This window comes from Aethina tumida, chromosome 8 (assembly GCF_024364675.1).
Source record: "Aethina tumida isolate Nest 87 chromosome 8, icAetTumi1.1, whole genome shotgun sequence".
Taxonomy (NCBI): domain Eukaryota; kingdom Metazoa; phylum Arthropoda; class Insecta; order Coleoptera; family Nitidulidae; genus Aethina; species Aethina tumida.
The window spans coordinates 4063355-4135443 of NC_065442.1; the positions used below are offsets into that span (position 1 = coordinate 4063355).

General features: G+C 24.0%; 2 protein-coding genes across 2 annotated transcripts; one reads left to right on the forward strand and one right to left on the reverse strand.

Moving 5' to 3' along the window:
* Positions 1 to 25856: 25856 nt before the first annotated feature.
* LOC126266392 (uncharacterized) lies at positions 25857 to 26426 on the reverse strand. The gene is made up of 2 exons (XM_049970296.1): positions 26335 to 26426; positions 25857 to 26181 (listed from the first exon to the last, which is right to left on the reverse strand). Exons 1-2 carry the CDS (start codon positions 26424 to 26426, stop codon positions 25857 to 25859), a joined length of 417 nt encoding a protein of 138 aa, XP_049826253.1.
* A 40304-nt stretch (positions 26427 to 66730) lies between these two features.
* On the forward strand, positions 66731 to 68292 carry LOC126266345 (uncharacterized). The gene is made up of 11 exons (XM_049970273.1): positions 66731 to 66831; positions 66903 to 67291; positions 67342 to 67397; positions 67448 to 67481; positions 67594 to 67647; positions 67711 to 67755; positions 67819 to 67884; positions 67976 to 68026; positions 68082 to 68108; positions 68161 to 68189; positions 68243 to 68292. Exons 1-11 carry the CDS (start codon positions 66796 to 66798, stop codon positions 68260 to 68262), a joined length of 807 nt encoding a protein of 268 aa, XP_049826230.1. The 5' UTR covers positions 66731 to 66795; the 3' UTR covers positions 68263 to 68292.
* Positions 68293 to 72089: the final 3797 nt, after the last annotated feature.

A 72089-nucleotide genomic window follows, 5' to 3' on the forward strand; every position in this document is an offset into this window, starting at 1 on the left:
GTATATAAATTTTTAAATTTTAAAATTTGAAATTTTAATAATTAAATTTTTAAAATTTAGTATTAAAATTTTTAAATTTTAAAATTTAAAATTTTAATAATTAAATTTTTAAAATTTAGTATTTAAATTTTTAAATTTTAAAATTTAAAATTTTAATAATTAAATTTTAAAAATTTAGTATTTAAATTTTTTAATTTTAAAATTTAAAGTTTTAATAATTAAAATTTTAAATTTTAAAATTTAAAAATTTAAATACTAAATTTTAAAAATTTAAAGTTTTATAATTAAATTTTTAAAATTTATTATTTAAATTTTTAAATTTTAAAATTTAAATTTTTAAATTATAAAATTTAAAATTTTAATAATTAAATTTTTAAAATTTAGTATTTAAATTTTTAAATTTTAAAATTTAAAATTTTAATAATTAAATTTTAAAAATTTAGTATTTAAATTTTTTAATTTTAAAATTTAAAGTTTTAATAATTAAATTTTTAAACTTTAGTATTAAAATTTTTAAATTTGAAAATTTAAAATTTTAATAATTAAATTTTTAAAATTTAGTATTTAAATTTTTAAATTTTTAAATTTAAAGTTTTATAATTAAATTTTTAAAATTTATTATTTAAATTTTTAAATTTTAAATTTAAATTTTTAAATTTTAAAATTTAAAATTTTAATAATTAAATTTTTAAAATTTAGTATTTTAATTTTTAAATTTTAAAATTTAAAATTTTAATAATTAAATTTTAAAAATTTAGTATTTAAATTTTTTAATTTTAAAATTTAAAATTTTAATAATTAAATTTTTAAAATTTAGTATTTAAATTTTTAAATTTTAATATTTAAAATTTTAATAATTAAATTTTTATATTTTAAAATTTAAAGTTTTAATAATTAAATTTTTAAAATTTAGTATTTAAATTTTTTAATTTTAAAATTTAAAGTTTTAATAATTAAATTTTTAAAATTTAGTATATAAATTTTTAAATTTTAAAATTTGAAATTTTAATAATTAAATTTTTAAAATTTAGTATTAAAATTTTTAAATTTTAAAATTTAAAATTTTAATATTTAAATTTTTAAAATTTAGTATTTAAATTTTTAAATTTGAATTTTTAAATTTTAAAATTTAAATTTTTAAATTTTAAAATTTGAAATTTTAATAATTAAATTTTTGAAATTTTGTATTTAAATTTTTAAAATTTTAATTTTTAAAATTTAAATTTTTAAATTTTAAAATTTAAAATTTTAATAATTAAATTTTTAAAATTTGGTATTTAAATTTTTATATTTTAAAATTTAAAGTTTTAATAATTAAATTTTAAAAATTTAGTATTTAAATTTTTTAATTTTAAAATTTAAAGTTTTAATAATTAAATTTTTAAAATTTAGTATATAAATTTTTACATTTTAAAATTTGAAATTTTAATAATTAAATTTTTAAAATTTAGTATATAAATTTTTAAATTTTAAAATTTGAAATTTTAATAATAAAATTTTTAAAATTTAGTATTTAAATTTTTAAATTTAAATTTTTAAAATTTAGTATTTAAATTTTTAAATTTTAAAATTTAAAGTTTTATAATTAAATTTTTAAAATTTATTATTTAAATTTTTAAATTTTAAAATTTAAATTTTTAAATTTTAAAATTTAAAATTTTAATAATTAAATTTTTAAAATTTAATATTTAAATTTTTAAATTTTAAAATTTAAAATTTTAATAATTAAATTTTAAAAATTTAGTATTTAAATTTTTTAATTTTAAAATTTAAAGTTTTAATAATTAAATTTTTAAAATTTAGTATTAAAATTTTTAAATTTTAAAATTTAAAATTTTAATAATTAAATTTTTAAAATTTGGTATTTAAATTTTTTAATTTTAAAATTTAAAGTTTTAATAATTAAATTTTTAAAATTTAGTATTTAAATTTTTAAATTTTAAAATTTAAAGTTTTATAATTAAATTTTTAAAATTTATTATTTAAATTTTTAAATTTTAAAATTTAAATTTTTAAATTTTAATAATTGAAATTTTAATAATTAAATTTTTAAAATTTAGTATTAAAATTTTTAAATTTTAAAATTTAAAATTTTAATAATTAAATTTTTAAAATTTAGTATTTAAATTTTTAAATTTGAATTTTTAAATTTTTAAATTTTAAAATTTGAAATTTTAATAATTAAATTTTTAAAATTTTGTATTTAAATTTTTAAAATTTTAATTTTTAAAATTTAAATTTTTAAATTTTAAAATTTAAAATTTTAATAATTAAATTTTTAAAATTTAGTATTTAAATTTTTATATTTTAAAATTTAAAGTTTTAATAATTAAATTTTAAAAATTTAGTATTTAAATTTTTTAATTTTAAAATTTAAAGTTTTAATAATTAAATTTTTAAAATTTAGTATATAAATTTTTACATTTTAAAATTTGAAATTTTAATAATTAAATTTTTAAAATTTAGTATATAAATTTTTAAATTTTAAAATTTGAAATTTTAATAATAAAATTTTTAAAATTTAGTATTTAAATTTTTAAATTTAAATTTTTAAATTTTAAAATTTGAAATTTTAATAATTAAATTTTTAAAATTTAGTATTTAAATTTTTAAATTTTAAAATTTAAAGTTTTATAATTAAATTTTTAAAATTTATTATTTAAATTTTTAAATTTTAAAATTTAAATTTTTAATAATTAAATTTTAAAAATTTAGTATTTAAATTTTTTAATTTTAAAGTTTAAAGTTTTAATAATTAAATTTTTAAAATTTAGTATTAAAATTTTTAAATTTTAAAATTTAAAATTTTAATAATTAAATTTTTAAAATTTGGTATTTAAATTTTTTAATTTTAAAATTTAAAGTTTTAATAATTAAATTTTTAAACTTTAGTATTAAAATTTTTAAATTTGAAAATTTAAAATTTTAATAATTAAATTTTTAAAATTTAGTATTTAAATTTTTAAATTTTTAAATTTAAAGTTTTATAATTAAATTTTTAAAATTTATTATTTAAATTTTTAAATTTTAAATTTAAATTTTTAAATTTTAAAATTTAAAATTTTAATAATTAAATTTTTAAAATTTAGTATTTTAATTTTTAAATTTTAAAATTTAAAATTTTAATAATTAAATTTTAAAAATTTAGTATTTAAATTTTTTAATTTTAAAATTTAAAATTTTAATAATTAAATTTTTAAAATTTAGTATTTAAATTTTTAAATTTTAATATTTAAAATTTTAATAACTAAATTTTTATATTTTAAAATTTAAAGTTTTAATAATTAAATTTTTAAAATTTGGTATTTAAATTTTTAAATTTGAAAATTTAAAATTTTAATAATTAAATTTTTAAAATTTGGTATTTAAATTTTTAAATTTTTAAATTTAAAGTTTTATAATTAAATTTTTAAAATTTATTATTTAAATTTTTAAATTTTAAATTTAAATTTTTAAATTTTAAAATTTAAAATTTTAATAATTAAATTTTTAAAATTTAGTATTTAAATTTTTATTTTTTAAAATTTAAAGTTTTAATAATTAAATTTTAAAAATTTAGTATTTAAATTTTTTAATTTTAAAATTTAAAGTTTTAATAATTAAATTTTTAAAATTTAGTATATAAATTTTTACATTTTAAAATTTGAAATTTTAATAATTAAATTTTTAAAATTTAGTATATAAATTTTTAAATTTTAAAATTTGAAATTTTAATAATAAAATTTTTAAAATTTAGTATTTAAATTTTTTAATTTTAAAATTTAAAGTTTTAATAATTAAATTTTTAAACTTTAGTATTAAAATTTTTAAATTTGAAAATTTAAAATTTTAATAATTAAATTTTTAAAATTTAGTATTTAAATTTTTAAATTTTTAAATTTTAAGTTTTATAATTAAATTTTTAAAATTTATTATTTAAATTTTTAAATTTTAAAATTTAAATTTTTAAATTTTAAAATTTAAAATTTTAATAATTAAATTTTTAAAATTTAATATTTAAATTTTTAAATTTTAAAATTTAAAATTTTAATAATTAAATTTTAAAAATTTAGTATTTAAATTTTTTAATTTTAAAATTTAAAGTTTTAATAATTAAATTTTTAAAATTTAGTATTAAAATTTTTAAATTTTAAAATTTAAAATTTTAATAATTAAATTTTTAAAATTTGGTATTTAAATTTTTTAATTTTAAAATTTAAAGTTTTAATAATTAAATTTTTAAAATTTAGTATTTAAATTTTTAAATTTTAAAATTTAAAGTTTTATAATTAAATTTTTAAAATTTATTATTTAAATTTTTAAATTTTAAATTTTAAATTTTTAAATTTTAAAATTTAAATTTTTAAATTTTAATAATTGAAATTTTAATAATTAAATTTTTAAAATTTAGTATTAAAATTTTTAAATTTTAAAATTTAAAATTTTAATAATTAAATTTTTAAAATTTAGTATTTAAATTTTTATATTTTAAAATTTAAAGTTTTAATAATTAAATTTTAAAAATTTAGTATTTAAATTTTTTAATTTTAAAATTTAAAGTTTTAATAATTAAATTTTTAAAATTTAGTATATAAATTTTTACATTTTAAAATTTGAAATTTTAATAATTAAATTTTTAAAATTTAGTATATAAATTTTTAAATTTTAAAATTTGAAATTTTAATAATAAAATTTTTAAAATTTAGTATTTAAATTTTTAAATTTAAATTTTTAAATTTTAAAATTTGAAATTTTAATAATTAAATTTTTAAAATTTAGTATTTAAATTTTTAAATTTTAAAATTTAAAGTTTTATAATTAAATTTTTAAAATTTATTATTTAAATTTTTAAATTTTAAAATTTAAATTTTTGAATTTTAAAATTTAAAATTTTAATAATTAAATTTTTAAAATTTAATATTTAAATTTTTAAATTTTAAAATTTAAAATTTTAATAATTAAATTTTAAAAATTTAGTATTTAAATTTTTTAATTTTAAAATTTAAAGTTTTAATAATTAAATTTTTAAAATTTAGTATTAAAATTTTTAAATTTTAAAATTTAAAATTTTAATAATTAAATTTTAAAAATTTAGTATTTAAATTTTTTAATTTTAAAATTTAAAGTTTTAATAATTAAATTTTTAAAATTTAGTATTAAAATTTTTAAATTTTAAAATTTAAAATTTTAATAATTAAATTTTTAAAATTTGGTATTTAAATTTTTTAATTTTAAAATTTAAAGTTTTAATAATTAAATTTTTAAAATTTAGTATTTAAATTTTTAAATTTTAAAATTTAAAGTTTTATAATTAAATTTTTAAAATTTATTATTTAAATTTTTAAATTTTAAAATTTAAATTTTTAAATTTTAAAATTTAAATTTTTAAATTTTAATAATTGAAATTTTAATAATTAAATTTTTAAAATTTAGTATTAAAATTTTTAAATTTTAAAATTTAAAATTTTAATAATTAAATTTTTAAAATTTAGTATTTAAATTTTTAAATTTGAATTTTTAAATTTTAAAATTTGAAATTTTAATAATTAAATTTTTAAAATTTTGTATTTAAATTTTTAAAATTTTAATTTTTAAAATTTAAATTTTTAAATTTTAAAATTTAAAATTTTAATAATTAAATTTTTAAAATTTAGTATTTAAATTTTTATATTTTAAAATTTAAAGTTTTAATAATTAAATTTTAAAAATTTAGTATTTAAATTTTTTAATTTTAAAATTTAAAGTTTTAATAATTAAATTTTTAAAATTTAGTATATAAATTTTCACATTTTAAAATTTGAAATTTTAATAATTAAATTTTTAAAATTTAGTATATAAATTTTTAAATTTTAAAATTTGAAATTTTAATAATAAAATTTTTAAAATTTAGTATTTAAATTTTTAAATTTAAATTTTTAAATTTTAAAATTTGAAATTTTAATAATTAAATTTTTAAAATTTAGTATTTAAATTTTTAAATTTTAAAATTTAAAGTTTTATAATTAAATTTTTAAAATTTATTATTTAAATTTTTAAATTTTAAAATTTAAATTTTTGAATTTTAAAATTTAAAATTTTAATAATTAAATTTTTAAAATTTAATATTTAAATTTTTAAATTTTAAAATTTAAAATTTTAATAATTAAATTTTAAAAATTTAGTATTTAAATTTTTTAATTTTAAAATTTAAAGTTTTAATAATTAAATTTTTAAAATTTAGTATTAAAATTTTTAAATTTTACAATTTAAAATTTTAATAATTAAATTTTTAAAATTTAGTATTTAAATTTTTAAATTTTAAAATTTAAAAATTTTAATAATTAAATTTTAAAAATTTAGTATTTAAATTTTTTAATTTTAAAATTTAAAGTTTTAATAATTAAATTTTTAAAATATAGTATTTAAATTTTTAAATTTTAAAATTTGAAATTTTAATAATTAAATTTTTAAAATTTAGTATTTAAATTTTTAAATTTATATTCTTAAATTTTAAAATTTGAAATTGTAATAATTAAATTTTTAAAATTTAGTATTTAAATTTTTAAATTTTTAATTTTTAAAATTTAAATTTTTTAATTTTAAAATTTAAAGTTTTAATAATTAAATTTTTAAAATTTAGTATTTAAATTTTTAAATTTTAAAATTTAAAATTTTAATAATTAAATTTTTAAAATTTAGTATATAAATTTTTAAATTTTAAACTTTGAAATTTTAATAATTAAATTTTTAAAATTTAGTATTTAAATTTTTAAATTTTACAATTTAAAATTTTAATAATTAAATTTTTAAAATTTAGTATATAAATTTTTAAATTTTAAACTTTGAAATTTTAATAATTAAATTTTTAAAATTTGGTATTTAAATTTTTTAATTTTAAAATTTAAAGTTTTAATAATTAAATTTTTAAAATTTAGTATTTAAATTTTTAAATTTTAAAATTTAAAGTTTTATAATTAAATTTTTAAAATTTATTATTTAAATTTTTAAATTTTAAAATTTAAATTTTTAAATTTTAAAATTTAAAATTTTAATAATTAAATTTTTAAAATTTAGTATTTAAATTTTTAAATTTTAAAATTTAAAATTTTAATAATTAAATTTTAAAAATTTAGTATTTAAATTTTTTAATTTTAAAATTTAAAGTTTTAATAATTAAATTTTTAAAATTTAGTATTAAAATTTTTAAATTTTACAATTTAAAATTTTAATAATTAAATTTTTAAAATTTAGTATTTAAATTTTTAAATTTTAAAATTTAAAATTTTAATAATTAAATTTTAAAAATTTAGTATTTAAATTTTTTAATTTTAAAATTTAAAGTTTTAATAATTAAATTTTTAAAATATAGTATTTAAATTTTTAAATTTTAAAATTTGAAATTTTAATAATTAAATTTTTAAAATTTAGTATTTAAATTTTTAAATTTATATTCTTAAATTTTAAAATTTGAAATTGTAATAATTAAATTTTTAAAATTTAGTATTTAAATTTTTAAATTTTTAATTTTTAAAATTTAAATTTTTAAATTTTAAAATTTAAAATTTTAATAATTAAATTTTTAAAATTTGTTATTTAAATTTTTAAATTTTAAAATTTAAAATTTTAATAATTAAATTTTTAAAATTTAGTATTTAAATTTTTTAATTTTAAAATTTAAAGTTTTAATAATTAAATTTTTAAACTTTAGTATTAAAATTTTTAAATTTGAAAATTTAAAATTTTAATAATTAAATTTTTAAAATTTAGTATTTAAATTTTTAAATTTTTAAATTTTAAGTTTTATAATTAAATTTTTAAAATTTATTATTTAAATTTTTAAATTTTAAAATTTAAATTTTTAAATTTTAAAATTTAAAATTTTAATAATTAAATTTTTAAAATTTAATATTTAAATTTTTAAATTTTAAAATTTAAAATTTTAATAATTAAATTTTAAAAATTTAGTATTTAAATTTTTTAATTTTAAAATTTAAAGTTTTAATAATTAAATTTTTAAAATATAGTATTTAAATTTTTAAATTTTAAAATTTGAAATTTTAATAATTAAATTTTTAAAATTTAGTATTTAAATTTTTAAATTTATATTCTTAAATTTTAAAATTTGAAATTGTAATAATTAAATTTTTAAAATTTAGTATTTAAATTTTTAAATTTTTAATTTTTAAAATTTAAATTTTTTAATTTTAAAATTTAAAGTTTTAATAATTAAATTTTTAAAATTTAGTATTAAAATTTTTAAATTTTACAATTTAAAATTTTAATAATTAAATTTTTAAAATTTAGTATTTAAATTTTTAAATTTTAAAATTTAAAAATTTTAATAATTAAATTTTAAAAATTTAGTATTTAAATTTTTTAATTTTAAAATTTAAAGTTTTAATAATTAAATTTTTAAAATATAGTATTTAAATTTTTAAATTTTAAAATTTGAAATTTTAATAATTAAATTTTTAAAATTTAGTATTTAAATTTTTAAATTTATATTCTTAAATTTTAAAATTTGAAATTGTAATAATTAAATTTTTAAAATTTAGTATTTAAATTTTTAAATTTTTAATTTTTAAAATTTAAATTTTTTAATTTTAAAATTTAAAGTTTTAATAATTAAATTTTTAAAATTTAGTATTTAAATTTTTAAATTTTAAAATTTAAAATTTTAATAATTAAATTTTTAAAATTTAGTATATAAATTTTTAAATTTTAAACTTTGAAATTTTAATAATTAAATTTTTAAAATTTAGTATTTAAATTTTTAAATTTTACAATTTAAAATTTTAATAATTAAATTTTTAAAATTTAGTATATAAATTTTTAAATTTTAAACTTTGAAATTTTAATAATTAAATTTTTAAAATTTGGTATTTAAATTTTTTAATTTTAAAATTTAAAGTTTTAATAATTAAATTTTTAAAATTTAGTATTTAAATTTTTAAATTTTAAAATTTAATGTTTTATAATTAAATTTTTAAAATTTATTATTTAAATTTTTAAATTTTAAAATTTAAATTTTTAAATTTTAAAATTTAAAATTTTAATAATTAAATTTTTAAAATTTAGTATTTAAATTTTTAAATTTTAAAATTTAAAATTTTAATAATTAAATTTTAAAAATTTAGTATTTAAATTTTTTAATTTTAAAATTTAAAGTTTTAATAATTAAATTTTTAAAATTTAGTATTAAAATTTTTAAATTTTACAATTTAAAATTTTAATAATTAAATTTTTAAAATTTAGTATTTAAATTTTTAAATTTTAAAATTTAAAATTTTAATAATTAAATTTTAAAAATTTAGTATTTAAATTTTTTAATTTTAAAATTTAAAGTTTTAATAATTAAATTTTTAAAATATAGTATTTAAATTTTTAAATTTTAAAATTTGAAATTTTAATAATTAAATTTTTAAAATTTAGTATTTAAATTTTTAAATTTATATTCTTAAATTTTAAAATTTGAAATTGTAATAATTAAATTTTTAAAATTTAGTATTTAAATTTTTAAATTTTTAATTTTTAAAATTTAAATTTTTAAATTTTAAAATTTAAAATTTTAATAATTAAATTTTTAAAATTTGGTATTTAAATTTTTAAATTTTAAAATTTAAAATTTTAATAATTAAATTTTTAAAATTTAGTATTTAAATTTTTTAATTTTAAAATTTAAAGTTTTAATAATTAAATTTTTAAACTTTAGTATTAAAATTTTTAAATTTGAAAATTTAAAATTTTAATAATTAAATTTTTAAAATTTAGTATTTAAATTTTTAAATTTTTAAATTTTAAGTTTTATAATTAAATTTTTAAAATTTATTATTTAAATTTTTAAATTTTAAAATTTAAATTTTTAAATTTTAAAATTTAAAATTTTAATAATTAAATTTTTAAAATTTAATATTTAAATTTTTAAATTTTAAAATTTAAAATTTTAATAATTAAATTTTAAAAATTTAGTATTTAAATTTTTTAATTTTAAAATTTAAAGTTTTAATAATTAAATTTTTAAAATTTAGTATTAAAATTTTTAAATTTTAAAATTTAAAATTTTAATAATTAAATTTTTAAAATTTGGTATTTAAATTTTTTAATTTTAAAATTTAAAGTTTTAATAATTAAATTTTTAAAATTTAGTATTTAAATTTTTAAATTTTAAAATTTAAAGTTTTATAATTAAATTTTTAAAATTTATTATTTAAATTTTTAAATTTTAAATTTTAAATTTTTAAATTTTAAAATTTAAATTTTTAAATTTTAATAATTGAAATTTTAATAATTAAATTTTTAAAATTTAGTATTAAAATTTTTAAATTTTAAAATTTAAAATTTTAATAATTAAATTTTTAAAATTTAGTATTTAAATTTTTATATTTTAAAATTTAAAGTTTTAATAATTAAATTTTAAAAATTTAGTATTTAAATTTTTTAATTTTAAAATTTAAAGTTTTAATAATTAAATTTTTAAAATTTAGTATATAAATTTTTACATTTTAAAATTTGAAATTTTAATAATTAAATTTTTAAAATTTAGTATATAAATTTTTAAATTTTAAAATTTGAAATTTTAATAATAAAATTTTTAAAATTTAGTATTTAAATTTTTAAATTTAAATTTTTAAATTTTAAAATTTGAAATTTTAATAATTAAATTTTTAAAATTTAGTATTTAAATTTTTAAATTTTAAAATTTAAAGTTTTATAATTAAATTTTTAAAATTTATTATTTAAATTTTTAAATTTTAAAATTTAAATTTTTGAATTTTAAAATTTAAAATTTTAATAATTAAATTTTTAAAATTTAATATTTAAATTTTTAAATTTTAAAATTTAAAATTTTAATAATTAAATTTTAAAAATTTAGTATTTAAATTTTTTAATTTTAAAATTTAAAGTTTTAATAATTAAATTTTTAAAATTTAGTATTAAAATTTTTATATTTTAAAATTTAAAGTTTTAATAATTAAATTTTAAAAATTTGGTATTTAAATTTTTTAATTTTAAAATTTAAAGTTTTAATAATTAAATTTTTAAAATTTAGTATATAAATTTTTACATTTTAAAATTTGAAATTTTAATAATTAAATTTTTAAAATTTAGTATATAAATTTTTAAATTTTAAAATTTGAAATTTTAATAATAAAATTTTTAAAATTTAGTATTTAAATTTTTAAATTTAAATTTTTAAATTTTAAAATTTGAAATTTTAATAATTAAATTTTTAAAATTTAGTATTTAAATTTTTAAATTTTAAAATTTAAAGTTTTATAATTAAATTTTTAAAATTTATTATTTAAATTTTTAAATTTTAAAATTTAAATTTTTGAATTTTAAAATTTAAAATTTTAATAATTAAATTTTTAAAATTTAATATTTAAATTTTTAAATTTTAAAATTTAAAATTTTAATAATTAAATTTTAAAAATTTAGTATTTAAATTTTTTAATTTTAAAATTTAAAGTTTTAATAATTAAATTTTTAAAATTTAGTATTAAAATTTTTAAATTTTACAATTTAAAATTTTAATAATTAAATTTTTAAAATTTAGTATTTAAATTTTTAAATTTTAAAATTTAAAAATTTTAATAATTAAATTTTAAAAATTTAGTATTTAAATTTTTTAATTTTAAAATTTAAAGTTTTAATAATTAAATTTTTAAAATATAGTATTTAAATTTTTAAATTTTAAAATTTGAAATTTTAATAATTAAATTTTTAAAATTTAGTATTTAAATTTTTAAATTTATATTCTTAAATTTTAAAATTTGAAATTGTAATAATTAAATTTTTAAAATTTAGTATTTAAATTTTTAAATTTTTAATTTTTAAAATTTAAATTTTTTAATTTTAAAATTTAAAGTTTTAATAATTAAATTTTTAAAATTTAGTATTTAAATTTTTAAATTTTAAAATTTAAAATTTTAATAATTAAATTTTTAAAATTTAGTATATAAATTTTTAAATTTTAAACTTTGAAATTTTAATAATTAAATTTTTAAAATTTAGTATTTAAATTTTTAAATTTTACAATTTAAAATTTTAATAATTAAATTTTTAAAATTTAGTATATAAATTTTTAAATTTTAAACTTTGAAATTTTAATAATTAAATTTTTAAAATTTGGTATTTAAATTTTTTAATTTTAAAATTTAAAGTTTTAATAATTAAATTTTTAAAATTTAGTATTTAAATTTTTAAATTTTAAAATTTAAAGTTTTATAATTAAATTTTTAAAATTTATTATTTAAATTTTTAAATTTTAAAATTTAAATTTTTAAATTTTAAAATTTAAAATTTTAATAATTAAATTTTTAAAATTTAGTATTTAAATTTTTAAATTTTAAAATTTAAAATTTTAATAATTAAATTTTAAAAATTTAGTATTTAAATTTTTTAATTTTAAAATTTAAAGTTTTAATAATTAAATTTTTAAAATTTAGTATTAAAATTTTTAAATTTTACAATTTAAAATTTTAATAATTAAATTTTTAAAATTTAGTATTTAAATTTTTAAATTTTAAAATTTAAAATTTTAATAATTAAATTTTAAAAATTTAGTATTTAAATTTTTTAATTTTAAAATTTAAAGTTTTAATAATTAAATTTTTAAAATATAGTATTTAAATTTTTAAATTTTAAAATTTGAAATTTTAATAATTAAATTTTTAAAATTTAGTATTTAAATTTTTAAATTTATATTCTTAAATTTTAAAATTTGAAATTGTAATAATTAAATTTTTAAAATTTAGTATTTAAATTTTTAAATTTTTAATTTTTAAAATTTAAATTTTTAAATTTTAAAATTTAAAATTTTAATAATTAAATTTTTAAAATTTGGTATTTAAATTTTTAAATTTTAAAATTTAAAATTTTAATAATTAAATTTTTAAAATTTAGTATTTAAATTTTTTAATTTTAAAATTTAAAGTTTTAATAATTAAATTTTTAAACTTTAGTATTAAAATTTTTAAATTTGAAAATTTAAAATTTTAATAATTAAATTTTTAAAATTTAGTATTTAAATTTTTAAATTTTTAAATTTTAAGTTTTATAATTAAATTTTTAAAATTTATTATTTAAATTTTTAAATTTTAAAATTTAAATTTTTAAATTTTAAAATTTAAAATTTTAATAATTAAATTTTTAAAATTTAATATTTAAATTTTTAAATTTTAAAATTTAAAATTTTAATAATTAAATTTTAAAAATTTAGTATTTAAATTTTTTAATTTTAAAATTTAAAGTTTTAATAATTAAATTTTTAAAATATAGTATTTAAATTTTTAAATTTTAAAATTTGAAATTTTAATAATTAAATTTTTAAAATTTAGTATTTAAATTTTTAAATTTATATTCTTAAATTTTAAAATTTGAAATTGTAATAATTAAATTTTTAAAATTTAGTATTTAAATTTTTAAATTTTTAATTTTTAAAATTTAAATTTTTTAATTTTAAAATTTAAAGTTTTAATAATTAAATTTTTAAAATTTAGTATTAAAATTTTTAAATTTTACAATTTAAAATTTTAATAATTAAATTTTTAAAATTTAGTATTTAAATTTTTAAATTTTAAAATTTAAAAATTTTAATAATTAAATTTTAAAAATTTAGTATTTAAATTTTTTAATTTTAAAATTTAAAGTTTTAATAATTAAATTTTTAAAATATAGTATTTAAATTTTTAAATTTTAAAATTTGAAATTTTAATAATTAAATTTTTAAAATTTAGTATTTAAATTTTTAAATTTATATTCTTAAATTTTAAAATTTGAAATTGTAATAATTAAATTTTTAAAATTTAGTATTTAAATTTTTAAATTTTTAATTTTTAAAATTTAAATTTTTTAATTTTAAAATTTAAAGTTTTAATAATTAAATTTTTAAAATTTAGTATTTAAATTTTTAAATTTTAAAATTTAAAATTTTAATAATTAAATTTTTAAAATTTAGTATATAAATTTTTAAATTTTAAACTTTGAAATTTTAATAATTAAATTTTTAAAATTTAGTATTTAAATTTTTAAATTTTACAATTTAAAATTTTAATAATTAAATTTTTAAAATTTAGTATATAAATTTTTAAATTTTAAACTTTGAAATTTTAATAATTAAATTTTTAAAATTTGGTATTTAAATTTTTTAATTTTAAAATTTAAAGTTTTAATAATTAAATTTTTAAAATTTAGTATTTAAATTTTTAAATTTTAAAATTTAAAGTTTTATAATTAAATTTTTAAAATTTATTATTTAAATTTTTAAATTTTAAAATTTAAATTTTTAAATTTTAAAATTTAAAATTTTAATAATTAAATTTTTAAAATTTAGTATTTAAATTTTTAAATTTTAAAATTTAAAATTTTAATAATTAAATTTTAAAAATTTAGTATTTAAATTTTTTAATTTTAAAATTTAAAGTTTTAATAATTAAATTTTTAAAATTTAGTATTAAAATTTTTAAATTTTACAATTTAAAATTTTAATAATTAAATTTTTAAAATTTAGTATTTAAATTTTTAAATTTTAAAATTTAAAATTTTAATAATTAAATTTTAAAAATTTAGTATTTAAATTTTTTAATTTTAAAATTTAAAGTTTTAATAATTAAATTTTTAAAATATAGTATTTAAATTTTTAAATTTTAAAATTTGAAATTTTAATAATTAAATTTTTAAAATTTAGTATTTAAATTTTTAAATTTATATTCTTAAATTTTAAAATTTGAAATTGTAATAATTAAATTTTTAAAATTTAGTATTTAAATTTTTAAATTTTTAATTTTTAAAATTTAAATTTTTAAATTTTAAAATTTAAAATTTTAATAATTAAATTTTTAAAATTTGTTATTTAAATTTTTAAATTTTAAAATTTAAAATTTTAATAATTAAATTTTTAAAATTTAGTATTTAAATTTTTTAATTTTAAAATTTAAAGTTTTAATAATTAAATTTTTAAACTTTAGTATTAAAATTTTTAAATTTGAAAATTTAAAATTTTAATAATTAAATTTTTAAAATTTAGTATTTAAATTTTTAAATTTTTAAATTTTAAGTTTTATAATTAAATTTTTAAAATTTATTATTTAAATTTTTAAATTTTAAAATTTAAATTTTTAAATTTTAAAATTTAAAATTTTAATAATTAAATTTTTAAAATTTAATATTTAAATTTTTAAATTTTAAAATTTAAAATTTTAATAATTAAATTTTAAAAATTTAGTATTTAAATTTTTTAATTTTAAAATTTAAAGTTTTAATAATTAAATTTTTAAAATTTAGTATTAAAATTTTTAAATTTTAAAATTTAAAATTTTAATAATTAAATTTTTAAAATTTGGTATTTAAATTTTTTAATTTTAAAATTTAAAGTTTTAATAATTAAATTTTTAAAATTTAGTATTTAAATTTTTAAATTTTAAAATTTAAAGTTTTATAATTAAATTTTTAAAATTTATTATTTAAATTTTTAAATTTTAAATTTTAAATTTTTAAATTTTAAAATTTAAATTTTTAAATTTTAATAATTGAAATTTTAATAATTAAATTTTTAAAATTTAGTATTAAAATTTTTAAATTTTAAAATTTAAAATTTTAATAATTAAATTTTTAAAATTTAGTATTTAAATTTTTATATTTTAAAATTTAAAGTTTTAATAATTAAATTTTAAAAATTTAGTATTTAAATTTTTTAATTTTAAAATTTAAAGTTTTAATAATTAAATTTTTAAAATTTAGTATATAAATTTTTACATTTTAAAATTTGAAATTTTAATAATTAAATTTTTAAAATTTAGTATATAAATTTTTAAATTTTAAAATTTGAAATTTTAATAATAAAATTTTTAAAATTTAGTATTTAAATTTTTAAATTTAAATTTTTAAATTTTAAAATTTGAAATTTTAATAATTAAATTTTTAAAATTTAGTATTTAAATTTTTAAATTTTAAAATTTAAAGTTTTATAATTAAATTTTTAAAATTTATTATTTAAATTTTTAAATTTTAAAATTTAAATTTTTGAATTTTAAAATTTAAAATTTTAATAATTAAATTTTTAAAATTTAATATTTAAATTTTTAAATTTTAAAATTTAAAATTTTAATAATTAAATTTTAAAAATTTAGTATTTAAATTTTTTAATTTTAAAATTTAAAGTTTTAATAATTAAATTTTTAAAATTTAGTATTAAAATTTTTAAATTTTAAAATTTAAAATTTTAATAATTAAATTTTAAAAATTTAGTATTTAAATTTTTTAATTTTAAAATTTAAAGTTTTAATAATTAAATTTTTAAAATTTAGTATTAAAATTTTTAAATTTTAAAATTTAAAATTTTAATAATTAAATTTTTAAAATTTGGTATTTAAATTTTTTAATTTTAAAATTTAAAGTTTTAATAATTAAATTTTTAAAATTTAGTATTTAAATTTTTAAATTTTAAAATTTAAAGTTTTATAATTAAATTTTTAAAATTTATTATTTAAATTTTTAAATTTTAAAATTTAAATTTTTAAATTTTAAAATTTAAATTTTTAAATTTTAATAATTGAAATTTTAATAATTAAATTTTTAAAATTTAGTATTAAAATTTTTAAATTTTAAAATTTAAAATTTTAATAATTAAATTTTTAAAATTTAGTATTTAAATTTTTAAATTTGAATTTTTAAATTTTAAAATTTGAAATTTTAATAATTAAATTTTTAAAATTTTGTATTTAAATTTTTAAAATTTTAATTTTTAAAATTTAAATTTTTAAATTTTAAAATTTAAAATTTTAATAATTAAATTTTTAAAATTTAGTATTTAAATTTTTATATTTTAAAATTTAAAGTTTTAATAATTAAATTTTAAAAATTTAGTATTTAAATTTTTTAATTTTAAAATTTAAAGTTTTAATAATTAAATTTTTAAAATTTAGTATATAAATTTTTACATTTTAAAATTTGAAATTTTAATAATTAAATTTTTAAAATTTAGTATATAAATTTTTAAATTTTAAAATTTGAAATTTTAATAATAAAATTTTTAAAATTTAGTATTTAAATTTTTAAATTTAAATTTTTAAATTTTAAAATTTGAAATTTTAATAATTAAATTTTTAAAATTTAGTATTTAAATTTTTAAATTTTAAAATTTAAAGTTTTATAATTAAATTTTTAAAATTTATTATTTAAATTTTTAAATTTTAAAATTTAAATTTTTGAATTTTAAAATTTAAAATTTTAATAATTAAATTTTTAAAATTTAATATTTAAATTTTTAAATTTTAAAATTTAAAATTTTAATAATTAAATTTTAAAAATTTAGTATTTAAATTTTTTAATTTTAAAATTTAAAGTTTTAATAATTAAATTTTTAAAATTTAGTATTAAAATTTTTAAATTTTACAATTTAAAATTTTAATAATTAAATTTTTAAAATTTAGTATTTAAATTTTTAAATATTAAAATTTAAAATTTTAATAATTAAATTTTAAAAATTTAGTATTTAAATTTTTTAATTTTAAAATTTAAAGTTTTAATAATTAAATTTTTAAAATATAGTATTTAAATTTTTAAATTTTAAAATTTGAAATTTTAATAATTAAATTTTTAAAATTTAGTATTTAAATTTTTAAATTTATATTCTTAAATTTTAAAATTTGAAATTGTAATAATTAAATTTTTAAAATTTAGTATTTAAATTTTTAAATTTTTAATTTTTAAAATTTAAATTTTTAAATTTTAAAATTTAAAATTTTAATAATTAAATTTTTAAAATTTGGTATTTAAATTTTTAAATTTTAAAATTTAAAATTTTAATAATTAAATTTTTAAAATTTAGTATTTAAATTTTTTAATTTTAAAATTTAAAGTTTTAATAATTAAATTTTTAAAATTTAGTATTTAAATTTTTAAATTTTAAAATTTAAAATTTTAATAATTAAATTTTTAAAATTTAGTATATAAATTTTTAAATTTTAAACTTTGAAATTTTAATAATTAAATTTTTAAAATTTAGTATTTAAATTTTTAAATTTTAAAATTTAAAATTTTAATAATTAAATTTTAAAAATTTAGTATTTAAATTTTTTAATTTTAAAATTTAAAGTTTTAATAATTAAATTTTTAAAATTTAGTATATAAATTTTTACATTTTAAAATTTGAAATTTTAATAATTAAATTTTTAAAATTTAGTATATAAATTTTTAAATTTTAAAATTTGAAATTTTAATAATAAAATTTTTAAAATTTAGTATTTAAATTTTTAAATTTAAATTTTTAAATTTTAAAATTTGAAATTTTAATAATTAAATTTTTAAAATTTAGTATTTAAATTTTTAAATTTTAAAATTTAAAGTTTTATAATTAAATTTTTAAAATTTATTATTTAAATTTTTAAATTTTAAAATTTAAATTTTTGAATTTTAAAATTTAAAATTTTAATAATTAAATTTTTAAAATTTAATATTTAAATTTTTAAATTTTAAAATTTAAAATTTTAATAATTAAATTTTAAAAATTTAGTATTTAAATTTTTTAATTTTAAAATTTAAAGTTTTAATAATTAAATTTTTAAAATTTAGTATTAAAATTTTTAAATTTTAAAATTTATAATTTTAATAATTAAATTTTAAAAATTTAGTATTTAAATTTTTTAATTTTAAAATTTAAAGTTTTAATAATTAAATTTTTAAAATTTAGTATTAAAATTTTTAAATTTTAAAATTTAAAATTTTAATAATTAAATTTTTAAAATTTGGTATTTAAATTTTTTAATTTTAAAATTTAAAGTTTTAATAATTAAATTTTTAAAATTTAGTATTTAAATTTTTAAATTTTAAAATTTAAAGTTTTATAATTAAATTTTTAAAATTTATTATTTAAATTTTTAAATTTTAAAATTTAAATTTTTAAATTTTAAAATTTAAATTTTTAAATTTTAATAATTGAAATTTTAATAATTAAATTTTTAAAATTTAGTATTAAAATTTTTAAATTTTAAAATTTAAAATTTTAATAATTAAATTTTTAAAATTTAGTATTTAAATTTTTAAATTTGAATTTTTAAATTTTAAAATTTGAAATTTTAATAATTAAATTTTTAAAATTTTGTATTTAAATTTTTAAAATTTTAATTTTTAAAATTTAAATTTTTAAATTTTAAAATTTAAAATTTTAATAATTAAATTTTTAAAATTTAGTATTTAAATTTTTATATTTTAAAATTTAAAGTTTTAATAATTAAATTTTAAAAATTTAGTATTTAAATTTTTTAATTTTAAAATTTAAAGTTTTAATAATTAAATTTTTAAAATTTAGTATATAAATTTTTACATTTTAAAATTTGAAATTTTAATAATTAAATTTTTAAAATTTAGTATATAAATTTTTAAATTTTAAAATTTGAAATTTTAATAATAAAATTTTTAAAATTTAGTATTTAAATTTTTAAATTTAAATTTTTAAATTTTAAAATTTGAAATTTTAATAATTAAATTTTTAAAATTTAGTATTTAAATTTTTAAATTTTAAAATTTAAAGTTTTATAATTAAATTTTTAAAATTTATTATTTAAATTTTTAAATTTTAAAATTTAAATTTTTGAATTTTAAAATTTAAAATTTTAATAATTAAATTTTTAAAATTTAATATTTAAATTTTTAAATTTTAAAATTTAAAATTTTAATAATTAAATTTTAAAAATTTAGTATTTAAATTTTTTAATTTTAAAATTTAAAGTTTTAATAATTAAATTTTTAAAATTTAGTATTAAAATTTTTAAATTTTACAATTTAAAATTTTAATAATTAAATTTTTAAAATTTAGTATTTAAATTTTTAAATATTAAAATTTAAAATTTTAATAATTAAATTTTAAAAATTTAGTATTTAAATTTTTTAATTTTAAAATTTAAAGTTTTAATAATTAAATTTTTAAAATATAGTATTTAAATTTTTAAATTTTAAAATTTGAAATTTTAATAATTAAATTTTTAAAATTTAGTATTTAAATTTTTAAATTTATATTCTTAAATTTTAAAATTTGAAATTGTAATAATTAAATTTTTAAAATTTAGTATTTAAATTTTTAAATTTTTAATTTTTAAAATTTAAATTTTTAAATTTTAAAATTTAAAATTTTAATAATTAAATTTTTAAAATTTGGTATTTAAATTTTTAAATTTTAAAATTTAAAATTTTAATAATTAAATTTTTAATATTTAGTATTTAAATTTTTTAATTTTAAAATTTAAAGTTTTAATAATTAAATTTTTAAAATTTAGTATTTAAATTTTTAAATTTTAAAATTTAAAATTTTAATAATTAAATTTTTAAAATTTAGTATATAAATTTTTAAATTTTAAACTTTGAAATTTTAATAATTAAATTTTTAAAATTTAGTATTTAAATTTTTAAATTTTACAATTTAAAATTTTAATAATTAAATTTTTAAAATTTAGTATATAAATTTTTAAATTTTAAACTTTGAAATTTTAATAATTAAATTTTTAAAATTTGGTATTTAAATTTTTTAATTTTAAAATTTAAAGTTTTAATAATTAAATTTTTAAAATTTAGTATTTAAATTTTTAAATTTTAAAATTTAAAGTTTTATAATTAAATTTTTAAAATTTATTATTTAAATTTTTAAATTTTAAAATTTAAATTTTTAAATTTTAAAATTTAAAATTTTAATAATTAAATTTTTAAAATTTAGTATTTAAATTTTTAAATTTTAAAATTTAAAATTTTAATAATTAAATTTTAAAAATTTAGTATTTAAATTTTTTAATTTTAAAATTTAAAGTTTTAATAATTAAATTTTTAAAATTTAGTATTAAAATTTTTAAATTTTACAATTTAAAATTTTATTAATTAAATTTTTAAAATTTAGTATTTAAATTTTTAAATTTTAAAATTTAAAATTTTAATAATTAAATTTTAAAAATTTAGTATTTAAATTTTTTAATTTTAAAATTTAAAGTTTTAATAATTAAATTTTTAAAATATAGTATTTAAATTTTTAAATTTTAAAATTTGAAATTTTAATAATTAAATTTTTAAAATTTAGTATTTAAATTTTTAAATTTATATTCTTAAATTTTAAAATTTGAAATTGTAATAATTAAATTTTTAAAATTTAGTATTTAAATTTTTAAATTTTTAATTTTTAAAATTTAAATTATTAAATTTTAAAATTTAAAATTTTAATAATTAAATTTTTAAAATTTGGTATTTAAATTTTTAAATTTTAAAATTTAAAATTTTAATAATTAAATTTTTAAAATTTAGTATTTAAATTTTTTAATTTTAAAATTTAAAGTTTTAATAATTAAATTTTTAAAATTTAGTATTTAAATTTTTAAATTTTAAAATTTGAAATTTTAATAATTATATTTTTTAAATTTAGTATTTAAATTTTTAAATTTTAAAATTTAAAGTTTTAATAATTAAATTTTTAAAATTTATTATTTAAATTTTTAAATTTTAAAATTTAAATTTTTAAATTTTAAAATTTGAAATATTAATAATTAAATTTTTAAAATTTAGTATTTAAATTTTTAAATTTTAAAATGTAAATTTATAAATTTTAAAATTTGAAATTTTAATAATTAAATTTTTTAAATTTAGTATTTAAATTTTTAAATTTTAAAATTTAAAGTTTTAATAAATAAATTTTTAAAATTTAGTATTTAAATTTTTAAATTTGAATTTTTCAATTTTAAAATTTAAATTTTTAAATTTTAAAATTTGAAATATTAATAATTAAATTTTTAAAATTTAGTATTTAAATTTTTAAATTTTAAAATTTGAAATTTTAATAATTATATTTTTTAAATTTAGTATTTAAATTTTTAAATTTTAAAATTTAAAGTTTTAATAATTAAATTTTTAAAATTTAGTATTAAAATTTTTAAATTTTAAAATTTAAAATTTTAATAATTAAATTTTTAAAATTTAGTATTTAAATTTTTTAATTTTAAAATTTAAAGTTTTAATAATTAAATTTTTAAAATTTAGTATTTAAATTTTTAAATTTTAATATTTAAAATTTTAATAATTAAATTTTTAAAATTTATTATATAAATTTTTAAATTTTAAAATTTGAAATTTTAATAATTAAATTTTTAAAATTTAGTATATAAATTTTTAAATTTTAAAATTTGAAATTTTAATAATTAAATTTTTAAAATTTAGTATTTAAATTTTTAAATTAAAATTTTTAAATTTTAAAATTTGAAATTTTAATAATTAAATTTTTAAAATTTAGTATTTAAATTTTTAAATTTTAAAATTTAAAGTTTTATAATTAAATTTTTAAAATTTATTATTTAAATTTTTAAATTTTAAAATTTAAATTTTTAAATTTTAAAATTTAAAATTTTAATAATTAAATTTTTAAAATTTAGTATTTAAATTTTTAAATTTTAAAATTTAAAATTTTAATAATTAAATTTTAAAAATTTAGTATTTAAATTTTTTAATTTTAAAATTTAAAGTTTTAATAATTAAATTTTTAAAATTTAGTATTTAAATTTTTAAATTTTAAAATTTAAATTTTTAAATTTTAAAATTTAAATACTAAATTTTAAAAATTTAATTATTAAAATTTTAAATTTTAAAATTTAAAAATTTTAATACTTAATTTTAAAAATTTAATTATTAAAACTTTAAATTTTAAAGTTAAAAAATTTAAATACTAAATTTTTAAAATTTAATTATTAAAATTTTAAATTTTTAAATTTTAAAATTTAAAGTTTTATAATTAAATTTTTAAAATTTATTATTTAAATTTTTAAATTTTAAAATTTAAATTTTTAAATTTTAAAATTTAAAATTTTAATAATTAAATTTTTAAAATTTAGTATTTAAATTTTTAAATTTTAAAATTTAAAATTTTAATAATTAAATTTTAAAAATTTAGTATTTAAATTTTTTAATTTTAAAATTTAAAGTTTTAATAATTAAATTTTTAAAATTTAGTATTAAAATTTTTAAATTTTAAAATTTAAAATTTTAATAATTAAATTTTTAAAATTTAGTATTTAAATTTTTTAATTTTAAAATTTAAAGTTTTAATAATTAAATTTTTAAAATTTAGTATTTAAATTTTTAAATTTTAAAATTTGAAATTTTAATAATTAAATTTTTAAAATTTAGTATTTAAATTTTTAAATTTATATTTTTAAATTTTAAAATTTGAAATTGTAATAATTAAATTTTTAAAATTTATTATTTAAATTTTTAAATTTTTAATTTTTAAAATTTAAATTTTTAAATTTTAAAATTTGAAATTTTAATAATTAAATTTTTAAAATTTAGTATTTAAATTTTTAAATTTTTAAATTTTAAAATTTAAAATTTTAATAATTAAATTTTTAAAATTTAGTATTTAAATTTTTTAATTTTAAAATTTAAAGTTTTAATAATTAAATTTTTAAAATTTAGTATTTAAATTTTTAAATTTTAATATTTAAAATTTTAATAATTAAATTTTTAAAATTTGGTATATAAATTTTTAAATTTTAAAATTTGAAATTTTAATAATTAAATTTTTAAAATTTAGTATTTAAATTTTTAAATTTTAAAATTTGAAATTTTAATAATTAAATTTTTAAAATTTAGTATTTAAATTTTTAAATTTTAAAATTTAAAGTTTTAATAATTAAATTTTTAAAATTTATTATTTAAATTTTTAAATTTTAAAATTTAAATTTTTAAATTTTAAAATTTGAAATATTAATAATTAAATTTTTAAAATTTAGTATTTAAATTTTTAAATTTTAAAATATAAATTTTAAAATTTAAAGTTTTAATAATTAAATTTTTAAAATTTAGTATTTAAATTTTTAAATTTTAAAATTTAAATTTTTAAAATTTAAAATTTAAAATACTAATAATTAAATTTTTAAAATTTAGTATTTAAATTTTTAAATTTAAATTTTTAAATTTTTAAATTTTAAAATTTAAATTTTTAAATTTTAAAATTTGAAATTTTAATAATTATATTTTAAAATTTAGTATTTAAATTTTTAAATTTTTAATTTTTAAAATTTAAATTTTTTAATTTTAAAATTTAAAATTTTAATAATTAAATTTTTAAAATTAAAAAAATTGCCCCTCAAAAAGTCCTTTATGGGAGGAAGGATAGGGATTAAGGTTGGGGGTAGAGGTACTTCCAGGACTTATCGATAGCACTTAATATTCAGCTCCTTGAATTCTTTTAAGATTTTTCTCCAGTTTCTTGATCTTATCCTAAAGTATGCCGTATGCTTGGAATTGCAAATTGTGATTGCATTGAGTTGGAACGCTCGGATGGAATGGAGAGGTAAGATTGAGTTACGACATTCTATCCGTAGGCCTTATATAAGCCCACACAACTCTCAGAGTTCGACCATTAGTGACGAGTTCGACATTAATCGACTTACTTAGAAAGGAGAAAGTCTCAATTTTCTTATGTTCAATGAATTGCCGCAGGAACTCTGAAAGTTCTAAGGGGTACTATCTTACCCCTCTGGCGTTCCAACTATCGATATTAATTTGTTTCTCCATTGAATCCGAGGGATGGAACGGGATGCGAAACCAAATTCGGAAGAGCCCTAACAACCTGGTTAATTGTCGTTTGCAAGTTCTGTAGGATAAACACCGTATGTTCCTTCTGTCTGTCCTGATCGTTACATTACTCTTCTTTCATGTACTATTCTTGCTGCCGACTTTACACTTTCCAAAATAGCTAATTCCTCTGGAGTCAGTACCAATATCTCTTCCATATCTTTTATGTATTATTTCACACCTTTTTTTCTCTAGCTACTATACTAATTCCCCAATCCCATTCTTCACCGATGCATTCACAGAAATCTCCACAACTTGCTCATCATTTCCATAATTTCTCCAGACATATCCGCGAGGGCGTTGGCGGAAAGTACGGACGGTACCGGCAGAGGTCACGGCTACCACCTCCGGCAGAGGTCACGGCTACCACCTCCGGCAGAGGCCACAACTGCCACCCCTGTCAGAAGGAGCGTGGGTGGGAGGTGCGAGTACGACGAGAGTCATGCTATTCTTATCCCGACGGCTAAATTATAATGTTGACACTCTAATTTGGAAATTGTTTCGGATTTGACTAAGGATCTCGATATTTATTGTCCTTACGACGACTTGTGTCTTTTAATGAGAATAAATAATTTTGAAACAATATTGACACTAATAATACCTACATGTTAAGCCTATCGCGGGCAAATTTTCGGGCTTGTCTGTAAATTTGCATAACAAACAGTGATAGATGAGGATTGTTCTTTCCTTAATTTGTCAATAACGAGAATTAAATTAATAATCACAACGGAACAACCAACAACAGATACATCCCGCCCATTCATAAACTTGTCACTAATGGTCGAACTCTGGGAGTTGTGTGGGCTTATATAAGGCCTACTGATAGAATGTCGTAACTCAATTTTATCTCCGCATTCCATCCGAGCGTTCCAACTCAATGCAATTGAGCACTGACTCTCAGAGTTCGACCATTAGTGACAAGTTCCACATTAATCGACTTGCCTAGAAAGGAGGAACTCTCAATTCTCTTATGATCAATGAATTGCCGCAGGAACTCTGAGAGTTCTAAGGGATACTGTCTTACCCCTCTGGCGTTCCAACTATCGATATTAATTTGTTTCTCCATTGAATCCGAGATAAGGAACGGGATGCGAAACCAAATTTGGAAGAGTCCTAACAACCTGATTAATTGTCGTTTGCAAGTTCTATAGGATTAACACCGTATCACTGGATCTTAATTTAGGAGGTACTACAAAGACTTATCGATAGCACTTAATGTTCAGCTCTTTGATTTCGCCTAAAAGTTGTCTCCAGTTTCTTGATCTCATTCCTAAGGTCAGGTTTACGGAAACAACTTAAACAACTGATGTTCTAGAAATTTCGTCCTGTTCGTTGGCCGTTCTTATCTGTTTAGCAATTGTGGTGTTTTTGAGCACTGGCGTCCACATTTTATCTAGCTTCAATACTTCTTTTTTTCTGTTGAACTTATTTTCGTGTTTACGGATTTCTTTTGCTTTCCTAATCATTCTGTTTTGATATCCAGTTGTCAAGGTAAGCAATTGTTTATCTTGGAATTTTAACTTATGATTTCCATCTGACAGTGCTTGCTCAGCTTCAGTAGACTTGTGTGATTGTCCTAGGATACAGTTTCGTTTGTGTTCCTTAATAACCCCCACTTTCCTAAGCTGACGAAAGATTAATTTTTCGCTTATAAGTCAGTACGACTGGTGATACCGGGTCATTCGGGTTAAAAGGAGTGGACGTTGTTTCCATCTACATCTGAGAGACTGGTACTGGTGTGGCTCTTTGCCCTCTTTTATTGTTGTCACTTACCTTAAGGTGAGGGTTAGCTGAGTCAGTAGTAGTTGGATTTGAGCCGCTTGTTCCTTAACGGTCTCTTCCATGTCCTTTAATTGAGTCACCATCGCCTTTAATTTTGTATCTGTTGTTGGTTGTTCCGATGTGATTATTAATTTATTAATTCCCGTTGTTGACAAATTAATGGAAGAACAATCCTCACCTATCAGTGAAGACGGCACAGCATATCCCAATGTGGTAATTATCTCTCCGACATCAGAATTTGCCATATAAATTTATGAACAAGGCCGAAAATTTGCCCACTGAAGACGTCAATGTGGTAATTAGGTCTCCGACAACAGAAGTTGCCATTCATATTTACGAACAAGGCCGAAAATTTGCCCATCAGGCAGGCTTAACATGTAGATATTATTAGTTTCAATATTTCAAAATTATTTACTCTCATTAAACTTTATTTAACATTCATGTGTCAAAGAAAAATATTTGTCCAAAAGAAAAAGATCATTGATACTTACCACTATCTCTTAATTTACAATGTCACCCATTTGAATTCCCCTGGGTAGTACTGGTAGATGGTTCTTCTTTTTTTCTTTATTTTGAATAATGACATTTGTTAAGGTACGTAACTGGTCTGTAGGAATAAACAGATCATCCTTTTATTTCTATCATCATTCGAGGAGTCCTTGGTGTCTGGATCAATGTCGTTGTATATGTCTAAGTGCCCCAAACATTGCTCATAGCTGTACTACATGAACTCAAACATCATAATGCATAACACATTCATGGAAATACAAAGTTACTTCCATATATAAACTCCCTAATTATCACTCATAAGGGAAGAAAATGCAAAAATGTGGATTGTAACAGTAGGGCTAAAAACTAACACTAATCATGGGCACAGGAGAGGAAAACGAACTGGAAAAGCTTCCAATTTATACTAAACAGGTCGCTCACAAACATACCAAAGATCGAAACTTTTAAGGAGATTGGCCACGCAGTGGACGACTTTTAAAACCAAATTACAGACGCTTTTGATAGCACCACGACGTCACCAATAATACTCCGAAACTTCCACGACATCCCTGAAAATCGAAAATAGAAGACTGAGGAGACAATATGCGAGGAACTATTTCGACCAAGATATTTACAGCTTGAATGACCACAGCCAACACCTCAAAAAGGTACTGAAAGATGTCAGGCAAGACTTCTGAGAAAAGAAGCTCTCCACGAAAAATCAAACTTCATGGCAAATGCAAAGAGCCTTAAGGAGGGAACAGCCTATTTCAATACACGGCCCAAATGGAATAGTCTACCAGCGGAAACATCATCATCGCCCAATTCGCAGATGGCACAGCTCTAGAGACCAGCTAGGGAAACACTGGAGTGATCCAAAGACGTCTTCAGACTGCCATGGATGACATCCGTAAATGGTGCGTCAAGTGGTAAATCGGGTGTCAAGCAATCCTCTTCCAAAAAAGAAAACTGCCCACAGCAGAAAACATCAGCATGGATGGAAATGAGGTGAAGTGGACAAAGGATGCCAAATACCTCGTGGTTCAACCAGATTCCAAGCTGACCTGGCAATTGAACACGAAATGACTCAAAAAGCAGCCATGGCAAAGCGTACCACTGCTGTGCAAAAAGAGCAAAATGAAACATTTGCAAACATAGCAAATATCAAAACTTTTAAGGAGATTTGCCACGTAATGGGGGACTTTCAAATTACGGACGCGTTTGAAAATAACACTACGATGTCGTCAATAACGCTCCAAAACTTATACGACATCCCTGAAAATATCATAAACTTCATGTTCAAAAATAGGAGACTGAGGAGACGATATGCGAGGAACCATTGCGACCAAGAAATTTACAGCTTGAATGACCACAGCCAACACCTCAAAAGGGTACTGAAAGACTTCAGGCAAGGCGTCTGAGAAAAGAAGCTCAAAGAGTTCTCCACGAAAAATCACACAGCATGGCAAATGATCCATTAAGAAGAGAGAAAACTGCCATTCACTCAATACACGGCCCAAATGGAATAGTGTACCAGGACGAAGAAATAGCGGAGGCCTTCTTCGACACCATGGAAAACAAATGCAGATTATATGAGTTTGAGGGCGAAGATGACGATAACACTGAAACAGTGAACTATACAGATAGAGAAATACAGAACAAAGCACCTACCTCTGGAGACATAAAACCAACTTCACTCAAAAAGTTGCTGGTCATTGTCAACAATCTCAAACCTACAAATGCAATGATCAAAAGCCTCTCCAAAAAAGCCTTTTGTAACCTCTTAAAAATAAATAATAGCATCGCCCAATTCGCAGATGACACGGCTCCTGAGACCAGCTTGCGAAACACTGGAGTCATCCAAAGACGCCTTCAGACTGCCATGGATGACATCCGTAAATGGTGCGTCAAGTGGTAAATGCAGTGTCAAGCAATACTCTTCCAAAACAGAAGATTGACCGCAACAGAAAACATAACCAAGACACATTATATTAGCAGTCATATTCACTGAAATAATCTTGATTTACAAAATTCTGTGCAACTTCTGTTTATTGTTGCTTTGTATGTTATTTAACAGTATTTTATAACTAAATTATGTCTTTTGCATTCTACTTTATTGTTGCTGTATATTTAAAATTTGGTATAATTGCCCAAAATAAACACAATCAAATAGTACAATTTTTTTGTTTGTCATTCTTTATTCTTTCAAAATGTCCGAACCAATATCTTTTTTACTATTTGACAAATAGATCCTGGATTATTAGTCTCAAAATTATCATTACTAATTTAACTTAAACAACAAATTGTGTTCAAGTTCTAATGTCTAAGACTTTTTCATATATTTGAATAATTATAACAATATAATATGCAATATTTGAATTTGTACCTATACTTATAATTTTTTTCTGCTATTTTGTGTCCATTTTTTATTTTTTATTGGACAAAATTATAGCAAATATATTTTAATGATTTCACTTAAATTAAAAAAATTTCAGTTAAATTTTATTAAATAAATAATTGTGAAGTAAATACAGCAAAAGCAGTATGAAAGGAGCAAAACAAAAGCCTAATAATAAGTTCTTGTAGTTTAAACCTTGAACAGAAACAAAGAACTAACAAAAGATTTCAAAATCAAATTGTTGATTGAACACTGTACAACACCACCAATCAGATGGATTCATATTTGAACACACACACTCGTATGGTTATTGGTAAACGTTTCGTCACAGAACACCCAAGAAGTTCCAACCTCCTACTAAAATTGGAAAAGAACACTGGACAAAAATTGATTTGTACTGTTTAAATTATTCAATAGATATCAGCTTTACAGTTTCCTGTGTTTAATATTTGACAAAAACGGCGGGAATAATTTCAAATTCAAATTGATTTGTTTTTTTACATACAAAATATCCAAATGCCCTCTTGTAGATGTATTCCGTTTTCGTTTTTTATACATACGTTATTGCGTGGATTCACATTATATATATAATAATCTTAATTTATTGATATCGTTTATTAATTAATTAATATATTTTACTAAATAGATAATTGTATTTAATTATAGTATATATATATATATATATATATATATATATATATATATATATATATATATATATATATATATATATATATATATATATATTTATATATATATATATATATATTTAGACTGTTTCAAAAAAATCGACAATTTTTTTTTTCTTGTTTATATCGAAAATCTTTTTGAAAATGGTAAAAAAAATACTGTGAAAGTTACAGCTCTTATTAACACATCGTAAATTTTAATATCCCAGATCTGAAATCTGACAATTATGTTGTCTTAAATCTTCGAAAAGATTTTTTGGCGTACTGATTCATTGTCTTTTGTTCACCACAATATAATCGATTTAATGTGTGTCATTCACAAATAGACAATAGGTCGATGCTCATCAAGTTATTAATCCAAATGTGAATCCACGCAATAACGTATGTATGAAAAACGAAAACGGAATACATCTACAAGAGGGCATTTGGATATTTTGTACGTAAAAAAACAACCAAGGAGGTTTTTGATGCTTTGGCGAAACGATTTGGTTTGACCGAATAATGAACATCCACATTTCAGATCTGGGATATTAAAATTTACGATGTGTTAATAAGAGCTGTAACTTTCACAGTATTCTTTTTACCATTTTCAAAAAGATTTTCGATATAAACAAGAAAAAAAAATTGTCGATTTTTTTGAAACATATATATATATATATATATATATATATATATATATATATATATATATATATAGGGGGGGGGAGGGGCGAATGTTCGCGAAGTTACACACATTTTCTAAAATTGATATGTTGCTTATAATGTTGGTATTAGACATTACATTTATTATTACAATCATATTAGAAATAAAATAACCTCAAATTTGAAAAAGATGCTTTATATATTAATATACTTTTTCTTATCTGTTGAATAAATTAATGTTAAATTGTAGGTTAAATAGTCTGCCGGACAATTCGTCGCCTTAAACCTAAAACAGTTCCTTTGCCACCATTACTTTTTGATTCCCATATTCCTTCCACTTCCAGAGATCTTAATTTTAATGTTTTTGAAAGTTTATTGTCTAATTTGAATTCTAATTCGAATTACTTATTTTTATGTTGTTCGTTATTGTTGTTGAAGAAATTTATTGTGTTGTATTTGTATTTACTTATTTTTGTTATATATAATATGTAGTATACAGAAGACTGATGTATTTTTTATAATGTACAATAAATAATTTGTAATAAAAATGTTTTAATTCCATAGCTTGTTTTATTTCTCACAATTCACCCTGTAATATACCAAATAATTTGAATTTGAAACTATTCTCACCAATTTTATCAAATGTCAAATACATTTATTGAATAATTTAAACACTACAATTTATCATCCAGTATTGTTTCTCATTATTAGTAAGAGGTTGGTACTTGGATGTTCTGTTGATACATAGCAGTAATGTAACTGCTGTAAAAGTAAATTATTTTCTCTGCTCATCTCGAAAATTTTCTATTACCAAATTATAAAATCAAATATTACAAATCCCCAACTCTCCATTTCTCACCAGTTTGAATCAGATGTAATAAAATATTACGTCACACTGTCAGAATTATATTATATTCTCGAAAAAGCTCATCAAGAGACTAGACCCAAACGAACGTTGAAAATGAAAAAGGAAGTTAATAAATGGTATTGTAATACCACCATGTCTAGAATGTCAACTAAAGAAAAAGCTTAAGAAAAAGGGGCTGATTACAAAGCTATCAATATCCATTCAGTTTAACAAAAAAGGTCAAGTCGATCTTATAGATTGTGGTACCCTGATAATTGCAGTAAATAATACTCCACATTCCCTCCATCTTTTTCAGCTTCAGAAGAGTAACCTTTGGAGTTTCTTCTTCAGGAGTTCTGGTCTCTTTTCTGGGGGTCCTGATTTCTTCTCCGGGGATCCTGGTTCCTTTTGGGTAACTGGTGAACATCTCAACTGCTCCACTGGTCGATGTTTTATTGGGTCTAACTTCAGAATCGGTTGGGTTTTCTTGTGGTGCTAGAATTGCCTTAACATGGGTCCTATGTCATCTATAGGCCTTCTCGTCCTTTGTTAATGTTAACTAATTTCCTTCTCTCAGCCTCACAGCTAACACCGGTGAAGTGAGTAGCTGTGAGGCTGTTGGTTCTGCCCGTGAGGACATAGGGCTTGTAAAAATCTAATAAGAATCATCTCTGTGAGATCTATCGAGAAGATGAAAGCCGTGGAACTCCAAAACAAATACTCCTCTCTTACTGAAAGTCAAATGAACAAGGAATTGCTTAAAGATAAAACAAAAGGTTAAAATAAATATAACAAAAACACTATCAAGGAGGAACAAGCAAGTTCGATCAACAGTAACAATCGTCTATAGACTTCTTTTTTCAATCGAGAGTCTACAGTGTCCTGGTCGATGTTATCAAACATCCTTAGCCTTTTAGCCTCCGAGAATACCCTTCTCAAAGGAGATTGTCTTCTGCCCCTGATAACAGGAGATTCTCTTCGATGATACCTCCGAACTGTGGATATCTTTGGGTGATACCTTTTAGTAGAAGAGCGTCTTCTTGCGATTCTTTCTCAGCGGAGAGACACCCCTACCTCCTCCTCTCACCGGAAAGAATCTTCTATGTTCCCTTGTGGCTGGAAAGGACCTTCTATGCCCCCTTCTGTAAGGTATATCTGTCTTCTTCACTGGACTTCACATTGGACGACCTCATTGGGAAGACCAATTTCCTTTTCAACTAATAAGTTTTTTGTTTCAATTGCTGAACAGTTCATCTTCAATTTCTCTTAGTTACCTCCTGATGACTCCCATCATCATCTAGGATGACATCATACTCTTAATCTTCCGTTTAAAGTATTCCGGTCTCCGCTAATTCTTAAATTGATGGATCCCTTTTTAGGCGTATTTGGTAATTTATTTATTAAACGCATTTTCAATGTTTTTCGTGCTTCATTCTTAGATGGTGATGGAAAAATCTCATCTAGCAAATATTTGAGGGAATTATAATATTCTGATTAGAAATAGATTCAGAGATAGGGGAAAGAATAAAAAATTTAACTTTATAACTGTTTTGGTTTAACATTATGAATTTTTCTTGTTGTAGAGAAATCTAATGGAGAAAAATGATTTTCACAGACATTAAATGTTTTGATAGGATTAATATTACAAACTGAACGCCGTACTAATTTTAATTTAGAACCAGAAAGTGACAAAAAATATTTTTAAAATTAGAATTATTAACATCATTATAATATGTATTGGAACATGAAGGATAGCTACAAATTTTGACACAGTAACCTGATAGAGACTGAGGCTGAGAACTGTTGGTTGAATTTTATAAAATAATAAAATAAAATAATAAAATAAAATTACAGAAAAATTACCTCACCTTACTTTCATTGATCAATTCTTTTCTGTTGTACATAGTTGAAATCTAAAATGTCTACTTTTAATAATATATGTATTAAGATTAACATACCTAAAAAGTACCGAGTTTATTTTGGTTAAATCAATGGTCCGGGAGCCTGTTTAACCTAAAAATAATTTTAATTTATTCAACAGTTAAGATAAAGCATATTAATATATAAACAATCTTATTAAAAATTTGAGGTTGTTTTATTTCTAAAATGATTGTAATTTAAAATAAACATACTATGAAATGAATTATTTAATTACAAAGCATAAAATACAATTACGATTTAAGTTAGTAAAAGTTTAAAAGTAATAACTTAACTAAAACTAAAAATTCAAACCATTTTAATTCGTTGGTTCTATTCAATCATCCTGGCATCTTCGAATAGAAAACAAACCGAGAAATATTTAAAATACTGCGATGCCATTGGTCAATAAATACACCACCAGATCTAGTTAAATAACCATTACCAACTGTCATACCAACAGTCATACCAACAGTCATACCAACATTATAAACAACATATCAATTTTAGAAAACGAGTGTAACTTCGGGAACATTCAGCTGTTTCCATTTGGTCCTATTCTTTGTGGTTGAATTATAGTTAATATTGTGCTTTATATTTTTTTATTTTTTTGGTAAGTATATTTTTTTCCAATTCCATAATTATTGCTCATTAATTAAAATATTATTCTTTACAGGTTATATTCTCTTACTTAAAATGAGAAACAACACTAGACGATAAATTGATTTGTAGTGTTTAAATTATTCAATGTCGCCTTTATAGTTTTCTGTATTTGACATTTGACAAAATTGGCGGGAATAGTTTCAAATTCAAATTAATTGGTATATTAAAGGGTGAATTGTGAGAAATAAAACAAGCTATGGAACTAAAACATTGTTATTACAAATTATTTATTGTACATTATAAAAAAATACATCAGTTTTCTGTATACTACATACTATATGTAACAAAAATAAATAAATAAATAAATACAGAGACAACACAATAAATTTCTTCAACAACAATTACAAACAACAAAAAAATTAATAATTCGAATTAGAATTCAAATTAGACAATGAACTTTCAAAAACATTAAAATTAAAATCTCTGGAAGTGGAAAGAATAGACTGACTAGAATTCAAATTAGACAATGAATATTCAAAAATATTAAAATTAAGATACTTGGAAGTGGCAAAGGAACTGTTTTAGATTTAAGGCGACGAATTTTTCTTGTTATATAGAAATCTGATGGAGAGAAATGATCTTCACAGACATGTTTTGATAGAGGGATTAATATTACAAATTGAGAAATTGAATGCCATACGAAATTTAATTTGGAATCGGAAGGTGGCTTAAAAAAAGATTCATTTTTAAAATTAGGATTATGAACATCACTATAATATATATTGAAATACATTTTAACACAGTAACCAGACAGATATTGAGGCTGAGAACTCATTTTATGGAATTATAAAATAAAATTACAGAAAAATATCTCAGAAAAAAAATCTATATTTTAATAAAACTGCCTAATTCCCATTGTAGTTGGAACCTAGAATACCCACTTTTAATAATATATAGAATAAAATTAACATACCTAAAAAGTGCCGAGTCTATTATGGTTAAATCAATGGTCCGGCAGACTATTTAACCTATAAAATAACATTAATTTATTCAACAAATAAGAAAAAGTATATTAATATATAAAGCATCTTATTCAAATTTGAGGTTATTTTATCTCTAATATGATTGTAATAATAAATGTAATGTCTAATACCAACATTATAAGCAACATATCAATTTTAGAAAATGTGTGTAACTTCGCGAACATTCGCCCCCCCCCCTATATATATATATATATATATATATATATATATATATATATATATGTTTCAAAAAAATCGACAATTTTTTTTTTCTTGTTTATATCGAAAATCTTTTTGAAAATGGTAAAAAAAATACTGTGAAAGTTACAGCTCTTATTAACACATCGTAAATTTTAATATCCCAGTTCTGAAATCTGACAATTATGTTGTCTTAAATCTTCGAAAAGATTTTTTGGCGTACTGATTCATTGTCTTTTGTTCACCACAATATAATCGATTTAATGTGTGTCATTCACAAATAGACAATAGGTCGATGCTCATCAAGTTATTAATCCAAATGTGAATCCACGCAATAACGTATGTATGAAAAACGAAAACGGAATACATCTACAAGAGGGCATTTGGATATTTTGTACGTAAAAAAACAACCAAGGAAGTTTTTGATGCTTTGGCGAAACGATTTGGTTTGACCGAATAATGAACATCCACAACAAAATTATATGACAGGATTACTACAATAGGTCCGTAGTAGTGAATGTCTGCAACAAGGATACAGTAGTGAATCTCAACAAAAAGGCTTTCTTATCCAACAAGGAGAGATACTGTAGAAAGAAGTAGAAAAAAGAACTGAATGGAAATGGTATTAATGGAAATATATGAGTAGAGTAGAAATATGCAATAGGAAGAAAGACAATTCAATTTATTATATTCTGTTTAATCACAATAAATAATTCTACAATACATCGAATTCAAAAAAATAAATTTGTTAAATTTGAATATATTATAAATCTTTTTGGAAATTTTCGAATGTGCTTCACGTCAACAATGCAAATGGAGTCGCCATACAGAATTACCTGATTGACACCGACACACTGATCCTCTTTTCGGATGAACCAACATGTTGCTCCAACAACGGCACAACGCCAACCACCATGGATTTTGCGTTGTGTAAAAGTGTCGATGGAATCTCCCAACCCATCGTAATCCATGAACTTAATTCTGATCACGTCCCCGTCCTGGTAAAACTCACATCCTTAAAATTCCGCCAATAATCCCGACAAAAAATCCTGTGCAACAAAACAAACTGGAGCAAGTTCCGAAACTTCCTTAATACCCACACCCGAATAAACAACCACATCACCTCACCCAACATCCTAGAAGAAGAAGTCGACATTTTTACACAAAACATAATCAGGGCTCGCGATCTTTCATGTAAAACTATTAAAATTAAACCGCCCGAAGATGATCTTCCGCAGTACATAATCGCTAAAATAAAAATCAAAAACAAATACAAGAAGAAGTAGAACAGGTTCAGACGAATCGAGGACAGTAACACCTATCTCACCTTAAATTCCCAGACGACACAAGAAATACGCGACTACAGAAGCGAAATTTGGGCGGAAAAACTTAGAAAAGTAAACACCAACTACAATTCTCTGTGGACGTTTTTGCGGCGGCTAAGAAACAATAAAACTGAGCCTTCCTCACTCTACTTCAACGACTCCGAGTACCTCACAAGTAGTGAGAAGGCGGCAACACCGAAATTCAATCAAGAACAGACTGTATACAGGCCTCGGATCAATGACCTGACCAGACAATAACAAACCCACACCCACCAAACAAAAACAAAAACGCAACCCAGATCACACAACCAGTCCAACAATTGAAAGGGATTTTTTACAGATTGTCTTCCCCTGTTGACTGATGCCATAGTTGCCCTGCAAAGTAGACCCAAAAGGGTTCGAGGATGCGCCCAGCGCGACGGTGGCCGAGCTTTGATCATGATACACAACACACTGTAGGACAAATGTCACAAGATCGACACCAGAGTTGGCTAAGGCGAAGCTCTGGATCCCCGTTCCCCGATGGCTGCACCCAAAACCGCACTCGGAGGGCCCACTTTTAAATTGGAAAATTGTAATACTGAATGTGTTGTTAAATTTTAAGGATTATGACAATAAACATTATTATTATTATTATTATTATTATTAGTTCTCGTCCGATCAATGAAGTCAAGCAACCTCGGGCGCGGTTAGTACTTGGATGGGTGACCGCTTGGGAATACCGCGTGCTGTTGCCTTTTTGCTGATTTCTCGTTGTTTTTGTCTTAATTGATGTAATTTATCGAAATATATTTTGTGAATAAAATCGATATATCGAATTAGGGTGAATGCGCGACATATATCGTTTTTGTCGTAGACCGAAACAGTGAGGTTACGCTGTTGCGCAGTCACATGGACGAACGCACACGCATAATAATTTTTTTATTTATTTAAGTTTCGTCAGTTATAAATAAATAAAAAAGAAGTGTCCCGTTGCAAACCGACGAATATCGGTTTTATTAGATGAGCAGGTATCAGGCGCGACGTGTAACTTTTTCTGTTTATTTTATTTTTGAAAATTTGTATACATGTTTGTCCTGTAGTATCGTAAATTTAATACCGGTCCCGTCAACGAATACCTTATCGGTTCCACTTTCAACGGTGCAGAAACAGTTGTGTCCCCCTTTTCATCTGACACAGTCACCGGTATATCTGGTAAATCGTCGAATAATTTCCTAACGATGCGTCTGCTAGGCGTCAAAATTCTTCTCCTCGGTGTCGGACGATAAGTGTCGAGAACAACACTCTCTTTAACGTGAACTTCGTCTTTTTTAATCGTCTCCGCCGCTTGTTTTCCCCTTCGGGAAGAAACCGGCGTTTTTGTTGCGCTTGTTCTTGTCGTTATTTCCGATTTCGTAATTTGATTAGCGATGACCGTTTCGGCTTTTGATCGTGGTCCAGGGGAAACAGACCGAATCCGACCAAGTGATTTTGAAATATTAGCTGATACGGTCGTTAATCTAATACTTGGTGACATCGATTCGGTCGATGTGCCCATGTCCCGTGTCAATTTCAATTTTTTACGACAACGCCGTCTGAAAAGTCGCCGTCCTCGACTTCGCTGTAATTCTCTCTGGTGCGTTTCATTGACTTCCGATCGACATTTTCCTCGCCGACGGTCGGATAGACAAAGAAAAGGGTTTTGCAATAATGGAATAGCGTTGTAACGAACGGCATGGTTGAACGAAATAAAATGTACTGATCAGCGGCAATAATGAACTTAATACTAAAATAGTATTTTTCTGTCGTGGAACCGGGGAGCAAAATACGTACTTTCGACCGAGGTAGTAAGAAAAATAGTATACACTACACGGGAAAAAAGTTTGAGATTCCTGCCCTGCGCGCCATATTGCCCGAGGCGTAGCCGAGGTAGTAAGAAAAATAGTATACACTACACGGGAAGAAAGTTTGAGAGCCCTGCCCTGCGCGCAGGGCAGGAATCTCAAACTTTCTTCCCTTGTAGTGTAAAATACTATATATGTGGATTGGGAAGGTTTCAGGTAGTTTTCACACTTCGATGCTTCATTAAACAAACAGGTAGTCCGACGATTTTTTTTCTCCTAAAATAACAATCAATATTATACTTATGTCAAAGTGAGTAACATCCTGCAAACTTTGTGGTCTTTTGAAATCATTCTTGACTCAAAATTGATGTCTAACAGTTAATATGCGTTGCTCGTAAACCACCTGTGCAAAAGAAACTGATGGCAACGGCCATACCACGTTGAAAATACCAGTTCAGTGTGGCCATTCTGCAAACCGTACCCCTCTGAACTTGATATTTTCGTGAGACACGTTCAGCACCTTTGGACTCGGCACGGTTCGGTTTCTGAATCGGAACGGAACTGCTTGGACCCACATGTTTATTTATCTATTATACATTACTAAAGATTAATTTACTTCAATGATAAAATGGTATATAAAGATTGAAATTATATTTTTATATCTTGAGCAAAATTCAAGTACATTATAATAATTATTGTTTATTACTAACAATATTAATTAAAAGTAAAGTAAAACACAATAATATTACTATGTATCTTAATATTAGGATTAAAACTAAGTCTTACATGATATTTAATTTAATAATAAAACTATCTTAGACCTAAATAGCATAACAAATGTAAAATTAATATTTATTATAAATTTGTACACAAATGTAGTATTCAGAATATTTATATTACAAATACATCAAACAAAGTACAAATACTATTAAATTATTGGACAAATATGATAGTTAAGACTGCCAGAAGATACATTTGGATGTTCGATCAGTTTCGAGATACACGTATATGAACAAAATTTAATTGTTTCTTGTTTTTCAAAATATTCTCCATGAAGATTGACACAATTTTTTATGTGAACCAATTTTCAAAGCACTTTGTCATCTTACCCGAACATAGTACTTTCAAAACAAGTATTTATAAGCTTACTAAATTAAGGGCTATACGGAGAATATTCCATCAGTAAAATATTATAAATATTATAATTTTACCTTATGTATTCCATTCCCACTATAATAAAAGTAAATTATTTCAAGTTATAAAATTATTCTTTATTAAAACAGTCAAATAATTATATTTAATTATATTGTATGATTCAAATTAATTTAAAGTTTTCGTTTAATATTTAAATTAAATACAACATTTATTTTTAATCAAGATATTTTTTTAATATTACATTTGAAATCAGTTCAATTAAACAAATTTAATAATTCAGTAAATTTTTTTTTTTATTATTGGGTCAAAGAGGGGAAAATCTACAAGACGCCTTCTGGTGGAAGTCGAAGGCAGTGTCGGACTAACCGATTAAAAACCCCTCTACGGGCACCGATCCGAAGATCATGGCCTAAGAGTATAACCATATAGGTTTAGGAAAATAGAGAGAAGGAAAAAATTAAAGAGGTTTGCAGCTAACCGCCACATACTAAAGAAAAGATATCTCAAAGAGACGCAGAGGTCTAGACAGCCAAGAGACAAGGTCTCTTGCATCTGTCAGATTCACAGGGTTGGATGTCATGCAAGCATGCAATCTCCGGATTAGAGTGTTGAAAAATAGATCTCCGGAGATTGAGGGCATGTTTGCGCAGCAGCTCCAAAAAAGAGGAAATGTTGTATTCGAAACAGACTTGTCTGTTACGAATATAGTATGGGACACCAAGGGCCGACCTCACTAGCCTCATGTAGGTCCCTTGCAGGGACCTAATGAGCCAAGAGGCGGCGGTGCCCCATATAGGAAGAGCATAGGTGAAGAGAGAGTGGACTGTTGCGTTAAAAACACGCAGCTTAACTGAAGAGGAAAGACGTTTAGAAAGGAAGAAAGATTTCAAAGCAACAAAGGCTGCTAGAGCTTTTCCCTTTACCAAAGCGACCTGGCGAGAGAAACTGAATTTCTTGTCAAGTATGACACCCAGGTACTTGGCGCTGGGACTCCACTCAACTTGGTGATCATTGATATGGAATTTAGGTGGCAACCTACGTCGATTTGAGAAGAAGATAGCTTCGGATTTAGGATTGATCTCCAATCTCCATCGAGAATACCAACAGAGCAGTTTAGGCAGGAAGTTCCTAATATGTATCCCCGCATAAACTATACATCTGTGGGAGCTAATTAAGGCAACGTCATCGGCATACATTGCCATAGTAACTCTAGGACAAGATGGTATGTCGCTACAATAGAGATTGAAGAGAGTAGGAGATAGTTTGGAGCCTTGCGGGACACCAGCGGTAATAGTTCTCGAAGAAGAGAACTCGCTTCCAACCCTGGAACGAAAGGAGCGGTTGGAAAGGAAAGAGCGGATAGTGCCGATCAGATAAGAAGGAAAGTTTAACGAAGCCAGTTTGTGTAAACTGAGTGTTCGGCAGGATGTGCTGGTCAGCCATAAATTCCTCAAGCCGAGTCCGAATAACCTGCTCCGCCACCTTGCTTAGCGAAGAAAGGAGGCTAATGGGACGATAACTGCTAGCAAGGTGGGCAGGTTTGTTGGGTTTTAAAATGGACACTACCGTCGCCACCTTCCATGCCGACGGGAAGTAGTGGAGACGGAGCATCGCATTTATAATGTTAGTAAGCATTACCACCTGAATGGTAGCAAGCTTCCTAAGGGCCACGTTGGGGATGGTGTCTGGGCCGGGACTTTTCCGGTTATTGAGGGCTTTAAAGATACCACTGACTTCGCTGGGAGAAGTAGGAAGAATGTCACTATCAGGTTTTGGGAAAGTCATAGAGTCCACCTGACGGCTGATGGAGTTGTGCTCTACGCGTTTGGAGAGCATTGCCGCTCAAGGGAGTCCGCAAACACCTCCGCTTTATCCTTGTCCAGGACGACTTTGATGCCATCATGAACAAGGCGCGGATAGCGTATACGCCTCCCTCGGATAGACCTTATGACTTTCCAGATCCGACGAGGATGGAGCCTTGATGAAGGGGTCCCGAGTACGCTGCCAAAGTTTCCTGCTACGGTTTTTCTTCCTGATGAGGGTGACAACCTCGCCAGGAATACTATGCTGCTTGCAGATGTTAGGGCAAGCATGCGTCGACTGTTCTAAGGCTGTCAGGATGTCATTTGACAGCCTATCCACTTCACCGTCTATATCCCTTTCAGAGTTCAAAATACTGCACCGCAAATCGGTGGTTTCCATTAAATAACGGAATTGTAACCTGTTGGTTTTCCTCTTACGAGGCTCCAACTGGCAACAATTCTCGTTAAGGGCCAGGGAGATCGGGTTGTGGTCCGAAGACAACACCCGGTGGTTAATGACCTTCGGCACCTCTGTGATGTTTTTGCAGAGGAAAATGGAAAGGATATCAGGTCGGCATGAGGGACTATCAAGGAAGTGGTTTCGCGTCTCGGTGGTTTCCACCGAGAACCAGTAGTCCAGTGCCGCCCGCAGCAGGAAACCGCCGTTGGTGTTAGATTTTACACAACCCCACGCTGTGTGCTTACTGTTGAAGTCCCCAGCAATGACTGTACGACAGTTGGGATGCAGGATGGACGGGAGATTGAGTCGGGAAACTCTCTCAGTCAGTCGAACATAAGCCGAGACAATCCTAAGCGGACCACTTTCTAGGGCGAGTTCGACACCAATCGACTCGCCCACAAAGAGGGACGTATCGATCATCTGGTGCCTGATGGAGTTCCGGATCAGAATGCCAACCCCTCCACCTGCTCCAGGAAAACGATCAGTCCGGAGGATAGAGTATCCTGGGATAAAGAGTCCCATGTCCGGTTTTAGGAATGTCTCCTGCAGACAAACGACATCGGCTTCAGATTCTCTCAAAAACTCAATGATCTCCAGAGAGTGATGTCTCACTCCCCTAGCATTCCAGCTGACGACCTTACAAGTCATCACTTTATTGGGACACAGCAGAAGCGGCCAGCAGGGGAAGTGCCCTTGCTAGCTGGGAGATATTGCTAGAAAATTGCTCCTGCATGCTAGCAAGGATGGCCAACACCTGATCCAGGGGTGATGTTGAATGGGTTTGCGCCTGGATCAGGGGCTGGCTTACACTGGGGGCGGCCGAGGGGGAGAACCTTGCAACATTGGCGGCCACAGCCGCAAACGATTTTCCAGGCTCAACGGAGCATGGCTTCACAGCTTTAGAGGGGGGATATGATGGTCTAGGAGGGGATGGACCCTCTGTCATGGGTTTAGGCCTTGGGGCCTTAGGGCAGCCCCTGTATTTTCCGCTGTGATCGCCACCACAGTTAGCACATCTGGGCTTTGCATTCCCGCTGCTATTCCTTTTACATTCGGCTGATGGGTGGGGTCCCGCACAAAAAGGGCATGCCCATTTGGCGTTGCAATAGTTAGACGTGTGGTCATATTTTAGACATCGTCCACATTGGGGCGTAGCCGTTGTCTTTCTTTTCGACTTTACAGAGACCCGCAACCCTGCGAGTGAGCTGATCTTGAATATTTCATTGAATGTGCCAACTCTGCTGAGGTGGACGGTCACCAGCGGCCAGAGGTTTTCCCCCTTTCTCATCCGGTAAACGGCAGTAACCGGGAATCCCAGCTCCACCAGCTCCGTGAACACCATTGGCTCAGTGACCGCTTGGTTCACTCCACGGATGACTACCACCAGCTGCCTGTCCTCAGGCAGCTAATGGGTGTGGTAGGTGATACTACTCTTCTCGAGTATTCGGGTGGCCCTGCGACGGCCAATCGACTTCAAAATTACGTGAATATTTTACACAAACTTTATACCATCTAATTTTACGTAACTACAATTAACATCAAATTATGTATTAAATTTACAATTGTACAAGCATAACATCAAACTATGTCTCAATTTTTATTTTTAGGGTAACATCCGACACCAAATAATGTGTCAACTTTTATAATTTACATTTAGGAGAAACACAACAAATTATGTCTTAGTTTGTATTTTTAAGAGGCACACTTGACACCAATTTATATGTCAATATTTATTTTTTACTTTTGGGAGTCACAGGTGACATCAATTTATGTGTCAAGTTTTATTGTTTACTTTTAGGAGACACCGATTTATGTAACGGGCTACCGATGATAATTCAATCGGTATAACCAAAGTCTTTTTTAAAGACTCGTTACAACAGGTTAAAGGGAGCGATTTAATTTTCACATAAAATATTGATGAGGCTAGGCTATACAATTCTTACTCTATAATTAATTTCAATATAACTAACCTTTGTTTTTGTTGAACAGATTTTCTTCAACTAAGGTGATGTATTACACTCAATACTCACACCTTTCACCAAACCGAAATATTAGATAATTTCTACTCACTGTTTTACAGTTCTTAAATTTATAGTCCGAAATTAATTAAAACTCAATTTTAAACAACCTAACTATATTAACAAAATAAATATAAGAAGAACAAAAACTAAACAAATATAAATATAAAAATGGCAAAATGGTTGAACTTAACGAATATTAAAACTATTGATTTGACAAACAGTAAGTAAAAATAACTAAAAGGATTTCGATATTGACACTTGAAAACATTCGGGTAAAATCTTCCGAAATAAATGAATCCCAGAGTTTTATAAAGTCAGATTCTAAGAAGGGGGTGAAGTAGGTGGTGACTTAAGACCCTGTTCCTTTTGTCAACATTGTTGCCAAACTAATTTAGTTAGAGTTTTTTTATATGAAACCCTAATCTAAATAATAATAATGTACTTGGTCTAAAAAACCTTAATGCAATTCAAAATGCAATACAATACATCGTTTCAATAAAATTATAATTCTGATGTTATTTGTATAAGGAAAAACCATATATATATATATATATATATATATATATATATATATATTATATATATATATATATATATATATATATATATATATATATATATATATATATATATTATGGTTAACATATGCAAGCTAAGTTTTAAGAAAACCATTCAAAATCTGAAAACAAAACGTGAGTACCTAAACCATGTGGTGGTCTAAAATGATTTCGTGAAATGTAGAGGTTAATGCGATCCCCATTCTTAAAGAAGGCTCTTAGCGTAAATTACAATAAATATTATTATTGTTTGTTTCCGCATTTATCTGAACTAATCTTCAACCCCCAATAAGTCACAGGTGTAGATTTTTTATATAATATATAAATATTAAATTAAATAAAAAAAATTCTTTTTATTCTTGTGGATTATTTTGTAAAATATATTGTGTATTTTGTTAAATGATTGACTCTACATAGTGGCAACTAACATTTGACAATCATCTAGAGTAAAATTGTTCTAAATTTCTTGGAGATCAGCATGCATTTGTCAAAATCAAATTATTTCATTAAACAGACAACTTAAAGCTAAACATATCTGAAAATATTTAAAAAATACTCTAATAATATGTAGATAGATAAACAATCGGATTTCATGTTTTGAATGACTATACCAACTTCACTAAAAGAGAGCTCGTAGTATTTCAAACATTATTTTTGTTCAAATAACTATTATTTTCTCATGTTGTGAACTACATATTTTAATATTTAAATGTATAATAAAGAATATATAACAATAATAATAATATCATGTCATCATTATTATCATCATCTACAGAACGGAAAAAAAAGTTAGAAATATTGTAAAATATTAATATATAATATAGTATTTTAAATAAAGGAGATGTCTAAACGGAATGTTGTAAAATTAATGGCTTGGCATGCTTATACATAATTGTCAAACTTAGGGTCTCTTAACGTTGATTCCAAAGTCTGGGTCTAATAGCGTATTCGTATAAAATTTTATACTAATTTTACTCCCTCTGCCCTATTCGTCGTTGAACTAAATACGTATAAGTATGGTTATACAGCTTTTCCAGACCCTATCGAAAATTCACCCTGACACTCCTTAGAGGGTGTACATACGAAAACCATTGAGAAAAATAACGATACGATATATATATATACTAGGTGACCCGGCAAACGTTGTTTTGCCATATAAATAACTTTCAAGTAATTTCTAGTGTAAACAAAAAATAGCTTACTTATTGTAAATATGTATGTATGTTAGAATGTGTATATTGTATGTATGTAAGAATGTGGTATACGCGTGAAATAAGCATGGAGGGCTGTGAACGATAAGGGAATATAAAAATAACTAAAGGCAAACATTATTTTTAAGTTATTATAATTTATTCCTTAAAATTATATATCATTAGTTAAACAATTACGACAGTAACACTAACAAACAATATCAATCTCTTAATGCTATCGCGTGAACAATATTTATTGTCAGTCCATCTTCAGCTAACACAAACAAACTGGATGGTTTACCCACTCGAGAGCATGCCACATATAATTGTCCGTGTGAAAAACATGGTGTTCTCAAATCTAAGCCACAAATGGAAATCGTTTGACCTTGAGATTTGTTGATAGTCATTGCAAATGCCAATCTAATCGGAAACTGAATACGTTTGAATTGAATTGGCACATCTGTAGGTATAATAGTAATCCGTGGTGTTAGTATATTTTCACCTCTAAACTTGCCATTTAAAATGCTGGCTTCGATCACGTTTTTCATTAATTTTTGAATCGCGTACCGTTGCACAGTCGGGGCGGGTTCAAATTACGAAGCAAGATAATCGGAGATCCAACCTTTAATTGTAAATTATGCGGTGGCATGCCTGGCAAATCCAGTGAGTTCAAAAACTCTGTGGGAAAATTTACTGCTTCGCTGTCGTCGCAAACTGTATCAATAGATTTATATGATACCAAGTTCCCTGGCAACAACATTTGTATCTTCAGATTTAAATTGTCAACGTCTACATTTTTTGCCGCTAAAATTGCTCTTTCTGCAAGCCACTCATGATTTATGTACTGTGTGTGTACATCGGGAAATATTTGTTCAATGAGAGTATCTTGCGAATCAGCGATTGTGCAGAAATCGGTCGGTAATTTTACGTATCCAGTTTCATCTATAGCAACTTTTCCATCACCGATATTTAAGAGTTGTTTTGAAAATGTTTCAGCGCATGGATCTTGAAGCATTTGAATGCGCATATTTTCTTTTAGCTGTAATTTTTCAACATTACGCCACAATGGAGATGATTTTAAGCAAGCGTTGATCTCATCAGCGTATGTTGAACGTGGAATGACTGGAAGTGTTTGTCTGAAATCACCTGAAAGGACCAACAGAGTTCCGCCAAATAGTTTGTCGTTATTTTTAATATCTTTCAATGTCCAGTACTGCACTGCAGTTCACGATTCATTTCAGTATTCATTAAATCAGATGCAGTTCGATTTGGCGAATTCATACTGAAATTACTAAGTGGTAAGTTGGCAATGACAATGCAAAGATCCTCAATAGCAATCAATGCTTCATTGTACATTGCGTCGCTGAATGTTATCGTTAGATCGTGGCACCGTATACGATGTTGATGCTATATATCATCAGTCATTGAATCTTTATGATTATCCCATAATATCTGTGCTCGAGCTGGGAAACATGTAGTCAACACTATAGAAAATAGTAGACAAATTTGTATTGCTGTACAGTTCAATGCAGCTTCAGCAAGCATGCATTCCCACTGGTTGTCGTTTTCCAGCAAGCCGAGTGCAAGGCATGCATCTTTATACGTTGGATAGTGTTGCCCATTCACTTTACGTATATCTTGAAATGATAATGGGCCAGTAACATTAACCAACAACAGTCGAAGATAAAAGCACTCAGTGTGTCTTGGATTGACTGTAAATAATCGCCCCAAGGCGTTTGATTTAAATAAATTGAGACATGCAGCAACTGGTGAGCTTTGCTTGCGGGGCATCCATGTTTTTTGTTTGAGTCCATGTGAAATAGCGTGGTACTTGTGAATAGAGTAATGTTCGTGCAAAGACACCAAAATCATCCGCACGATTACACAATTCAAAAAATGCAGTGAGTGTAGTTTTAGGTGGATTTATTGCATGATCAATCGCTGTCTCGTTAGTGAAAAATACCATTTTCAAGATGGACGGCTAACTGAACAACTGCTGGATCCCGTTCATGAATTGGAAAACCAAAGATACGCCAAGCAGCTTCATTGGAGCTGATGTACCGACCAATTTGGTAGAGCGTTATTTCATCGTTTTTATTCACTGGAGGAGCATTCACATTAGTATTTTCCACTCTAAACACAGCCATATCACTGCCTTTATGGACATACTTGCAAATGTATTTGATGCTCTTCACAGAACTGCAGAACTCAACATTAATATGAGCATTATATGTCTTGCTCAGCAGAGGCGAATATGGCACCATCCAACGATTGTCAATATCAATGTCTGTGTTGATGATATTTTTAATAAATTATTGTCCGCCATTATCAGGATTCTTCGACGATATATTGGGTATCCGTCGACATTTGTGACCGTATCATTGGTAAAATCTTTAGGGAAATTTTTAGTACATTTTCCATTTGCCATGCAAGGCGATGAACTGTTAAGAGTACCACATGGACCATGAATCATGTTTGTTGTAACAATATCAAACAGCAGTTGGTCAGTGGATGGATCTGGAATTTCCGCAGAAATGATACTATCGATTTCTTCAGGACGAATTTTGTCAATTAACCATACCAAAATGTGTGCATGAGGTAATCCTCGCTTTTGCCACTCAACCGAATACAGCCAGCAACGTGTGGGACCGAATACATGTAATTTAGTAATGAAACTTATTAAAGACTTCAACTTTTGTCTGAACACACATGCTGTAATGTCATGGCGATGTATTGCATTGCCAGGCAGTAGCAAAGATGCAATCTCTGGCCATTTTGGATTACATGTGAACGTGATAAATAAAATGATCGTCCATATTCGCGCACGAATGTCAGAGCATCCTGTATATATTCTTGCATATGACGTGGACTTCCTACGTACGATGATGGTAAAATGACATGGTTACCAATTTCGGCGACGTCGGCATTGTTGTTGATAGCGTCTCGCAAATGAATGTACTCTTCCGCGCGCAGCTTTAGTTGATTATATCGTAAGTATCGTGGTCGTTCGCTCTCAATCTTCGCGTACATGTCGACCATGAATTGTTGATAAAGCTCACGACATCGTAGAATGACGTTGTCCAGGCCACGTCTAATCATTAATCGGTACGCATAATAATCCTTTGAGCTAACGTTCTTGTTTGTTTCAGCTCCTGTAATATTTGTTCATAAAAATTAATTAAAATTTATTACGTTCAATAATTTAATTGTTTTGTTAAATGATTAATGATCAAATTCATAATCAATGAAGTACCTAATACGGGATCTCGTTGTTTTATGTTTATGCAATATCCGTGTTATCCCTTCCAGAATATTAGCGGATATTGGAGAGCGTCATATGAACGATGTGTGTCAGTAATGAACTGAAGATTATTATTTCTTCTACGAATCACAATTTCTCGTGCAGCTGTACAATCGCCAACCATGATTCCAGCAACATCATCAACAACTGGTGCATTGAATCTACGAATATGCTCTCCAGCTGGTGTTTTATCAGGATTAATAACGATAGCGTGATTATCGCTTTGTAATTGGTGCATATGTGATTTGAATATTTTCAACAATTCGTTGTGCTCGTTCAATAGAGCATCTATCTCGCTGACGATGCGTCTGGCATAAAATGAATCAAGGTTATTATAATCACAACGTGCATTCACGCGATTGGCAAGTGCACTTCCGAAATCCTCGCCGTCCATAAAGTAGATTTGTAAGAATTTATGTGGTTCGTTTGGCATTGGCAGTAGTGAGCCCATTTTATGATAAACTTGGCCTCTGATTTTGAATGTAGAATTGTATTGTTGACCATTTGCATTGGTATTTCGAACTATTTCTGTTGCTCCGGACGATGTCATTTGAAAGCATGAATTGAATATTCGAATTGACTTCAGGAACACGTTAGAATCTGGATCCGTGCCGATAAGTAAACCGTTCAATGGTTCAGGTGGTGTTTCAATTTCAGGTAGTTGCACTTTTCCTGACGCGCAACACATCCCAGCTGGCTCATTTTTGAATTTCAGAGCATGACAATGCGGACATTCCTTGTCCATAGCACCAATTACCACTTTTGAATGAGCATAATATTCAATATCGGGCTCATACTGGAATGCTAGACGCAAGAATGAATCAGATATAAACGCTCGATGTACTTGTTGTCGTTGTTGGTCATTTCTTCTGCGTCTATTGACTGTGAAACGGCGTGATTGTCGTTGTTCTAATCTTCTGACTTCATTGCGTTCAGCTCGTGTAGGAATGATTAATAGTTAATATGACAGTTATTGATTGACATTGATCAGTTTCGGTTCGAAACTCGTAACTCATTGACAATCTTGACAACTGTCTAAAAAATAAAAAAAAAAATTTAGGGGGATGAAAAAAAGATGTTGGCCGATTCTCAGACCTACTCAATACGCTCACAAAATTTCATGAGAATCGGTCAAGCCGTTTCGGAGGAGTATGGGAACGAAAACTGTGACACGAGAATTTTATACCGTATCAAAAGTGATGAGCGTGTCTACTCGCATATTGAGACGGAACATCAATACCCCATTGTAAACAAAAAGGAAAGATATACATGCAATTATGTGGGCGGGCCAAACTGACTGGAGGGGATCATTTGGTTTTGCTGCGTTTAGCATGCGGTTCGTCTCCGTAGACCATGTCTTTGAACACATTATTTAATTATTTTTAGTTTTTTTTACTTATGCATTTATTTATTTAATTTAATTTTTGGGATACATTTTTATTTTGAAAAAAGTAGTTTATTTTTAGAATACTTATTTTTGTTTTTGATATACCCTCAAAAAATATTTCATTTTACAAATTGAAAATTATACAAAGTTACGGAATTTAAATGGAGCATCCGAAGAACTCGAACTACATCCCTACGCATACGGAGAGTTACTAAATGCATTCGCAAAGATTAATTTACATTGTGCGCCGGCGCGCACCAGCACGGCGCATTGTCTCTGAGAGTAGGGATTCTTACTACCGGGCAAAACTTTTCTCTCTTTGTCGTGCATCCATCTCTTACAACATCCAGACACGAAGAGCATTTTTCGTACGGTATATATATATATATATATATATATATATATATATATACTTCGTGGAGTAACGGATTCTGCAACTTTACCTGACTTTCTTTTAGGCATAACTAGATATTAAAAAAAAACAACTATCTAGCAGTAAAAATGTAACAAAATATTTTGAATTAAGATAAGATAAGAAAAACGGATCGGTGGAATTATAAAAGAGGTATCTTTTATAATTCCACCGATCCGTTCTTCTTCTTGATAGGTATCAATTAAATCAAACTGTCAATCAATCGTTGGTGGGAGAAGTGGTGGAAGGCGCCCGACGTGACGGCCCAATGCTGGAATGCGCGTGCGCTGCGCGTGGTACTGGACAGTACTTGGACATTGCAACATTACTTTATTTTTCTAAAATAAAAGAATTTTTCTAAAATAAAAGTAGCCTAAGTTATTCTTTATTACATCAGCTGCATGCCAATAAAAGTTCCGTCAAAATTGTTCCAGTCATTTTAGAGATTAGCCGGAACAAACAAACAGGCAGACACAGAGACAAAAATTATAAAGAATGTTATTTTGGTGTATGTACCGTATTTATATTATTATGCATGTAGTAAAAAACGGTTATTTCAATATTACAAACAGACACTTCAATTTCATTTATATGTATAGATTTGCGTATACAAGACGGTAGGTTGCTCTACTTTCTGCAAATATGTGAAAAAAGTCTGCAATATTTTTAGAAATTACAATTTTTTGTCCTGGAGTTTTTCATATTTGTTTCAATGGTGTTAAACAAATTCGCCACTGTTTTCCATCCGGTATACAAGTATCGCTGCTCATTATTTTTTGTTTAGGTGTTTTTATCGGATACGTTTTTGGACATCCCACGGAATATTGAATTAAATGGAATTAATGATATATAGTAAGTATTTAATCAATAATTCTTGTTAATCTGCTCTTAAAAATATGTATAGTATTTTGTTTCGATTTATACTGTCCTAATGTTGCACATTTGAGATATTATTGGAAGATTTTTTACCTATTTGGAAATTGTACATGGTCAAAACTCAATCGAATATATTTGTATTAATTTCATTGTTTGCAGAAATACAGTAACATTGTGATTATAATCAATGCGATTAGATTCTTTGTCAGTTTTGTCTTAATAATGTTATACAAAACGAAATCAAGGAACACATACATTAATGTAAATATATTTTAGCACATAGACAATAACACACACATACAATTAGGATATTCGGTTTTAGCGACAGGGTATGGAATTGTTAGTAGTGTATTTTCCATATCCGAAAAATGTTTCAAACCAGTTGAAAAAAAATAGTGTAAACAAACTAAAAATTAAAATCTATTGTAATAAAATTTTATCAAAATTAAGAAAACTTAAGAATAAGCTTAAGAAATAATCCCAGGTATACTTTTGTTGTTTATGTTAGTGCACACAAATAAATATTCTATTGCATCAAATCAAATAAGTGTAATTCATCAAACTTTCTGTGAAGTGCAACGTTTAAAGCAACCAACCAACTTTATAATGTCTATCAAAATAATGTACGATTTAATCAGCGTATTTAAGTGTGTTGTATGTTTACATGAAACCGCCAATACAGATGTGCCTTAACGGCCACAGCTGCTGCAACTCCTGCTTTCGGCGCATGCACCAGTGTCCTGAATGTAGAGGCCAGAAGAGCGATTACAAAACGCAGACTACGGTTGCGATTTCGCATCAAAGGGAGTGGACGTGATAACACACGAGGGCAAATGCGTTTATGCATATATGCCATGTCCATTTGCTAAATATGGGTGCACATGGTCAGGAGTATACAACACAATGGAGGATCATATTAGAAAGTATCATTATTTCAAATATGATATTCCAAACTTTTGTTATCTGAGGGGCTTCAATTGGGGTACCAATATTTGGCACCAGCCGCTGAAGTTCGACGGATACCTGTTCATACTTAGCGTAATAAAGGAAGTCGTTATTGGTTTGGCGTTTACTCGATTATTAATACTGTTATGTACAATTTTGAGTTGAAATTCAATTTGTTCAAAAGGATGGACCACCGAAGATGGCATGAACAATCTACAGAGTGCCCCTGGGATGTTGGTTAAGATTTCAGACAGGGTAACCTTGTTAAATACAAGATTGAAATATTTTCCCCTTCTTTAGAATCCTAAATAATTATATTAAAAATAAATGAAAAGAATTTAAAATGTAGTTGTATTATTTCTTTCCCGATGGTCGTATTTAACATTAACTATGTAATACTAAAGGGTACTGAGGTAGGTTAAGGGAGAGGTTTTACTATATGAGCAGTAAGAAGCGTACTACTTGTGCGGCAAATAATGGCGTCCTAAACCTATGACTATCAACTTTGATATGACCTTCAAAGTGATTGGGATCTCTATAGTACTTACATTTAGTTTTGATGGTCTGAGGAAGATGTGGCCGGTGAAGCTACACATCTATGTACTTAATTCCACAATTAAATCTGTCACTGGTAACTTAGATCAATCGGATCTGGATTTAACTAACACAAAATTTGAAAGACTGAAGAATGTCAATAACAAGTTGTTTCTTGCTAAAGAGACCACTGATTGATACAGACATTTAGTAAAATTTCAAAAATATTTGGTCAGAATACTGTCACGGTATTGATTATAAATTATATGAATTACTAGCTGACCCGACAGACTTCGTCCTGTCAAAAAAATTTGTAATCTGGCAGTGTTTTGTTCCTACCTTTTTTATATTCTTTGCAAAAAATTATCCTGGTAATAATTCGGTGTGAATTAAAAATAATTAAATAAAACACTATAAGCATTTAAAAGTAAGTAATTTTAATCATGTAAATCATAATTATTAACAAAAAAAAATCAGTTCTATTTTCATTGTAGTGCTTTGTGATAAACGATGTTTTTAGTTTGATTACCTGGCGCATAGACAAACAAATCTGATGGTTTTCCAATACGGGAACAGGCAACATACAATTGACCATGTGAGAAACATGGGTTTTCCAAATTAATACCACAAACACTTAATGATTGCCCCTGGGACTTGTTTATGGTCATAGCAAAAGCAAGCCGCACTGGAAACTGTAGTCGTTTAAACTCAAATGGCACATCAGTCGGAATCATTGGGATGCGCGGTATGAGAACATCTTCTCCTTTATACTTTCCTTTCAATATGGTTGCTTCTATCACGTTGTTTAGTAGTTTTTTTATCGCTAACCGTGTGCCGTTGCAAAGACGCGGTTGGTTGATATTTCGCAACATTATAATTACCGATCCAACCTTTAATTGAAGATTGTGAGGTGGCAATCCTGGCAAATCCAGCGAGTTTAAAAATTCCGGTGGATAGTTAACTACATCGTCTTGGTTAGTTGCCGAATCAACTGATTTATATATCCTTGATTCGCCTGTAATTTGTTCTTGAATTTTGAAATTTAATTCATTTACATCAATGTTTTTGGCTGCCAATATAGCTCGTTCGCTTAACCAATCATGGTTTCTGTAATTTTGAGCAACATCTGGAAATACCTTCTGAATGAGTTCTTCTTTTGATTGAGTTAAATGATAACTTTGAGGAAAGTTAATGCATCCAGTCAACATGTCAATAGGGAAATTGCCATTACCAATGTCAATGAGTTGTTTAGAGAATATGTTGCCAGATTGGTCATTTTGCAACTCAACACGCATATTCTTGCTTAAATGAAGTACTTTGACATATTTCCACAAATTGGATGACTTTAGACATGCGTTGAATTCATCAGCTGGCGTTGATCGTGGAATCACTGGCAATGTTTGACGAAAATCACCTGCTAATAAAATCATTGCACCACCAAATCGGTTCTGATTGCTCCGTAGATCTTTTAAGGTTCTGTCTAAAGCCTCCAAAGATTTTTTACCTTTGCCATTGCAGAGTTCTTCGAAATGTTGCAGGTTAGAGTTTCATTGCTTTGCATATTTAATGGCAATTTTAGTGCTGAATAGGCTGTTCGACCACATTCAAGCAAAGTTGCTGCGAATCCCGACGAAGCGAGTGCAAGTGCAATTTTATTTTGTGAGCGAATTGTTGCTAATATTATTGAAATCAAAAAAGTTTTTCCTGTACCACCAGGTGCATCTAAGAAGTAAATCCCCCCAGTTTCATCATTTGTTACTTTCATAAGAGTATCAAATACATACCTCTGTTGTTCATTCAACTGTGGAAGATTTGTTTGAATTAATTCTTTCAAAGTGTTGAGATCATACAGTTTTTCTCGGTGCAACTCTTGGTTAGAAGCATCATGCATTGGACGATTGGGCGCGGCCAAGCACATGTCTTCAATTGAAATCAATGCTTCGTTGTAAATTTCTTCACTGATTTGCATATTTGGATTTCCCATTCTATTCCGTATTTGATACAAAATATCATCACACATATAATCTTTGTACTTGATCCACAAATCAATTGTGTTTGATGGGAAGCATGTAGATATGATTATAGAAAACAATGTTCGTATTTGATGAGCGTGCGTGATGAAGATATTACAGCATCACTGAGAGTTTGATCCCAATGAGCGTCATGTTCTAGCAATTGTAAACGTTGACAGGCTTCTCTGTAGGATCCACACAATTCACCATCAACAGTTCGTAAATGTTGGAATGATGTTGGGCCACGTACATTGACTAATAGCAGTCGTAAATAAAAACATTCACCATTGCTTGGATGTACTGAATAAATTCGACCAATCGCATCGGTGGAATATACATCTGGGTATCCTGGTACTGGTTTTCCTTGTTTCCGTCGTATAAATCTCCTTGAGGATTGATTCCAAGTATAATATTTTGGCATTTCAGAATATAGCAATGTTTGTGCGAAATTATCGTTTTGACATGTCTCAAAAAAACTTGTTAATGTAGTAGATGGTGACTGAGCAGCTCTTTGACCTGCGTTCTCTGCTGTAAAATACACTCTTTGTCCATTTTCTAAATGCACAGCTAAGTGAATAACAGAAGGGTGTCTGTCTCTCATGAATTGGAAAAGAAAATATTCGCCAAATTGCTTCATTACTACTAACATAGCGGCCCATTTGGTATTGAGTAACTTCATCATTGGAATTTTCTGCACCAATTCCAATCACAGCCATATCACTCCCTTTGGTTACATATTTGCAAATGTATTTAATAGATTTCACTGAATGGCAAGATTCAACATTGATGTGTGCATTGAAGGTCTTTGATAAAATGGGTGACTATGGAACAATCCAGCGATTATCTATCTCAATATCTTGTTGATTTATTTTTACAATTGTTGATCTTCCATTGTCTGCTATCGATCGGCGACGATACAGTGGATAACCGTCATTACCAGTAATTGTTTCCGATATTAATGTCCGTGGATATCGTTTCAAACATTTACCATCCATCATACACTGTGAATTTTGATTAAGAGTTCCACAGGGACCATGTATCATGTTTTTGATAACTACCTCATGCAATCCAGGATCTACTTGTACATTAGGGATTTCAGCTGATATCACTGCATCAACTTCATTTGGCCTTATCTTTTCAACCAACCAAATCAAAATGTGTGCATGTGGCAATCCTCGTTTCTGCCACTCCACAGAATACATCCAGCAGCGTGTCTCACCAAACACATGATGTCATACGATGAAATCCATCAAAGATTTCAACTTTTGTCTAAAGACTCTGGCTGTAATATCATGACGATCAACGGGTGATTGCCCAGGGAATAACTCCTGCTTGATTTCTATCCAGTGTGGATTGCATGTAAATGTGATGAACAAATCTGCTGTATAATAACGCATAATGACGAACATACGACATGGCATCTTGAGCATATTCGTGCATAAGTCTAGGGCTTCCGATGTATGTTGCTGGAAGAATTGTCATCCGTCCCACATTCTGTGCATTGCCATCTGTATTAATCGCATCTCGAAGGTGAATATACTCTTCAGATCGGAGTTTAGTTTGATTCAACCTGATAAATGTTAATCTCTCCGTTTCAATTTTAACATACATGTCAACAATATATTGGTGATATAATCGCCGACATTTCAATATGTGATTGTCTTCATTTTCCCGAATCATTAGGCGGTATGAATAATATTTCATTGAACTTACTTTTTTGTTGATTTCAGAACCTGTAAATATATTTTGTTTTAATAACAACTATAATATATAAAATTAAAATATATTGACTGAGATATTATCGCCATAGCTAAACTAATATTTTAATTACCTGTAATGGGATTGATCATTTTTATTGAGAAATCATAGCCATCTTCACCTTGCCAAAATATAATGGGATATTGCAGTGCATCATATGAGCGGTGTGTTTCCTTTATACGTTGTAATTGATCATTCCGACGATGTAAAACAATATCACGGGATTCAAAGTTTTCTCCAACTACAATGATAGCAACTTCATCAATAGTTGGTGCATTAAACCGTCTTGCATGTTGACCCGTAAGTGTTTTATCAGCTCTGATTACAATTTTGTGATTATCAGATGGCATCAGATCAAGTGCACTTTTAAACAATATAATCAATTGATTGTGTTCATGAAAAAAAGTTTGTAATTGTTCTACAATAGGCCTCTTTACTAAATTGTTATATGCACAACGCTGATCTATTTCTTGTTGTGAATTGCCCATAAAATAAATTTGCAGGAATTCATAGTTGTTAGCTGCCACTGGTAACAATGAACCTGCTCTGTGATATATTTGGTCTTGTATCTGTAAATTAAAATATATAATATATATATATATATATATATATATATATATATATATATATATATATATATTATATTTGTACCAAAAACACTATAAAATAAAATAAATAAGCAATGTGTAGAATAAATTTATGTATTGTCAGTGATCAAACTTAAATAATATTTGTTATTATAAATTATATATCAGAAGATATTGTTCGCTAAAATAATTATGATTAACTGCTTTAATACATACCTTGAAAGTTGGCATAAAATTTTCCCGAACCAGATTTGTTGTCCCAAATGAAGTCATTTGAAAGCAATTGTTATATAGTTGCATATTTTTCAAAAAGTGTATGGAATCTGTTCCTATTCCTGAAACCAATGAGTACAATAACTCTGGTGGTGGATTCAATGGTATTAATTTTACTTTACCATTTGCGCAACACAATCCATTGGCTTCGTTTTTGTATTTTAATGCGTTACAATGTGAGCAAACCGAGTTCATAGAACCAATAACAACACATTGGTAGTTACTGTAGTCAATTGACACATCGTAACTGAAAGCAGCTCGATTCAAATTTGCGCGATTATTAGTTGAAAGTCGTGCTCGCGCTTCACGTGCTTGTGATATCCTAATTCTTTCATGTTCATTTCGGTCGTCACGTTCTTGTGCAGTACGATTAGATCGGTAATTAGCTTGGTTTGTAGCATTTCGTGTTCTTCTACTTAAATTGCCTCGTCTTATAGGAGGCATTATTAAAATATTGTGTCACATGCAATAACTTTTTTTTCATAGGTAGATAACAAAACACTGCAAACAAAACAAAAGCACACTCAGTAGAGTATAACAGAAAATCCAAGAAAAACAACACCGGCAAAGGCGGCAAATCGACATTGACACGCACACTGTTTTGATAGATATGATTGAATTTGAACTTTGTATAGCGGTAAGAAAGTGCAAATTTACTTTTTGACATTAGAAACACACCTACATTTCTTAGATAACAGTGAGTGCTTGTAATTTAATATGAACTTTATATAATAGCAATAAAGCTCAAATTGATTCTACGTTTTAGTTAGAAAACTTTTGTATGTGAAAAAGAAAAGTGCTGTTTTTAGGGTTTTCCCGGCAATTATTCGATTTTTTCGCCGTAAGAACCATCCTTGGACTTCAACGAACATTTTAAAAAAAGAATTGGCCAAATTGGTCAAGGCGTTGTTGAGTTATGCGTTACCAACACATTTTGCGATTCATTTTTATATTATAGATAATTTGATTTTACCAGAAGATGAAAATGAAGATAATCATGTGGATGATGTTATATATCTTAAAAGAACTTTTAACAAGTTAAAAATAATTAATTTTCAAGCTTATTTTTACAATTTATCAGAAATAGGAGGAATAAATCCTGAACTGGCAGCTGGTAAAGCAACTCGTACCCGCTTAATGACAGCTCGATTTCAAACAAATTAAAGAGCATCGATGGGTCAAGTGTATTGAACTAAAAGGTAAAATAAAAAAGTTTATAAGAAACTTGAATTTTCAGTTGCACCTCAAGGATTTCACAAAAATTGAATGTAAATAAAATAATAAACTATGCTTTTATAACAAAATTTAATCAATAAAATAAAAAAAAAAGAATTTCGAAAATAAATTTTAACAAAAATAATAACAAAAACAAATAGTTAACGAGACTGTGCTGATTTGTTTATGGCTTCCGCCATATGTTCTAAAGCCACATCAGTCTGCGAAAACGCCTGGGCCGTTTGAGTCAAGGCCTGTGCATTTGATGTTGATGACGAATTTAAGGCACTCACAATATTGCCCAGAGCCTCCGTCTTCTGTCTATGGTGCCTTTCCTTCATCTCAATTTTTTTTTAAATATTTGGCTCGCTTTTCATAAGCATCATATGTTTTTTGCCTCCTTGTACGTTGCAAGGGCTGGCGCGGCATGTCCGAAGCTGACGATGGCCCCGGTACGTCCGAAGCTGACGAAGGCCCCGGCATGTTCGGGGCTGATGAAGGCCCCGGCACAGGGTCCGACGTACCCGGAGGAAATTCAAATTTAACAACAGGTACGGGAACATTTGCAACTCCTTCAACAGATGTGGGTTTAATGAGGCAGGCAATCCGGCTAAGGCCGCAAATTTTTGGCCGCCCCCTCCAGTTTTCGATATTTCTTTTTTTTTGAAAGGCTAGTTTCGATTTGGTCCTGGCAGATATGTCGGACCACGTCTGTCAAAATAAATAAAATATTAAAAGTTGTGTTTTAATGTTCAATTTATACACTGCCCTTCCTCCATCCCTTCCAAGTCTTTTCGGGCCCCGTCATCCCGTTAAGTATAGCTGTGACTTCTTGGCACAGCTCAACGTTTTTACCGGATGAAAATTCCGAAGTAAATTTCTTTGACAGTAGTATTGGATTTTCAGTGATAAATTTCACTAATTGTTCTTTTTGTATTGCAGTGACTTTCATTTTGAAAAAGAATTTCAAATTTGAAACGTATTCTAACCTAAATATTCTAATTCCTCTAAAATCCCACCGGGTGAGATATCTTACTCGGGTTCGTGGTAGGCCCCAAGGTTTTTGATTATTATTATTATTACAAGAAAAATCTGAAGGTAAAAAATGATCCTCGCATACATTTTTTATAGAACTTTCGTGCATTTCCGACGCCGCCGAACGACTATTTTCGGCTGCTGCTCACTCGTCCCTATTCACTTGACCCCCCATATTCCCCTCCCTATTACCAACTTAAACAAAAAGGGTGAAACAATGACAACAAAGAAGAATAATACTCCCCTTTGTAAGGTGGTCGAACGGCAGTAGGGGGCAGTGTGGCCGTTTCGGAAACGGGCTTTCTGCGAACTTTATATTTTCGTTAGACAAGTTCGGTGCCTTTGGACTCGGCAAGATTCAGTTTTTCGGGTTCGGGTCGTTACGTTCATTCTAATAATGCAAAGATACACAAAATGTTGCGGACAGTAAATCTTATTTAATACACTTTGCGGCTAAATACACAAAACTTTAACAAAAAAACAGGTCATAAATAACTGCAAGCGGTTCAACAGCAGTCGTGTTTCAATTCGGAAACCAATGCGTGCCGAACGTAATAAGCGAAAACGAGTACTCCAAAATGGTCTTAGACCCCAGAAAGTCGGTTTCCAAAACGGCCACACTGGTAGGGGGCTCGACGTGCTCACAACATCCTTTAAATCGTAGTTCAGCAAAATGTATATCTTGTAACTTCAAAGAATTTATCATCTGTCCTACTCTCTGCAGCTTTCAGTATCAACTTCTATCCTATGGCTTCATAAAGTTCTTTCAGTAGTCCTGAGGTCTCTGAATCATCATCAACAACTTTTACATCTAATAATGTCATGAAGAAATTTGTTCAGTCGTACTTCTGCATCAACATCACCATCAATGTCTAGGAAATCTGAGATAAGCTTTCGTTGGTCAACATGATCTCTATCCGATCGTCAGTAATGCTTCACGATGATAAAATTTGTGATTAGTAATACTGTAATTTCCTTTGTTTTTTCGGTTTTACAATCCTTTGGGGTAAAAACGTTGGGTAGAGATTTTTCTCAATCACACACGATTTTCAATCGCAGCAGACAAATGATTTTCACGCAACAATACCAAGTCTCCCACTTGTAATATGTCTTTTCTTTTCCAGTGGAAGTGGAAGGAATATGAGAATGAAAAAGTAATGGTGGCAAAAGAACTGTTTTAGGTTTAAATTTTTCTTGTTGTGGTGAAATCTGATGGAGAGAAATGGTCTTCACAGACATGACACCTTTTGATAGAAGGATTAATATTACAAATTGACAAATTGAACGCCATACTAAATTTAATTTAGAATCAGAAGGTGGCTTAAAAAACGATTTATTTTTAAAATTAGGATTATGAACATCACTATAAGATGTATTGAAACATAATATAATATACACTGAAACATATTTTGACACAGTAACCAGACAGAGATTGAGGCTGAGAACTCATGGCTGAATTTTATAAATTTATAAAATAAAATCACAGAAAAGAATTCTGTATTTTAATAAAACTACCTAATTCCCATTGATCGAACCTTCCCAATCTAGTTGGAACCTAGAATACCCTCTCTAATAAGATTAACATACCTAAAAATTGCCGAGTCTATTCTGGTTAAATCAATGGTCCGGTAGACTATTTAACCTACAAAATAACATTCATTTATTCAACAGATAAGAAAAAGTATATTAATATATAAAGCATCTTATTCAAATTTGAGGTTATTTTATTTCTAATATGATTGTAATGTAAAGTAAGCAACTTAAGTACTAAATTATTGAATTACAAAGCATAGTATCCAAGTATGATTTTATTTATTAAGAAATATAAGAAATAACTTACCTAAAAAAAATTTTAAATTTTCTTCATTAGCTCCATTCCATCTTCCCAGCACCTTCCCGAATAGAAGCCCGCGCCATATTTAAATACTGTGTTGCTATTGGTCAAAAAATTAACGAACAAATCTAGTTAAATAGCCATTACCAATTGTCATACCAACATTATAAACAACATATCAATTTTAGAAAACGAGTATAACTTCGGGAACATTCGGCTGTTTCCATTTGGTCCTATTAACTTGCCCCCCCATGAAACCTACCCAACCCGTATGCTTATTTTCACATTAGGTGCTCAAAATTCTTCCTAATTGTCTCGTAACTATCACTAAGATTACCGTGTTGTGAAAGTGTCCAAATCGAGACATGAACTGTGTTCCATGATCCGCAATTATACATTTAATTGAGATAATATTGTTAAAATCATTCAAAATTTTGTCAATTAGCAGTTCGTGCTACCGCCCGTTTCATACCATATAATCGCACATACTTTGAAAAATACAAACACATAAGAAATACCTCCCCGACCCGAAGGTAAAGGTCCCAACAAGTCGCAGGCTACTATTTCTCCTGGTTTTCTACAAAGATGTTCACAGTTTATTACACGAAATAATAAGCTTGACAATTTGTTAGCCCATGTATGTCCATATCTTTCCTGAAAACCTTTTAAAATTATATTTGTTACATTATTAGGTATAATAAGAAGAGTGTAGGAATCAGATTTATTATTGGCAAACTTTAGAAAATTTTTCTTGTCGATTATTAAGATGTATTTGATTACCCAATAAATGAGAATAAATTGGTCCAAAGAAAACATCTTGTTGTTGTAAAATTGAAAGATTTTTTAAAATATGTTTAATCTCAGGCATATCACTTATTGGAAAGAAAACAAGATATACTTTCTTGTTTAATACAAGTGGGCAAAATAGGATATTTATTTGTTGTAAACAAAGAATTATCTAAATTTAATGGATTTCGGGAAATAACTTCTGCCACTACATTATCTCTACCTTTGAGGTGCTCTACAGAATAATCAAACTGCAGTCAACATGCAACTATCAAAACCTAAAACCAAGTGTTCCCCATCGATATTCAACTGATAAATTTCGACACCCAAAGCAAAACCCGAACTATCTGCTTGAACATAGAAATTGTTCTTAAAATTTGGAAAATGTAAAATAACCGTGATTATAAACACTGCTCCAGTTTTATTAAAAACTTTATCTTCTTCAAATCCCAAAAAACATTTAATATTTTTCCACAATACTTTATTGGTATTAACAAATCACTACAATTTTTAATAAATCTTCTGTAAAAACCACACACACCTAGAAAACTTCTTAACTGTTTAATTGTTTTAGGCACTGGAAACTTTTGCATGGCTTCGATCTTTTCACCATCTGTTTTAATACCATTAGAAGTCAGAATATGACCCAAAAATTTAATCTTGGTCACTAGAAATTTTGATTTACTTAAGTTAATTGACAGTTTTGCTTCATGGAATTTGTCGAATACTGCCTTAAAATGCATAAGATGTTCCTCAAATGTGGAAGAAACTATTCGGAACCCAAAATAACATCCATAGCTTTTGAAAAACTTCCGACTACCATTTTCAATTCGAAAGGTAAAACCTGATATGTATAAGCTCTATGATTATGGATAAAACCAATGTACTTAGTGGAAACGGAAATCAACGGAATCTGCCAATAAAGTCCTACTAAATCTATGATACTCATGAACTTTAAATTCGGAAAAGAAGCAAAAATATCTTCAGGAGGTTGTGAACCAACGAGCATCTAAACAAATTCGTACGGTTCCATTTTTTTCTTCACGTCTGTCATAGGGCTAATAAACGGAGCAGCTTCTTGTTTAATGACACCTAAATTTATCATTCGTTGAATTTCTAAATTAATACCAGCTCGATAACTAACAGGAACTGGGTACGTTTTTCTTAGAAAAGCAGTTTCATCATACATCTTAATCTCATGTGTATACTTATTAGTTTTACCTGGAACATATTTAAATAAATATTGATAATTCTCAAGTAGTTGAACCAAATTATTTTTTTGTTCGAATGAAAGATGATTTAGAGTATTTATTTGTTCAGAAATTAATTTAATACGAGAGGAATCTTTAATCAAAGAATTCACAGATACGACAGATGTTTCTGAAGCTTTTTCAAATAATGATGGTTGAATAACTTGAAAAGGGCAATGTATAGTAATTAATTCTTTTGAATTTATTAAATTTCTTATTTGAAATTAATAATACCCTTAATAATAATAATTCTCATAAAACCATTTAATTCCTAAAATCATTGGTCTAATTAAATTTTTAACTACTAAGAACGTTTGAGTAAATTTTTCCTTGTAGGTTGGAATGGAAAATTCTAAACAAACTTAGATAATTTAGACTTTTGTTGTAAACGAATGAAAATGTCTTCATTTAAACATGACAACTCATAACCTGTTGGATTCAGGTTCAAGCTAATAATTTTTGTTTCTCAATATGTATGAGGTAAACAAAGTGACTTTTGAAATGACTTCGAATTGGTTTTACAAGGAAACTTTGTGTAAATTTCAATCTGTAAAAAGAAATATTTTTTTAGTGTATATCAAAAACAAAAATAAGTATTCTAATAATAAATTTCTTTTTTCAAAATAAAAATGTATCCCAAAAATTAAATAACATAAATAAATGTATAAATAAAAAAAACTAAAAACAGTTAAATAACATGTTCAATAACTGTGATAAAAATTTTCACGCACGTTAGCCAGGAGTAATATTCTCCAATAAATTAATTATACTGTCTCTTAATTCATTGAGATTATTAACTCTGTTCTCCTGTAAAGTGTATAATTTAAACTTCAGGTAACCCCACAGAAAAAATCGCTAGGTGCGAGGTCCGGTGGCCAAGCTGGCCAAAGAATACTTCCGTAATCACTAATGATGCGTTCGCCAAAAGTGGTACGTAAATATGCTCTAACCCGAGCCGTATTGTGAGCAGGGAAACCATCCTGTTGAAACCATACACTTTCCAGGTTTATTTCTATACGGCGGACTGTCGGGACAATTTGGTTCTGCAGAAGAACGAGGTAGTTTTGCCCAGTGAGATTACCTTCTATAAAAAAAGGACTATGAGAGACACTATGTTGTCTCTCAAAATACCAGCCCAAACATTTAGTTTTTGGAGGTACTGAGTAAGGGCAGCATAATTTTTTTTTGTTTGGGGGACAAAGAGGGGAAAGTTTACAAACCGATCCGAAGATTATGGCCATAGTGTTTACCATATATGATAAATCATACATGGGAGAAAGGAATGTATATTTGCATATACGTGGTATGCTGAACCAGAAGACGTGGGACTGACAAAGAAGCCAACCCCCTGTCAACTGGGTTCGGATGTCCAATCTGAGGAAGATCCGAAGATCTTCCTGGGGATGGATTGGACTTGCAGGTGTTGGATCCGTTAGCTCCCCACTACCACTGGCTTGTGGAGCGATACTGAGCCCCAGGACCACGACAAGGTGGATCCATCCAGGGGGGGCAGCATAAAATTTTCTTAAATTTACTCTTGACCAATACCGCGTAATCACGGGATTGTGTCGCCCGTGTAAAGGAAATGACGACGTAACAATCTGAATTTTTTCTTGCAGTGTATACATTTTTATTACTGAAAATGAGCTTATTTAAAGAAAACCTACCTCTGTTGTCAATACATCGGCTTGTCTGCGGAGACGAAACGCATGCTAAACGCAGCAAAACCAAATGATCCCCTCCAGTCAGTTCGGCCCGCCCACATAATTGCATGTATGTCTTTCCTTTTTGTTTACAAAGGGGTATTGATGTTCCGTCTCAATACTCGAGTAGACACTTTCATCATTTTTGATTCTGTATATACAGTACCAAAAATGCTCTTCGTGTCTGGATGTTGTAAGAGATGGAAGAACGACAAAGAGAGAAAAATTTTTCCCGGTAGTAGGAATCCCCACTCTCAGAGACAATGCGCCGTGCTAGTGCGCGCTTGCGCACAGTATAAATTAATCTTTGCGAATGCATTTAGTAACTCTCCATATGTGATATTAAAAACAAAAATAAGTATTCTAAAAATAAAGTTCTTTTTTCAGAATAAAAATGTATCCCAAAAATTAAATAAAATAAATAAATGCATATAAAAAAAAAAACTAAAAATAATTTAATAAAGTGTTCAAAGACACCGACTCGTCTGCGGAGACGAACTGCATGCTAAACCAAATGATCCCCTCCAGTCAGTCCGGCCCGCCCACATAATAGCATGTATATCTTTCTTTTTTGTTTACAAAGGGGTATTGATGTTCCGTCTCAATACGCGAGTAGACACGTTCAACATTTTTGATACTGTACACTAGCTGTTCTCGCGCAACTTCGTCCGATAGCGTGTTGTATACGATTGTTTTCTAGACAGTGATCTCGAGATGCCAAAGATTCTTGAGCCCTTAACAAAGAATGACGCGTTCTATCTAATTGTAATCGTTCATTCCTCTCAGAAGCAGAAGTTCTGTAAGACGACTTTCCTTATCTTGTTCAGATTCATTCATTGTTTTTTGGCAAAAATATTTGGAATTAAGATCGGTGGAATTATAAAAGATACCCTATCAATCAAATAAAACTATCAATCAATCGTTGGTGGGAGGCGGCCGACGTCACGGTCCAGTGGTGGAATGCGCGTGACCTGCGCGTGGTACTGGAGAGTACTTGGTCATTGTAACATTACTTTATTTTTCTAAAATAAAAGTAGCCTATGTTACTCCTTCTTATATTAGCTACCTGACAATAAAAGTCCCGTCAAAATCGGTCCAGCCATTTCAGAGATTCAAAGGAACAAACAGACAGAGAGACAAAAATTGTAAAAAATGTTATTTTGGTGTATGTACCGTATTTATATTCATATGCATGTAGTAAAAAACGTTTATTTCAATATTACAAACAGACACTCCAATTTTGTTTATATGTATAGATATATATATATATATATATATATATATATATACATAGATTGTTTTATATTATTTGTCAAACATAAATGTCAGTTCTAATCATTTCGATCCAACAGATTTAAACGTTTGAACATTACGTCTGAAAGATAGTTAATAAAATATAGATCAAAATGTGTTCGCAAACATTTTTGAGAATAGTACAAACTGTAAGTAAATTAAAGTAATTTTATTTAAAAAATCCACTTATATATTTTATATATATATAATTTGATTGCAGATCCTCGTGATTGGATGCTTATGTGCCGCACTAGCTATTTTCTTCATTAGCGGTTTCTCAATCACTGTAGTCTTAGTGGTCTGCACCAGTGTCATCTTCCTGCTCGTCCTATTCTCAGACCTGATATTGCGATGCCGTTCGTGCTTCATCGGTGAGCACGTTTGGGGCTATTTCGCCTGTGGTGCGTTCCTCGAGTTCATCACCTGTGCATTTTTGGCATTTGCTAGTTTAAATTTAAGTGAAGTCTACGTAGAGGAGAATAAGGATCACAGCGACAAGGATGACAAAGATAATAACCATCATAACCATTTTAAAGAATTTGGAGTTGCATTGTGTCTTGGCATCTTTTGTTTAGCCACCGCCACTTGTTTCTTTTACGATATATTTGCGTGAGTTCCACACTTAATCTAAAATATTGAAATAAATGTTTTTATTTCAGATTACTTCTCAAAATGTGGGTAGTTTGTAGATACAGAGTTGATTGTCTTTGCGATAGTAAATATTTAACAAATAGATTAATAATTCGCTAACTCTATTTATTTTAGATTCTTCAAGAGGAACTTATAATGTTGGCTCACCGTAAGTGAATATAAAAGAAATTCTCTAATTTTGATCGACTCGTAAGATACGGAACATTTGTGAATTTATAAAAAACATATCACTCTTTGTAAATAATTTTCATGTTTTTTAGAGGAGTTTGCAGTAACAGATCTGTGGACAGAATTTCTCCTCAGCCTCCACCACCGTAACGAAAACTATATAAAATTTTTATATTATTACTAATTGACTTTCATATTTCAAATTTTAGAAAACCTTGCCCTCCACCTCAACTTTGTACAGCATTCGAACCAAAGTAACTCTCATTTTATAAATATTAAAGAATATATATATGTATATTAGAAAATATCCTCTTTAGGAACAGGAAGCAACTGTCTATTCAAACCATGTGTTCCAGACCGGAAAGTTCGAAAACAAAAGTTTTGTAAGTGAAATCTTACTATAACAAGTACTCCTTTGGAAAACAATACCATAATATGTAACTATTTTCTTTTTATAAACATGCATTTTTTCAGATTGTCTAAATCTCCATCGAATCTAGTATTAGAATGTGAATGTGAGGATGTGTATGTATATTTTATTCTTAGGTTATTTTTATCTATTAAAAAATCTATTTTTTAGAAATGAGCCAAGTGGAAGCAATATGAGGTAAAACTTTTCAAATTACCGTTTAATATATTTTTAAAAATTATTTTTATAGACCCATTGATAATCAAGTTCAATATCAGCGTAAGATTTAAAAAAACTTTTATTTATTTATTTATTTTCATATCTTGTTTCAGCTCAAAAAAGAGTCCATTAGATTAAAACAGATCAATAATTTTATTAGAAGACATGACATTGTTAATTAATTGTATCAATTCTCAATATCAATAATTTGAAAAATAAGATTTGGATGGATTTTTTGATTTATTTCTTATCTTATTTTGATAATTTATTATGTTATTTATTTTCGAATTTGAATAAAACATTGCTACCATTTATACAGATAAACTCGACAAGGGGCAATTTCCGGGAATAAAAATATTTAACTACGAACTACTGAATATTAAGAGAGACTTGATGTAAGATTCCGTTATGCAAGATGTCTTTCTCAAAATTCAGTTTTATGAGCGGCAACATCAAATTTTTATTTATATGAAATACTGAATTACATGAACAACTTGGAAAAAATTAAATAATGGTAACAAAACTGGACCCTCAATTCTCGAACTTGGAAGTCTTGTCTTAGAAAGAAAAGATTGAATGGAATACATTATTAAGTGCCTCGTTATGAGTGACATTACTGATTTTGAATACCCAAAGGCATTAACATTAAAGTATTCATCAAACTGAGGCCAAAATCAACTGGATGGCTTAGAGTGGATGAATAAATATGGAGAAGAAATTCCAAAACAGGAGTATTTCACGATCATTCAAAGTTCAATAATATCAATTGTTTTAAATAATTCTAAATATTTCACTCCTAAATCTAAGAAACAAGTAACACAATGCGTTTTATAGAAAATGATGAACTTGTATCCAAATAAAACTGTCACCATCTACAATATTGAAAGAAGAGGACCTTGTTTATATAGCGACAATATTCCACCTGACCTGGAAACTAATTATGTTACAAAATTCTTTTCATTATTTGTATATTTTTTGTGTCAATAGGGGTAGACAAAAACAAGCGATATTTAATTGGAAGATAAAAAACGGAAGAGTTTTGAGCTTCATAATTTTGTGGAATTTGCTTCAAGTACAACTTAGTTCTTTAACATATGATCCAGAAACAATTAGTAAAATAATTTTAACTGTTAGAGATTTAGATTTTCAAAATTCACCCAATGAATTGACTACACAATGTTTTGATAGACTGGTGACATGTAAGTTGCAACAAGCTTTATTTCGTGCATTGGAAGTAGAGTATAGGTTCAATATTAAATCTTGTCAAGTGTCAGGATGTGGTGCCACAATGGGTTCAATGATTGGATGTCTACGTCTTCTAATGGAAAAATATTCGGAATTAAATTAATTAATTAATTAAAAGTTTTAATAAATATAAGTATAATAACCATCTATTTTGACAATAAACATATACCTATCTTCGTATCATAATGAATGGTGAAGATTATCCCTCCCTTACTATAATATTACGCATGGTTGCTGTAGTGTCAAAATCAGTACTGTTTAACCTGCTTCGAAATAGCCTCTATTCGACTAAAGAGCATTTACAGACAATAGCCTTTTTGTGAATAATTACTATTTGTAATTTGACTCCCAGCATATAAGAAGAACCGGCTGAAACAATTATAGATATGAGAAAAAATCTTCAGGAATAAGCATCGTTAAATCAAAAACATATTCCATGAGAAGGAATCCTTTAAGTTACAAGTAACACAACTATCATTAACGACTCGTCGGCTCCCTGACATCATTTCTCGATTTATTACAAATCAAACGATGGACTGTTCTTGTGTTAGAATTATCCCCGCAATAAATGTATTAGCATAATAAATTATGATTAAATTATAAACAATTAGTACAATAATGGATTCTGCTGGGTATTGCAATTCGTCCAGTCAGCGACAAGGCATTGGCATGGAGTCAACTTGGATCTTCTTTGTTAATCATTTGGTTGATATTTTTGTTGCTTCCGGGAGAAGAATTATATAATTAGGTAATTTCTTAAATTAGCGTAATAGTTTGACGATCTTTCTGGATTTTCAGGTGCAATATACTTGGTTATGTTTTTAATTTCAAATTTCAATTTCAATTTCAATTTCAATTTCCAATTTCCAATTTCCAATTTCCAATTTCCAATTTCCAATTTCCAATTTCCAATTTCCAATTTCCAATTTCCAATTTCCAATTTCCAATTTCCAATTTCCAATTTCCAATTTCCAATTTCCAATTTCCAATTTCCAATTTCCAATTTCCAATTTCCAATTTCCAATTTCCAATTTCCAATTTCCAATTTCCAATTTCCAATTTCCAATTTCCAATTTCCAATTTCCAATTTCCAATTTCCAATTTCCAATTTCCAATTTCCAATTTCCAATTTCAAATTTCCAATTTCCAATTTCCAATTTCCAATTTCCAATTTCCAATTTCCAATTTCCAATTTCCAATTTCCAATTTCCAATTTCCAATTCCAATTTCCAATTTCCAACTTCCAATTTCAAATTTCAAATTTCAAATTTCAAATTTCAAATTTCAAATTTCAAATTTCAAATTTCAAATTTCAAATTTCAAATTTCAAATTTCAAATTTCAAATTTCAAATTTCAAATTTCAAATTTCAAATTTCAAATTTCAAATTTCAAATTTCAAATTTCAAATTTCAAATTTCAAATTTCAAATTTCAAATTTCAAATTTCAAATTTCAAATTTCAAATTTCAAATTTCAAATTTCAAATTTCAAATTTCAAATTTCAAATTTCAAATTTCAAATTTCAAATTACAAATTTCAAATTTCAAATTTCAAATTTCAAATTTCAAATTTCAAATTTCAAATTTCAAATTTCAAATTTCAAATTTCAAATTTCAAATTTCAAATTTCAAATTTCAAATTTCAAATTTCAAATTTCAAATTTCAAATTTCAAATTTCAAATTTCAAATTTCAAATTTTTCAAATTTCAAATTTCAAATCTCAAATTTCCGATTTCAAATTTCCCATTTCAAATATCAAATTTCCAATTTCCAATTTCCAATTTCCAATTTCCAATTTCCAATTTCCAATTTCCAATTTCCAATTTCCAATTTCCAATTTCCAATTTCCAATTTCCAATTTCCAATTTCCAATTTCCAATTTCCAATTTCCAATTTCCAATTTCCAATTTCCAATTTCAATTTCCAATTTCCAATTTCCAATTTCCAATTTCCAATTTTCAATTTTCAATTTCCAATTTCCAATTTCCAATTTTCAATTTTCAATTTCCAATTTCCAATTTCAAATCTTAAATCTCAAATTTCCGATTTCAAATTTCCCATTTCAAATATCAACATTCCAATTTCCAAATTCCACTTTCCAATTTCCAATTTCCAATTTCCAATTTCCAATTTCCAATTTCCAATTTCCAATTTCCAATTTCCAATTTCCAATTTCCAATTTCCAATTTCCAATTTCCAATTTCCAATTTCCAATTTCCAATTTCCAATTTCCAATTTCCAATTTCCAATTTCCAATTTCCAATTTCCAATTTCCAATTTCAAATTTCAAATTTCAAATTTCAAATTTCAAATTTCAAATTACAAATTACAAATTACAAATTACAAATTACAAATTACAAATTACAAATTACAAATTACAAATTACAAATTTCAAATTTCAAATTTCAAATTTCAAATTTCCAATTTCCAATTTCCAATTTCCAATTTCCAATTTCCAATTTCCAATTTCCAATTTCCAATTTCCAATTTCCAATTCCCAATTCCCAATTCCCAATTCCCAATTCCCAATTCCCAATTCCCAATTCCCAATTCCCAATTCCCAATTCCCAATTCCCAATTCCCAATTTCCAATTTCCAATTTCCAATTTCCAATTTCCAATTTCCAATTTCCAATTTCCAATTTCCAATTTCCAATTTCCAATTTCCAATTTCCAATTTCCAATTTCCAATTTCCAATTTCCAATTTCCAATTTC

Coding starts and splice junctions, on each gene's coding strand:
- LOC126266345 (XM_049970273.1), top strand. CDS start 66,796: ATGTGTTCGCAAACATTTTTGAGAATAGTACAAACT. Junction 67,756..67,818: donor TGTACAGCATTCGAACCAAA/GTAACTCTCATT, acceptor TATCCTCTTTAG/GAACAGGAAGCAACTGTCTA. Junction 68,190..68,242: donor TAATCAAGTTCAATATCAGC/GTAAGATTTAAA, acceptor ATCTTGTTTCAG/CTCAAAAAAGAGTCCATTAG.
- LOC126266392 (XM_049970296.1), bottom strand. CDS start 26,426: ATGGTGACTCAATTAAAGGACATGGAAGAGACCGTTAAGGAACAAGCG. Junction 26,182..26,334: donor CAGCTAACCCTCACCTTAAG/GTAAGTGACAAC, acceptor TCGTCAGCTTAG/GAAAGTGGGGGTTATTAAGG.